Genomic DNA, 72089 nt, shown 5'->3' with positions numbered 1-72089 from the left:
CTTGTTTGTCTTTATGTTGATGATCTTATTTTCACGGGTAATAACCTAAGTTTGTTTGAAGCTTTTAAGAAAGATATGTCTCGTGAGTGCGAGATGACAGATATAGGGCTCATGTTATACTACTTGGGCCTAGAAGTGAAGCAGATGGAGGATGGAATTTTTATCTCTCAAGAAAGCTATACGAAGGAGATCTTGAAGAAGGTCAACATGCTCGATTGCAACCCCGTAAACACACCGATGGAGAGTGGGACAAAATTATCCAAGTTTGATGAAGGAGAAAATGTGGATCCCATATTTTTCAAAAGTCTTGTGGGAAGTTTGATGTACTTGACTTGTACCACTCCAGATATACTCTTTGCAGTTGGAGTAGTAAGTCGCTTCGTGGAAGCTCCTACCTCCACCCATTTGAAAGTCACTAGAAGAATTCTTCGTTACCTAAAAGGTACGATCGACTTTGGGTTATTTTATTCTTCTTCTAATAATTTCAACCTTATCGAATTTTGTGATAGTGATTATGCGGGAGATATTGATGATAGAAAAAGTACAACTGGCTTTGTATTTTTCTTGGGTGATTCTGTTATTTCTTGGAGTTCAAAGAAATAGTCCATAGTTACTCTCTCGACTTGTGAAGCCGAATATATAGCAGCAACATCATGTACCTGCCATGCTATTTGGCTAAGAAGATTATTGAAGGAGCTCAATTTGCCACAAATTGAAGCTACAGAGATTTGTATTGATAACAAATCTGCACAAGCACTCGCCAAGAATTCGGTGTATCCTGATCGAAGCAAGCATATAGATACAAGATATCACTTCATTAGAGAGTGAATTGCCAAGAAGGAAGTCAAGCTCAAATATGTGAAGTTTCATGATCAGGCTGCAGATATCTTTACAAAGCCTCTTAAGTTTGAGGATTTTCATAGATTGGGATCAGGTCTTGGCATGAAAAAAAAAAATCAAAATTAAGGGAGAGATTTGTGGGGCTCATATTAAAGAAAAATAAAAGAAGAAAATGGGAGGTGCCTACTTTTGTTGACAACTTTGTTGAAGAAAATGGGAGGTGCCTAACTTTGTTGACAACTTTGTTGAAGAAAATGGGAGGTGCCTAACTTTGTTGAAAAATTATAGGACTAAATCAATAACAAGACATCTTCTTTGTAGTATTTGAATAGCATCTCTTACTAAAAATAGAGGCCTCCATTCTTCATTTCAATTACACCAAAATAAGAGAGAAGCAATAGAAGTTAGAGAGAGTAATCCACAGATGGTAGTCTGTGAGATAAATAGTGAGTAATATTGTAGTAAGGTGTTTTAAATAAAGAGTGCTATTTCTTTCAAGATTGTAGTAGTCTCTTGACACTACTAAGTTGTAATATTATAGTGGTTATATTGCTCCGCTCGGGTATTGTATTTTACCCATTAAAAGAGTTGGTGTCGTTGTTACTCTCTTGTGTATTTTTATTTGTCGTAGATATTATTCGTGGGCGGGATTATTATAACATTATTAAGGTGGCTAATACTTGAACGGAAGGAAAAGAGCTTACGATTCTCCACATCACATATATATTCACGTTAAAAGATAATAATATACATCACTTTTTCGCAGTTGTCCAACGTTAGGGAGACGAAACAAAGAGAAGGAAAAGGTAGGAAAAAAAGAAAAGAAAAGATGATAACAATTCTTTCTACTGATCCAAACCATTGATTAACTCCTTTCTCGTTGTTAGATCTGCTGAAACTTTTGTGTTTTCTTCCTCCGAAAATCCGAGGAAAACTTCAAAAGTTTGACTTTATATTAGCAAATCGAACATATCTTTTTTTGTTGTTTCTTATTTATTGTAAAATTAAACCTGTTCTCGCTGTCTTATTTTTGCAGCATGTGGCCATTAGGAGTCAATATATTTGATTCTTCCCGTGGAGAATGGTAAGTTCTTTTCCTTTTCTTCACTTTCTCCGTCTCGCTTGTACTTTTTATGTACACGAGACTTTGTTGAATTCTTGGTAATTCTAAGTAAATCAGTGATTGTTAGTTGCTACAACATGGTGCATGTGTGGTATTTATAATTAATTTTATGATCACAAATTGTTAGATGCCATTTTTTCTGCCATATATATATCGATACTGCATTCGTTTGGGTGGTCTAGTTTGTTTAGTACTACTTCTTTTTCCTGTAAATTCTTTTTTAGGGTAAAGGCGAGAAACTTTAGCAGCAGAACTACAATTTGTTTGGTTCTGTCATATTAAGGGTTTTGTTAATTCTGACTGAACTATTCGAAGCTTTTACTTTTAGCCCAAACTAATCAATGGTTTTTAATGGAAGTGAATGAGACTCAACCCTATCAACAATAGTAGTGTAAGTAAGACGTTGTGTAACTGGTGTTGATTCTATTTTATAAGTGAGTTTGAGTTTGTGATTGTAATTGTGACTTTACTTCGTGTCCCAAATTCATATTTATGTTTTTTTATTTTCAATTGGTGTCTGCTTATTATACACATACGTATTAGGAGTATAAAATAATAAAAAATAAAAACTATGAAAATTTCTGTGAAGCAGACGACATCCCTCATTATAAGAGGTTCTCCTCTACTTCCTATTAAGGAGTATGTGGTGGGGGAGACTAGGGTTTAAATCCCATTACAGACAAAAACGTTACACGATTTATTTTTATTTGCTAAAGTTTTGATGGACAAGTTTCATATTTTTAATTTTTTTTTTAAAAAGGAGTATATAGTTGGGGAGAGCTGCAGCAGTATATTTGATCAGTGGCTACTTATCGCTCTGGTTCTGACTTCTGATGTATAATTTTTTCTTTTATTGTCGGATGAAGCGATGGTCAATTACAAGTTCCTGGAAGTGGTCTGGGCGGAGGAGGAGGTGGCAGCCGCGGCGCTGACAGAGGTGGAGTTGCCGCGGCTAGTAATTGTGCACAAAAGGTGTCAACTAGTGATGCACTGTCTTATCTGAAGGTAGTAAAGGACACATTTCAAGATCAAAGGGAGAAGTATGACATGTTCATTGCACTTGCGAATGACTTTAAGAATCAAAGGTTTGCTACTTTGGCTACTGTCATCCTCATTTATATTCAGATTTTGTAGTATTTATTTTATGTATGACTTAATTGCATAATGTGTGATATTCCTCACAGAATTGATACTTGTGGTGTGATAGCAAGAGTGAAAGATTTGTTTAAAGGGCATCCTGATTTGATCCTTCGATTCAACAATTTCTTGCCCAACGGCTATGAAATAAACCTCATTCAAGCAAATGAGGCTCCTCCATATAGAAGCATTAAGTTTGAAGAAGCTATCCGCTTTTTGACGAATATAAAGGTTACAATTCTCTTGCCTTCTGATTTTTAATATTAAATGTCTGCCCTTTTTTCATTATTAGTTTCTATTCACTTATATCTCATGGTAATTAATACAAAATCGCATACAAAGCAATAATTTTAGCGTTCATTTTATAAAATTAATGTAAAGACTTAAAAAAAAGTGTTATTTAAAATGTTTCTGGTTTCTAATTAAAGGCAGATGAAGCTCGTGAGTTCAACTAAACTCATGATTTTAATATGTGGCTCAGATATATATATATATAAAAGATCATTAAAATCTCAATAAATATTACATTATGAATTCATAATCTTTAATGTGCAATGGTTCCGTGGTAAAAACATAAAGATTGAACCCATCAAATTAAACTTTTGCGGATCTGTCTTTGTTTTTGATATAAACTTAGGGGTGCAATGTTATCCCGGGATTAATTATCTCGAAATTAGTTATTCCACATTTTCATGGGGATAAAAGAACTATGAGAAAGGACCAAAATACTTTGATTTCTTATGTTTTGCAAACAAAATCACACCTTATGTAGCAAACATGCTAATTAAAATTGACTTGAAAAATGGAAAGATTTGTACAAATAATACGTTTCGTCACCACTCGGGATAATTAATCCCGAGATTAATTATACCGCACTTTTCTCCCAATCAAATATGAGATAAACTTTTCTTAAATTTAGTGCCGGAATTAATTATTCATTGTCCCTCGTACCAAACGAGCCCTTAGAGTATTGGACTAAAAACTTTTAAAAGAGATTTACTGCTTTTGTTTCACTAGGAAAAAATAAAGTTTTGATTAATTAAAAATTTATTACATTCCTAGCGTTACCGAAAAAATGAGGTTTATTAATTAATTAAAAATGTTAAACAATGGATAAAAGTAAATATTGAAGTTTTTAAGAGTTAATTATTATTTTCATTTTATCCAACATGAAATGTATGGGTTTTTTTTTAATTCTCCTCCTCTTTGATTCCCCTTTTTGGAGTTATTACTCTTTTGGTGACTCAAATCATAACCCTAAAGTTGTAGACGGGGAATGAGCAAAAAGTTATAGTTTAAAGTTAAATCCTAGTAACTATAAAAAAGAAGATGAAAAAGGTGTTAACTTGCTGGATTATCACTTTATGCAGAAACGTTTCAAAAATAATGAACATGATTACCAATCCTTCCTAGACATCTTGAAGAGGTACAAAGAGGAGCACACGAGCATAAACAATGTGTACGATGAGGTGATTAAACATTTTAAATTGGATACACATAAATATTACAGATGATTTTTGTTTTAGTTTGTTACTAAAGTATTTCTATTTTTATGTGTACGTAGGTTGCCACACTTTTCATTGACCATTCAGATTTGCTTGATGAGTTCAGGGGCAGCTTAATACGTTGGGGGGCTAAAGCCAAATATTATTTAGAGGTCTCAAGTTTTTTCTTATATTTAAGAATCATATATATTTTTATGTAAAGTCTATTTTTCCTAATTTGTTTGAGATGCAAAATAACTAATAATTTTTTTATAATTAATTTCTTTTATTAATTCTTTATTAATTGACAATCCAGTCAATCTATTTAATCTTTATTTAAAACATTGTTTAAAGAGCTCCACATTAAGGTTATATTAATGTTTTAATCCCTCTTTCTCTTTTTTTCATTGTGTGATTAAGTTCATTGATATTTTCTAGTTGACAAATTTAAATTCTAAAGTAGTATTGTATACGTTCGAAATCGGGCATACCCGATTTCGTTGGCAGGGGAGTTGCCTCGAGGATAACCTCATAATAGATCGGGCTCGAGCTTGAAGATAGAACATCACGCCTGAGAGAGAGATCAAAGTGTTCGTTGAGATCGAGGCCGGCAACAATCGAGATCAAACATGGCTGACTTCGAGTAAGGTAATAACGGAATGGCGAGATATCAGTAACCGGTCGAAGATCCCGGCGGAAATCCCGGAACAGATCAAATCAAAGCGGTTATTAGTGCCAATCATGAGATCTATTTCCGTTATTAGAGTTGTACCTTATTTAGGATTCATCTATTATATAAAGAGGGATCCCATTCACTTGTAAAAAAAAGAACAATGATTATTCACTGATAAGAATATATATATACGCTGCTTTCTTTGTTTTACTTACTGTTCATCGTTGTTTGTTCCATCCTCTATTGTTCTTATTAACTAACCTCGAGACTATCTCGAATCGAGGTCGAGGTATTATTTGCGGACCGGTTTGAACTATTTTATTGTCCAATTTCTCTATTTAATTCGTTGTTTATCAATTGGTGCTGGTTCAAATCATATATCCTTAAAACCACTATATAAGTTTAATTGTTACTCGATTTTTAGGGTAAACAGTTTGGCGCTCACCGTGGGGCTAAGGATAATAGTGATTGTTCAGTACTGATTCTGGTAAAACACACTATTTTACGCTTGTTCTTGTCAAGTATCTTTGCTTTTAGGTTAAAACATGTCAAACTCACAAAACGCATCCACACACGGTGACAATGGCCTCAGATTCCACGATGAAAACGAAAATGTGATTGCTCCAGGAGTCGAGGTGCCACAGGTTAATCTCGGGGGAGCACCGGTTGCCAACCCAGTCGATGTCAGTTTGCATGTTGCTCTAAACGCGGATCTAGGCGCAAATCTCGATTTGAGCGTACGCAGAGAAGGCCGATCTAGTGTCCAAGGAACACAAGGCAGAGGAGACGAAGGAGTCAGTATCCAAGTGATATTCGAGATGCTTCAGGCTCAGCAAGCCGCTATTGCTCAGTTACAAAATCAACATAGAGCTCCGAATAGGGTCGAGCTGGAAACTACCCACCGTACCGAGCCAGTACCGGAAAGGTCGAATGGTAACGAATCGGGGACTGATCCTGCGGTAATGAAAATGCTCGAGGAGCTCACCAAAAGAATTGAATCAGGGGAGAAGAGAATCGAAGCCAACGATAAAAAAAAAATAGAGACATATAACTCTCGAGTTGATCAGATATTGGGGGCACCGCCAATATTGAAAGGGATGGATTCGAAGAAGTTTGTACAAAAGTCGTTTCCTCCAAGTGTGGCTCCGAAACCTATTTCAAAGAAGTTTCGTATGCCAGACATACCCAAATATAATGGGACCACCGATCCCAACGAGCATGTTACTTCATATACATGCTCCATCAAGGTTAACGATTTAGAAGATGATGAAATCGAATCTGTATTGTTGAAAATATTTGGAGAGACCCTTTCGAAGGGAGCAATGATTTGGTATCACAACCTGCCACCAAATTCCATCGACTCATTTGCCATGTTAGAAGATTCTTTCGTAAAGGCACACGCCGGGGCCATAAAGGTCGCAACAAGGAAATCGGACCTTTTCAAGGTAAGACAAAGGGATAATGAAATGCTAAGGGAGTTCGTGTCCCGATTTCAAATGGAATGCATGGAGTTGACACCGGGCACAGATGATTGGGCCGTTCAAGCTTTCACCCAAGGGATGAACGAGCGGATTTCAATAGCATCACTTCAGTTGAAACAAAATTTGATTGAGTATCCAGCTGCAACTTGGGCATATGTGCATAATCGATATCAATTGAAGATCATGGTCGAGGACGACCAATTAGGAGCCCCTTCCGGTTCAGTACATCCAAACAGGTCGGCAGTTAAAAACCAGAGGCACGTCGACAGGGAGCCAAGGTCGAACAGAGACCAATATCAACCATATACCGCAGATCGAAAGAACAATGGTTCAGGACGCAATTCCGCCCGGAATGATTGAAGAAGTGATTGAGGACAGAATTCTCGGGGACTTATGAGCAAAAGTGGTTTTGACAAGTATGTTGATCCCACAGAGGCACCTCGGTTATCGGAATATAACTTTAGCGTCGATGCATCGGCAATCGGAAGGATCAGAGATACTAGGTGGCCCAGACCCATACAAACCGATCATTTCCAAAGAAACCCAATTTTGATGTGCAAGTATCATGGCACGCATGGTCACAAAACCGACGATTGCAAGCAATTAAGGGAGGATATAGCTCGTCTATTCAATGAGGGCCACCTTTGAGAGTTCCTCGGCGATCGAGCCAAGAATCATTTCAGAAAAAGGGACGCCAACAGGAAAAACCCCAACATGTCATTCATATGATCGTCGGTGGGGTCGATATTCCACAGGGACCCATATTCAAACGCACTAAGGTATCAATCACTAGGGAAAAATGAACCCGAGATTATGTGCCCGAAGGAACTTTATCATTCAACAACGAAGAAACAGAAGGCATTTCTCAGCCCCACAACGACGCTCTGGTAAATTCCATCTTATTAAATAAAGTTCAAGTTAAGCGTGTTTTAGTGGATCCAGGTAGCTCGGCGAATATCATCCGATCAAGGGTCGTGGTGCAGCTCGACCTACAAAATCGAATCGTACCCGCATCTCTGGTCTTAAACGGCTTCAATATGGCCAGTGAAACAACTAAATGGGAGATTATTCTATCGGTGAACGTGGCTGGAACCATTCAAGATACCATGTTCCACGTAATCGAGGGCGACATGAGGTACAATGCCCTGCTCGGAAGGCCTTGGATCCACAATATGAGGGCGGTCCCTTCGACTCTCCACCAAATGATGAAATTCTCGACGTCGGACAGTGTAAAAACAGTATATGGGGAGCAGCATGCTGCAAAGGAAATGTTTGCAGTAGATGAGGTAACACCGATATCGGCACTATCATCCTCGGAAAGGTCGAGCATCAAAGGTAAACAGGAAGTCAAATAGCAATCACAGCCACCAACCTCGACCGAATCGAGGAAGCGAGAGATAGAAGAAGAAGAGAAGGATTTTTTTACCCCTCGAACTTTTATTGTTTCCGAAGATTTTGACGCTACCAAATCAACGGTCGAAAAGCTGAAACAGGTTATATTGATCGAGTACCTACCCGAGCCAAAGGTATACTTGGGAACGGGATTAACCCCCGAACTCAGGAAAAAGCTTATTCAATTTCTTATTGATAACATATATTATTTTGCTTGGTCCCATTTAGACATGACAGGGATCCCTCCAGAAATAACGACGCATCATCTAATCTTGGACCCTAGGTTCAAACCGGTGAAGCAAAAGAGAAGACCCCAGTCCGACGTAAAGCACGCATTCATAAAGGACGAGGTAACTAAACTTCTAAAAATAGGGTCCATTCGGGAGGTGAAGTATCCCGAATGGTTAGCCAATGTAGTTGTAGTCCCTAAAAAGGGGAACAAACTTAGAATATGTGTAGATTATAAGGATTTAAACAAGGCGTTCCCCAAAAATTCTTTTCCGCTGCCTAACATCGATCGCATGATCGATGCCACGGCGGTCACGAGCTGCTTACTTTTTTCGATGCCTATTCCGGGTATAATCAAATCCAAATAAACCCGGAGGACCGAGAAAAGACTTCATTTATCACCAAGTACGGAACATACTATTATAATGTAATGCCCTTCAGGCTAAAAAATGCAGGAGCTACTTACCAACGCCTAGTAAATAAAATATTCGAAGAACAAATAGGTAAATCAATGGAAGTTTATATTGATGACATGCTAGTTAAGTCCCTACGCGCAGAGGACCATTTGGCTCATTTGCAGGAAACGTTTGAGATTTTAAGGAAATACAACATGAATCTCAACCCCGAGAAATGTGCTTTCGGGGTCGGTTCGGGCAAGTTTCTTGGCTTCACAGTGTCGAATCGGGGAATCGAGATCAACCCCGATAAAATCAAGGCCATCGAAGACATCACCGTCGTGGACAGTGTAAAAGCCATGCAGAGGCTAACTGGACGGATAACTGCATTAGGCCGATTCATTTCGAGGTTGTCGGATCGAATCCACAAATTTTTCTCTATACTCAAAAAGAAGAATGATTTCGCCTGGACCCCGGAATGCCAACAGGCATTAAAGGAATTGAAGCGATATCTATCGAGCCCACCACTGCTTCACACTCCAAAGGAAGATAAGAAACTTTACTTGTACTTGGCAGTATCGAAAATCGCAGTAAGTGGTGTCCTAGTTCGAGAAGAACAAGGTACGCAATTTTCCATTTATTATGTAAGTCGAACCTTAGGAGAAGCAGAAACTAGATATCCACACTTGGAGAAATTGGAACTTGCACTGATAAGCGCCTCTAGAAAGTTAAGACCATACTTTCAATGTCACCCTATATGCGTATTAACCACTTACCCACTTCGTAATATTTTGCACAAGCCCGAACTATAGGGCCGATTGGCCAATTGGGCCGTCGAACTCAATGGGTACGATATCGAATATCAACCCCGGATGGCCATTAAGTCTCAAATTTTAGCGGACTCCGTGGCCGATTTCACGCCAACCCTCGTACCTGAAGTTGAAAAGGAACTCTTGTTAAAATCGGGTACATTATCGGAGGTATAGACCCTTTTTCATAGATGGTGCTTCGAATGTGAAAAGGGTTCGGGCTAGGCATCGTTTTGAAGCCGCCTACGGGTAGCACTATTAGGCAATATATCAAAAATTCTAGATTGACTAACAATGAGGCCGAGTACGAGTCTATGATTGCAAGTCTCGAACTAGCTAAAAGCTTGGAAGCAGAAGTCATTGAAACCAAGTGTGACTCTTTACTGGTGGTGAACCAAGTAAACAAAATCTTCGAAGTTCAAGAGGATAGAATGCAAAGGTATTTGGACAAACTGCAGGTAACTTTGCACCGTTTCAAGGAATGGACTTTTCAGCATGTACCTCGAGAACAAAACAGTGAGGCAGATGCACTTGCAAATTTGGGGTCATCAGTTGAGGAAAATGAGATCAGCTTGGGGACTGTCGTTCAACTCTCGAGATCTGTGATCGAGAAAGGTCATGCCGAGATAAACTCTACAAGCTTAACCTGGGATTAGAGGAATAAATATATTGAATACTTGAAGAACGAAAAGCTCCCATCGGACCCTAAAGAGTCGAGGGCCCTACGAACCAAAGATGCTCGATTCATAAGGACATTCGATGGACCATTAGCAGTATGCTTAGGACCAGGAGAAATTGATTATGTTTTACGAGAGGTCTACGAAGGCACTTGTGGGAACCACTCCGGCGCCGAATCACTGATTCACAAAATCATTAGAGTGGGATACTACTGGGATAGCATGGAAAAAGACACTAAGGAGTTTGTTCGAAAATGTGATAAATGTCAAAGGTTTGCACCGATAATCCATCAACCCGGAGAACAACTTCATTCAGTCCTATCCCCATGGCCATTCATGAAATGGGGGATGGATATTGTCGGTCCTCTGCCATCGGCCCCAGGTAAAGCTAAGTTCATTTTATTTATGACTGACTATTTCTCTAAATGGGTTGAAGCACAAGCGTTCAAGAAAGTGTGAGAGAAAGAGGTTATAGACTTCATCTGGGATCACATCGTATGTCGATTTGGGATACCCGCCGAAATAGTATGTGACAATGGAAAACAATTTATCGGCAGCAAAGTGACGAAATTCCTCGAAGACCACAAAATAAAAAGGATATTATCAACGTCGTATCACCCTAGTGGGAACTGACTGGCCGAATCAACGAACAAGAATATCTTTCAAAACCTAAAGAAAATGTTGAAAGACGCTAAGGGGAAATGGAGAGAAATTCTACCCGAAGTCCTTTGGGCATATCAAACAACATCAAAGTCCAGTATGGGGCAACCCCATTCTCCTTAGTGTATGGTTCTGAAGCCTTGATTTCAATCGAAGTCGGGGAACCCAGTGCCAGGTTTCGACATACAACAGAAGAGTCAAATCATGAGGCTATGAATACTAGCCTTGAATTATTGGATGAAAAACGAGAAGCCGCACTCGTTCAATTGTCTGCACAAAAATAACAAATCGAAAGATACTACAATAGAAGAACCAACCTTCGCCACTTCAGAGTCGGGGACTTAGTACTAAGAAAAGTCACCATCAACACTCGAGATCCTAATAAAGGGAAGCTCGGCCCAAATTGGGAGGGACCCTACTAAGTCCTCGACATCATCAGAAAGGGATCTTATAAGCTTGGCACGATGGACAGCGAACAACTGCCAAATAATTAGAACATATCGCTTCTCAAACGGTATTATTGCTAAGGTATGACTTTATCCCCTTTTTTCAATTATATATTCGACACTAACTCACTGCAGGTGTCCAATCGAAGACATCGAGACCTCAGGTTTTAAAACACGTGTTGCACTCTTTTTCCCTTAGATCGGTTTTTATCCCAAGTGGATTTTTCCGGCGAGGTTTTTAACGAGGCAACAATTATGTGCCACCTGAGGATAATTCAACAGTATCCAAGGCTTCTTTACAATCAACCTCGAATACTGGGGGGTGTCACTCTCGGATGTTACACTTTCGAGGAAAATACTTCGTGTCAAAGGGTCTCGACAGAGAAACTTTGTAATAGGCCAAACTGTCGAATGAACTGTGTCCGTATAGATTAATCGAGCCCCGATGGCAAAACATGTACGCATGTATAAATTATACAAAGGAGCATTTTTTCTATATCAAACATCTTGTGTCTCAAAGAAAATTTTCTACTATACAAGCTCCATACTTATGAATTTGTGAGAAATGGCTCAAGGGACAAGTGCAAATATACCTCGTACAATCGGGGACTACCGTCGATAATTGACATATTCGAGTAATCTAAACTCATAAGACCTCAAAGAGGCACCCCTCGATCTATAGGCCAAGAACATCTCTCTCGGGGACTAACACTTCGAACAAGTTTGAAGTGTTATTGGAAAATAAGCCCAAGAGGCATACTCAAAGGCTACGGCCAAATTAAGGCGGCTCGGAGACGTCCGAATCCCGCAATAAAAATAGACCTTCAAATTCTTTGAAAAAATGGTTTAAAAAGGCTACCCTCGGCAAGTAATCAAAAGGGCTTCGATGAAATCATCCCTAGAAAAACCTTAAGAGGTATCAAATTTTCTTAACCCAAACGTGCTAAGGCACAAAAAGCAAAGGGGTTCAATCGACATCAAACCCTCAAAAAACCCAATGGGTAAAGAATACGTGTTAAGGCATAAAGAATTTTTTTACTAAGATTTCTAAGACGAAAAAGGGAAATAATAGCCATCTTTTAGAGGCCATATCGTCCCAATCTAAAGAGCCTAAGGGACAATACACATAAAGTTCAAGATTTTATTCTCACTCAAATCAGACCTAAGGGTTTCCCCATTTCGAGCTCAAATAAAACTGACTTGAATATAGCTCGAGGATTCATCATTATTTGATATAAAACCTTAAGGGGTCTGTTACTGTGAGTTCGAAACTTACTTGAACTCGGCTATAAAAACAGTACTATTACGGCTTCGATCAAGCCATCCGAAATCAAAATCCCGAACATATTGTTGAGCTCGGGGACTCTCCCTCGCTTGACTAAAAAACCTAATGGTTTGTTCTACTCTGAGTTCGAGTTATTGTTCACTCGATTATAGAAGCTACAACAACCCGATTGCAACAAAGTTTTCACAAGGCAAAGGCAAAACAAAATTTATCAGAAATCGGAGACGAAACGAAAAGAAAATGAGTCTTTCATATATGCAAAGTATTTACAAAGACCACACAGGGTCTTACATAGGGTCTTACACAAATTATTTCCTAAGTGCCTAGTCCGCCTCGGGAGCCGCATCTTCGGGAGCTTCATCTTCATCTCCTCCGTTCTCGGATCCACTCGCAAAGTCTTCATCATCAGAAAGCAAAGCTCCAGCCTCATCCTCCAAAACCTTCGCATTCTCGATATCGTCTGTAAGGTCGAAGCCACGAGCATGTACCTCCTCAAGAGTCTCTCTCCGAGACTAACGCTTAGTATGCTCAGCAACACGGGACAATCTAACCTCAGCAGCATCAGAAATTTTCTTTGCCCGAGTGTTAGCGGCTTCAGCGTCGGCTCGGTAGGAAGCCAGGAGCGCCTTTGCCTCGGATGTGGCCCTTGCAAGCTCAGCAGCCAACCGAGTCTCAAGCTTTTCAACCTTTTGGGCTCGGGCCAAGTTCTCCTCCTTCACACATTGGAGTTGACGCTCAATCGAAGACAGTTGGGCCTGAACCGCATCTTTCTCCGAGGCAAGACGGTCCATGTTCTGCTTCCACACCAAAGTCTCTACCTCTTTCATCTTGGCGTCCTCACGAAGCTGCTCAACCAATTCAACCTTCTACTGAACCTGCAAAATCAAAGTGTTAGTCGCCAATATCAAGTTAATACATAACAAGCTCCCAAAAATTTACATTACCTGTTCAATGAGCTCGGTCTGATCTTGATGAGCTCTTGTTAGCTCGGCTCGAATACTCATGATCTCCTCTTCTATTTGCACATAGACGAGTTTGAGGGTGTCTCTCTCCTCTATAAGTTTTTTGAGATAAGCCTCACATCGGGCCAGCTCAGCCCGGTATTAGGAGGACGCTTCTCGATGGAGCGTCGTAACCTGTGAAAAAATAAAGGAAATCAGACTTAGAGAAATAAGAACAAATGCAAGCATGGTAACATCATCGACCACAAGTAAAACTCACTTGGTTCAGAAGTCGCTGAGCCTCATAAAAAATGAGTGATGCATCCAGGTCGGAAACATCATCGACCCCCGCGAAGTAGCCGCGAAATATATCATCTCATTCAGGGGCCGTCCTCACATCGGGTGTCCCCATGGACCGGGCATCCCAAAACTGCCCCTCAAAGAACGTGGGGTCGGGCAGAGAATCATCAATGTTAATTGCCCCAAGCGAGTCACATGGGGCATTCTCTTCTCTTTGAAGGGCCTTAGAACTAGACCTTTCGAGCACACCCACCGGTTGTTCATCATGGCAGGAGGCATCCTTAACACCCGATGACTCGGGGACTTTGCTCGGACCTTCCTTCGAGATCACCTCGGTCTGCGGTAGAATCTTCTCGACCTTCACCGGCTTAGCAGTTCTCGAAACTTTGATGCCCTCCCTCTTCCGAGCCACCAGCAGGCAGTCGACATCTTCTCCCTCCTCATCTTCATCTCGTAGCGTTTAAACTATATCGGCAGGCAGAACGACGAGATCAGTCTTCGACTTTCGAGTATGGGTGTTTAATGGGCAGGCTGGGATGGGCTAGACACAAAAAAAAACTAGCCCGTCCGTTTAACGTTGCGGGCTGTTAGCGGGCTGAGTTAGTGAGCTGTACTTTTTCGGATTTTTTTGTGTCCGTCCGGGTTCGGGCTTAGAGGGCTGTTAGCGGGCCGTGCAATTTTTTTTTTAAAGTAAATTTTGTTTTTCTTATTCAATATTATTGATACTTAAGTGTTTTCAAACTTTGAAGGCTTAGAATTAAACTTTGAAGTTTAAAATTTGAAATTTGAAATTTGAATTTTATAATTTTAAAATTGAAATTTGAAAGTAAGTGGCTACAAATAATTATTTAATAAGACCAATAGGCAATATGTAAAGATCAATCTCCGAAGACTTTTATTTGATATTTTTATTGAATAATATATAATACTTCAAATTAAGTTGCAAGTTCTTCTTTGATTTTGTTGTTTTTGAACTTGCAAATTAAAAGTTTACAACAGTTACAAAAAAGAGAAATAGTACATCACATGCTTTGCATCATTTTTGTAAGTTCATCCATGTCAACATGAGGTTCTTGGTTTCCGGCATTGGTTGAATCAGAACCATAAACCATTATATCTCCAATTTCTTGGTCCTCCGCTTCATCTACCTCGTCACGCCCTTGATTTCTCCATTTTAATCTTATCCAATCTCTGAAGCACACTAGAATTTCCAAAGCGTTGCTACAGAAGAAGGAATATTTTCATCTACAACAGAAGAAGCATAAACAATATTAGCATAATAATTATATAATATTTCTAAATATTTGTGTAGATCAGAAATACAAGTGTCAATATCAGGAGTTTCAGTTAGTCCAATATCCATATAAGAATATAAAGCAGTGATTAATTGGCGACAAGTGACCATTTTGATAGAAGGGTTTAAAATAGCACCAATTAGGTAAATAAGGGGAATTGGGTAGAATTTTTTTTTAAACTTATCTAGCATAGATTCAACAACAGAAGTATATCCTTCTTTCTTCTCCAAATTATGTAGTAAAAGAGAAATTTCAGCAATATGAACTAAACCATTTGCAATAGTAGGATAATTTGCAATATTTGAATTTGACTGTTGGCAACGGTCTAAAAAAAAAGAAAAAAAAAAGAAAAAAAGGGCTGAACCAGCCTGTAGCCCATTAAAAATCCGTTAACAGGTTAACGAGCTTAGCGAGTTTCGGTTAACCGATATCAAAAAATTGTTCGTTTGAAACGGGCTCCCCGCCCACCCCCACACTACAGTACCGGGCTGATCCGGGCTGAACCGGGTTATAAACGGGTCAGCCTGGCCCGATTAACAGGTATACTTTCGAGCCCTACTTTTCTTGGGCTTCGGGATATTTGGTGGCGAGGCCCTTCTCCTTTTCTTATCTTTGGTCGGCTTTGGGACCTCCTCTTCCCCGAGGGGAGGCGACCTCATAATGACATTATATCCAAGACCTATATGAGAAGAAATCAAGTTAAAATGAAGTATTTCACAGGAAAGCATCAAACACGGATAGAGGAACTTACCATGATTTTTGGCCTCCCATCGACCCTTGGACAAATCACGCCACGAGCGCTCAGCATACGAAGAGGTTGAAACCAGTTGTCGAACCCAACCTGCAAGGTCCGGGACTGCACCAGGAAACCAGGGGGAAGCTTCACCATAAAGAAGAATATATATGAGAAGAGGTAAAGGAAACATAACGAGTAATCAAACGTTATCGGTGAAGTTCTACTTACGCTTCATGTTCCATTCTTCGGGGAATGGTATCTTTTAGGCGAGGATTAAATCGGAGGTCCTGACTAGGACAAACCGGCATATACATCCTCGGTCCGTGTCCTCGTCTATGCTCGAGAATAGCACCTTCGTGGCCCGGCGCTGAAGCCTTATCAGTCAACCCCGATAAAGACGGGGGTTGTATTACCTAATGAGATGATCGAGGGTGAAAGACATCCCCTCGATCTTGCTCGAGAAGAATCTGAGCAAAATGACAATGCGCCAAAAAGAGGGGTAGATCTGGCCTAGGGTTACCCGGTATTGGTGGCAGAAGTCGATTATGACGGGATCGACGGAACCCAGTGTGAAAGGGTAAGTATACACACTTAATAACCCTTTCACATGAGTGGTAATGTCCTCTTCATGGGTAGGAATCACCACCTCTTTATTCTCCCAGTGGCAGTCCTTTTTCACCTGCTCGAGATTGCCTTCGGATATGGAATAGATATATCTAGACATGGGCTCGTATCGGTCAGGAATCGAAGAGGATTTTTCGACTTTAAAGTCGGAAGTAAGTTCACATGGCCCGGGGATGCACTCTTCGATACGTGGCTCCACCTGTGTTTTGTCACCGGCCGACCGCGATGAGGAGGCCTTTTCTTCTTGAGAAACGGTCTTTGATGTTTTTGCCATTGCTATATGAGGTTTAAGGAAGAAAAAGGCGAAATTTGCCTTTTAATAAGAGATTGGCAAACGAAAACCGACAAAGTTGATGGACTTGAAGAGAATAGAAGAGCTTTTGAAGATTAGAAGAAGTTTGAAAGTAAAGTTTGAAAAGATTATGAAGGTGGTCTATTTATAATAGCCACTTTGACGGTTTAAAAGCACTAGTGATCGATCATCAACTGGCGTTAATTAATGACCTTGGGAACTGCGCAAACGCGACGCTTCAATCGCTTCTGTCGCTTACATCACGATGTTGATGTTATAATTGATCGAGGTATTAAATCGAAGTCTCAAATTCGTTTCTTCTCGTTACACTCCAAAAAACGAGGGGACTATCTGTATAAGGTCGAAATCGGGCATACCCGATTTCGTTGGTAGGGGAGTTGCCTCGAGGGTAACCTCATAATAGATCGGGCTCGAGCTTGAAGATAGAACATCACGCCTGAGAGACCGAAGTGTTCATTGAGATCGAGGCCGGCAACAATCGAGATCAAACATGACTGACTTTGAGTAAGGTAATAACGGAATGGGGAGATATCAGTAATCGGTCGAAGATCCCGGCGGAAATCCCGGAACAGATCAAATCAAAGCGGTTATTAGTGCCAATCATGGGATCTACTTTCATTATTAGAATTGTACCTTATTTAGGATTCCTCTATTATATAAAGAGGGATCTCATTCACTTGTAAAAAAAAGAACAATGATTATTCACTGATAAAAATATATATATACGCTACTTTTTTTGTTTTACTTACTGTTCATCATTTTTTGTTTCATCCTCCACTGTTCTTATTAACTAATCTCGAGACTATCTCGAATCGAGGTCGAGGTATTGTTTGCGGACCGGTTTGATCTATTTTATTGTCCAATTTATCTATTTAATTCGTTATTTATCAATTGGTGCTGGTTCAAATCATATATCCTTAAAACCACAATATAAGTTTAATTGTTACTCAATTTTTAGGGTAAACAAGTATATAATATAAAACCAATAACTATGTTAGGTAAAAATAACAAATGTCAAATTAAAAGAAAGAGATAATAGACAATGAAAACGATAAAGCATGATTCTAGAAGCTAAATTACTTGATATTAAAATAAAATTTTATTGCTCTAACGCTTAACACCTTTAAAAAGAGTGAAAAAGTATGTGCAATTTAGTCTATTCAATGTTCTTTGTGTTATTAATTTTGAGAGAATAAACAATTTAATATGGAGAAGAAAAGAATGTACAAAGTATAAATTTTGATATGAGACGAGAAAAAAAAAGTATATTGATGACAAAATATAAATTATTAAATGATCACTATTTAATCACTTTTCACATAAATATCTTAAATTTTTTATTTTAAAACATTCACTACTTTTTCAAAAAATTTATTATAAAATTCACTATTAAAAAAATGAGGTCTCATTATTTTGGGGGTATAATGCGGGCCCTGCTATTTTTCTCCTCTTAAATAGATGTAACAAGAAAATAAAATATGTCGAAAGAAATCACAGTTTTAATCTTTGCCCACGTTCAACAAAGAGATGCTGAGAAAAAACTAAAATATTAAATTACAAATGAACTCCTATAAAAGTAGATGTCACGAAAGAACATGCAATACCAGTAGAAAGAAATGAGTTAGGGTTGAAGAACTATTCAGAAATTAAATTGGTGGCCGAAAGGGGGTGAAAACGGCTTTAAGGTTTGAGTGGTTTGAAGAAGACAAGAATTTTGGAGAAGATATAGTATAAGAGGGGAGATAAAATGAAATATATGAAAGTTATAACGGTAAAAACTTAATTGGTTACACCTAATTAATCAGATTAAATTATTATGGTTAAGTGATTTAATGAGATAAAAATATATGTTAATTAACCAATTAACATGGTAAGTGAGAAAAGTGTATGTGAAAACACTTTTTTACCAAGTTAAAACTAATAGTATATGCATTTACATATTTTAGTGGGATGTTGATTTCAAAACACGATCCCACTTTAGGAGTTTAAGAAACTGGTAAACTAGTAAACAAAAAGTTAAAAACTTATACGTAATAAAAAGAAAACTGAGAGTTAACGGGTTAAAACTTAAAAATCATTGGTATTTGGTGAAAATATATACTTTAGAACTTGTGTACCGCCCAAGTTACTCTCCCCTTCCAGTGTCTGATGAACAAAGAAAAGAGTGTTGAAAAACCAAATGCAAATGCATCAAATTTATTTTACAACAACAATGAAAAAATCATTTTTGAAGAGCATAATAAAATAAGAAATCACTAATGGTCTCAAGCTTAACAAACAACGAGCATCATAGTAGGTTGACAGCAAGCTTAAAATTAAATAAATTTATAATAAATCCTCATAATATGTAATTCGTTGGGACGTGCTCACCTAGGCAGATGTACGTCCTAAATTAGGCGATATTAGCTAGAGGAAGTTTTAAAACTAGGCAGTTTTTCAAACAAAATCACATAATCCTAGCATCATAAGGAGATTTAAAGGGATGGCAACAAAATATTTTCTTTCCATATCAAAAACGTATAACAAACAAAATCTCACATGTAATCACGCTTCTTCCATATCACATCCAAATCCTTTTTTCTTTTCTTTCTAAATAATATTAATTATACAAAATGGTATAATAACGGAATAATACCAATATATTTATGATAATTCTGGTATTTTCATATTTTAATTAGAAATATTTTATTATACGAATGGTATACTAAAGGCATAATGGTATACTAAAGGCATAATATTTTTATTTCGAAAATTTTGGAACAATTCTGGAATATTGCATAATTAATTAGCATATTTGGTTATTTAAATAATATAATAGTGGTATAATGTATACACATCCATGTTTATTTATACAAAAATTACTGGTACATAATATTAAATATATAATTTGATACCTTACACGTTTATTTATGAATATATATCTGGGTTTTTTAAAAATAAATTTGAATATTATAATCCTATAACTACACTTCTTCCAATCCTACCAAATTTTGAGAAATAATACCTACAATGGTAAGGATATTGTTATGATGAAAGAGAGGGAAAAAAGGGAAGCCCGGTGCACTAAGCTCCCGCTATGCGCGGGGCTCGGGGAAGGGCCGGACTACAAGAATCTATTGTATGCAACTTTACTCTGCATTTCTGCAAGAGGTTGTTTCCACGGCTCAAACCCGTGAGCTATATGGCAACAATTTACCAGTTATGATGAAAGAGAATGAGTAATAATTTAATTATGAGTGAGAATTGAGAATAAATTGATAAGGATAACTGATGCCATAATTTGATATCATTCTTTAACTTTAAAACATGTTTGCACGTAAACAATCTTGAAGATGCTATAAATGTTAATAAATCTATTATTTTTGAATTAAATCAAAGGTGCTGCTCTTTATTAAAATAGTTTTTTATTAATGACCAACAATGTAAAATCTCTATTAAGGAGCTCCAACTTAGTATGAATTGCAACGTAGTTATTGTACAGTTTAATATAATAGAAAGACTATATATTACCTAATTAACCCCAAGTTTGACCTAATTGTCAACGACCAAGCCGGCCGAGGAAGAGGGCCTTATCGTCGTAGTAAAGTCACAAGTAAACTACACGTTACAAAAGATATACATGAATAGAAGGAAAGAATCTTACGAATCTCCAACAATATATCACGTTACGTTACAAGGTATATTTACACATCATTTTCTTGGTAGTTCTCCAAAGTTAGAGAGGGGAAGAAAAGAAAAAGTTATATATAAAAAACAATAGAGAAAAATGATACTTTCTATTGATCCAATATAAATATAGATTAATTCCTCTTCTCTTTATTAGAGAATAAGATTCTTATTTATTTGTAAAACTTGTTCTTTTTCTTTTGCAGCATGAGGCGATTAAGAGTTGATGTACATGGTAACACTCAACTTAAGCGGCCATTTGGTTCTTCCCGCGGAGAATCGTAAGCTCTTTTCCTTTCGTTCACTTTCTCTATCTCCAGTGATATGTATATACCTGATCAGTTGTTTTGAATTGTTGAATTCTTTGTAATTCTAAGTACTATATCAGTGACTTTTAGTTGCTATATGATGTGAGATTTTGTGATCACAAATTGTTAGATGTCATTTTCCGCCATATTTAACAGCATATATAGAAAATGTTGATTTTTACCCATGCTGCATTTGTTTGGATATAGTCTAGTTTGCCTTTTTGTTTTCCTGTTAATTCATTTTTAGGGCAAAGGCAAAAAGCTTAGCAACAGAACCACTACTTATTTGGTTCTGTTTAATGAAGGGTTTTACCAATTCTCAATGAACTACTCAAAGCTTTTGTGTTTAGCCCAAACTAAGCAAAATGGATGACAATGTAACTTAACCCTATCAAGGAGTATATGGTTGGGGGGAGTTTACACCAATAATATGGTCAATTATTCAACTTGTTATCTCCTACCACCTACCACCACAGATACCGCGTAATTCTGTCTACCAAGTTTTAGTCGCATGAGAAGAAATAAGCCCACATTTTTTTGTCTTTACGAGAGTTTGAGCCCTAATCTCCCAATTTAACTCACTTCATTTGACTGTAAGACCACACCTTAATGCATCTGAGTAGCTACTTATGGTTGTGGTTTGGATGTATAATATTTGTTTTTTATTCTCTCCGATGAATTAGCTATGATCAATCACAAGTTCCTGGAAGTGGTTTGGGCGGAGGAGAAGGTGGCAACAACACAGGCGGAGGTGGAGCAGGTGCTAATGCTAGCACCCAAAAGTTGACAACTAATGATGCGTTGTCTTATTTGAAGGAGGTCAAGGAGATGTTTCAAGACCAAAGGGATAAGTACGACTTGTTCCTTGAAAGGTTTGCTACTTTGCCAAGTCTCATCCTTGTTTTTATTCAAAATTTGGTTATTTATGTGAGATTTATTGCACAAGTCTGTGATATTCCCCACAGAATTGATACTGCGGGTGTGATAGCAAGAGTGAAAGACTTGTTTAAAGGGCATCCGAGATTGATCCTTGAATTCAACACTTTCTTGCCCAAGGGGTATGAAATAACCCTCAATGAAAAAGACGAGCCTCCTCCAAAGAGAACTGTTGAGTTTGAAGAAGCTATCAGCTTTGTGAACAAAATAAGGGTAACATTCAGTTACCTTCTGATTTTAACGATAAAGGTCTGCCCTTTTTCTGCTTTAAAAAACTTTAGTCCTAACTTTTTTGGGTTATCATTTCCCGCAGAAACATTTCGAAAATGATGATCATGTGTATAAATCCTTCCTAGACATTTTGAACATGTAAAGGAAGGAGCACAAGGGCATCAGTACAGTGTACCATGAGGTGATAAAACATTTTTAATTTGTCTTTATAGATATTATTGACAATTTTCATGTTTTATTTTTTTATTTTTATTTTTTTTATATGTGTAGGTTGCTGTACTTTTTGATGACCATCCAGATTTGCTAGATGAGTTCACTAAATTCTTGCCAGATACTTCAGCTACTGCATTAACAGCACAAACTGATAAAAAGAAATCTTCTGTAAAGGTTGAAGAATTTGGAGGACCTCATGAAGATAAAGATGTCATGAAAAGTGAGTGCGCATTGTATGAATATCTGTATTCATTAATTAGCTCTATGGTTAGTGGTGAAACTTATTTGAGGGCCATCTTTTGGTTATGTGTTAATTCATGGTGTATTACACGCGCTCTTTTATAAAGGATGAATATTTAGTACTAACTTTAGCAGTTTCTTTTCAGGCTGTTTTAATTCGTCGTGTATATTTAATGAGTGTATACTTTTGATTTTCTTGATTTATGCCTTTGTTTCTGGCATAGTGTTTCTAAGTTTGGTTATTAACCTTTTAATATGATTTGCTTGATTTTGCCAGTTATGTATTGCCAAGAGTTCTCTTTCTGTGAAAAGGTAAAGGAAAGACTACAAAGTCCAGCTGATTATCAGGCATTCTTAAAATGTCTCCATCTTTATAGCACAGAAATAATTTCAAGGAAGGAGTTACAAAGTTTGGTACGTTTATCGTGCAATTAATCTATCCTTTTTTCTCTTATGTGACTGTAGTTTTTGTTTATAATTTTTGCTAGCTATGGTTTGCTTGGGTTCCGTTGGCTCTCTCTGTAGGCAGTATTGGTTGGTCTTTTGATGCTGCAAAACTGGATAGAGCCATTTATACTAAACAAGTCCTCTCTTTTGACCGACAAAAGAGAGAAACAGGGGTCCCCTCTTCTTTGAGGTGGAAAATTAACTGAATCCTGGTTTTACAGGATTTGTGGTACTAATGTCTTTGAAACGATATACAAGTCGGTGTGGTTGTTGTTGTTTAAGCATCTTTATTTTTAAGGCATGCTCATTTCAGGTTGCTGATTTACTTGGAAAATGTCCTGATCTTATGGAGGGCTTCAATGAATTTCTAGAGCGTTGTGAAAAAATTGGTAAGTCTGGATCTTTTTTATGTGTGTATGAACGATTTGCTAGATGAGTTCACTATAATCTTGCCAGATTCTTATGCTACTGCATCAGCAGCACAAACAATGATGAAGTTGGATCAAGGAACTCTTGATCAGGATTATAAAGAATCTGATAATGAGAACAATGGAGATCTAAGCATGCAGCGTCATACTGATAAAAAGAAATCTGCTGTGAAGATTGAAGAATTTGGAGGACCTAATGAAAATAAAGATGCCCTGAAAAGTGAGTGCATAATTAGCATTGTCTGAATATTTGTATTTGATGTGCTGCATTAGAATCTTCCTCCATTAGTGTTATGGTTAGTGATGACACTGATTTGAAGGCCATCTTTAAGTTATGTGTTAATTCATGGTGAATTACAAGCGCTTGTTTTCAACTTCCAGTCATGCGTTGAAACCTAAAGGATATGAGTAGTACTAATGTTCTCAGGTCTTTATTTATTTATTTTATATAAGCGTACTGTCTAGGCTAGCTCGCGCACCATCTCGACTAATTCCACGAGATACCTCGACTAATCTCACGAGATAACTGCTACCTCTCACCAGCAGTAGGCACCAGGTAACTATGTCTACCAAGGCTTAAACAAATGGAAGAAATCTTAATATTTTATGTCTCCATTGGGATTTGAAATTGATACATCATGGTTCTCAACCCATTTCATTGACCGCTTGGTCTCTTTCCTTGGGTTCATTCATAGTTTCTTTTAAGGCGGTTTCAATTCGTTACGTATTGTTTTTCTTGATGTATGCATTTGTGTCTGGCATATTGTTGCTGAGTATGATTATTAACCTTTTAATATAATTTGCTTGATGTTTCCAGATATGTATAGCCAAGAATTCACTTTCTGTGAAAAGGTAAAGGAAAGACTACAAAGTCCAGTTGATTATCAGGCATTCTTACATTGCCTCCATATTTATAGCGCAGAAATAATTTCAAGGAAGGAGTTACAACATTTGGTATGTGTATCATGCAATTATTTTTATCCTTTTTGTTCCTATGTGATAGTAATTTTTGTTTATAATTAATGCCATCTATGGTTCTGTTGATGCCGAAAAATGGTTCTGATGGTATACCGCCGGGATAGAGCCATTTATGTTAAACATGTCCTCTCTTTTGACCGACAAAAGGCAGAAAGAGGATTCCCCTCTTCTTGAGGTGGAAAATTAACTGAATCCTGATTTTACATTTTTGCGGTACTAACGTCTTTGAAATGATATACAAGTCGGTATGTCTTTTGTTGTTAAAGCATCATAGATTTGAAAGCATGCTCATTTCAGGTTGCTGGTCGACTTGGAAAATATCCTGATCTTATAGAGAGTTTCAATGAATTTCTAGAGCATTATGAACGAGTTGGTAAGTCTTGAAATTTCATGTCAGCCCTTAGCAAATGTCGTTCGCCTTTTTTACCCTTTAAAAACATATTTTATATTGAACATAATTTTAATTTTAATTACTTTTTCAATATTTAGGATTTAAAAATTAACAAAAAAATTAGAAAAATCAAAAGTTGGAAACTACTTAGAACTCCTTTTAGGTTTAGGAGTCCTTATACTATATAAACACAATAACCGATTAAAATTCCACTAAAATCTTGAAAACCCCAAAGTTAGAAACTTTCATGTACTTAGAACTGCATTTAGGTTTAGGAGTATCTTTATACTTTGTTATATAATTATAATAACCGATTAAAATTTTGGAAAAATCAAAGGTGAAACTTTCGTCTTCTTAAACTCCTTTTAGATTTGGGGGTCTTTATACTTTGATATATAACTATGATCAAGTAATCATATATAGGACTACGTCAAAAAAGAAATTACTTAAGTTAAACTGAGCCCTAACCCCTTCCGTCGAATACCCCAAGATCCCTTGGGCCTTCAGCTCTAATTCTCATCGGTAGAATTCCGTCTTTAACGCGACTCTTATCAAAATTTTGATCGCTTTCGTTTTGTCAGCTCTGAGTATTATAAAGGTTAGCTCGGCTTTAGTTCCTGACTTACTATTACCTTTGAAGTCTCAGTAGGGTTGCGTAAGTCAGCTTTTGATCTAAGAATTAAATGTTTAGTTTAATTTGATCATGAAGTGTGAGGGTTGAGTTTAATTAGTTTGGTGCCTTAAATTTTTAAGGTAGTTGATATTTGCAGTTCACTTATCTGGACAGGGTTAAATGCCAACATACCAGACGAATTTCAACGAAACTTATGCATATATCTAACAAACTTAAGTTAATTGTTTATATTTGCATGTTTTATTACTTTTGAATTTAAATTATGTAAATAGATAACAACTGAAACTTGCACATTTTGTACGCTTTCTTTTCTTTTTATAAAATAACTTATAGCTAAATCCTATAGAAATACATACGTGCACTTAATATTTAGTATTTTTAGATGTAAATTTTATGATAATTGATAGGCGATAGGCATGTGTCTAGAGACTACAACCTAACCAACATAAAATGTTGACATGATTTTTTTTTTCACTTTTTGAATGCATAACATTAATGAGCGTGACATGTCCCAAACAAGTCGTTGTTTTATTTATAAGCTCAAATTCATGTCTTTTAGGCGATATTTATAAATTTATTAATCTCTATAAACTTCATTGATTATAATTAATTTTTGGATGCTCCATTATTATTAAGGCGAGTTAGGAATGCAGCAGGACAATCTGTCTCATTTTTCTTTTTGTTCCTTTCTCCCTCTAATGAAATGTGAAGGAAAGGTAGAACTTTTGGTGTACTTTTGCATTCTTTTATTTGGGTTTTGTCTGAGATAGACACGTGATGGAAAAATAGCTAGAGAGTAACTTCCTAAACGGGTTTTACTCCATCAAATTAAGATGTATCAGTAGGAGTGTGCAATTAATTTCTTTGTTCCTTCTTGTTGATCGATGAAGTAAACAGTACTCTATAATTTTGGTGCACAAAAATTGATGATAAAAAATTTAGATAAGTTGATGAAATTTTATTTTCTTGTATTCATTATTGAATTTTTTCTGTAAAGAGTCGATTGTTCACGAAAAATATGTTTTCACGAAATCTATGTTAGCTTTTGTAATTTATCAATCCCATTGGTTAAAATATCACATCTATTATAGGTGAAGAAAAGAACCTCCTTGTAATCACTCAAAAATTTAATTTTGATACCACTTTTAAAGTAACTCTATCCCATTTTTCTGTATTTTTCAATGGTATATGCATTAATTTATTGTCTTCGCATAATATTTTTCGTATCATTGTGGGACTAGCCATGTATGATTTTTGTCTAAGATAGCTAGTGCAATGTTGTGGCTTACTATTACGCTTTTCAGTGCATGTCCTATTTACTAGATATCGCTTTTGCTTTGCATCTTTCTTCTAGATTTCGTGGTGTTCCTATTTTTCTTATGATTGTTGTGGTGATACTAATATTTACTAATATTGTCTCCCTTTGCTTTGCATCTTTCTTCTGGATTTCATGGTGTTCCTATTTATCATATGATTGTTGTTGTGATACTAATATTGTCTCCTTTTTGTCATTTTGTCTTTTTATTTTATTGAGCCGAGAGTCTTTCGGAAACAGCCTCTCTACTCCTTCGGGGTAGGGGTAAGGTCTGCGTACATACTACCCTCTCCAGATAGCATTAGTGGGATTTTACTGGGTTGTTGTTGTTGTTGTAACACGAGATGATACTATGAAATGTTGTTTGATCTTTTAACGTGCATTTTTCATAATAAAGTTCACAGAATTTAAAGATATATTATTGGTAGTGATGAGTACATGAATATAACTTGAGAAATTGAAGTGAGAAAATTATAAAATTAGAATTTTTTAAAGTAATACTACAATATTTGATACTTAAGAATTTCTGTTTGGCAGTTTCTTCCTTTATTAATTTAGTTATATAGGATCAATACTCACTATTTCATGACACTTTTATTTTATAACTCCAAATTTAATTTTTAATATAATATTTATGTGATCTTTTTAAAAAGAATTTGTATTCATTGACATATATACGTGTGTGTGTGATTCCATTCTGATCATTGGTTTCTGCTTTGCAGTTGGATTTCTTGCAGGTGTTATGAGCAAGAGTAAGTCTTATATATCCAAATTAGTAAAGGGAGAGAAAGACAAAGAGCAGAAGCATGAAACTGAGGCTCCTCCAACTTATCCTAAAAAAGAAGAAAAAGAGGCTCCTCCAAAGAGAAGTGAACTTGAAGAATCTATCATCTTTGTGAAGAAAGTAAAGGTTATTCTCAATCTCCTGCCTTTTGATTTCACTAAATTGTCTGCCCCCCCTTTTTTTTGTACTATTCACTATCTACATGCATTGCAGGTATATCTCATGATAATTTTTAGTACAAAATTTGTAGCCAAAGCAATACAGTAATATTTTAACTGATCATCTTGTAAAGTTAATTAACATAGAGATAGGGGCGGAGCTAGATACCAGAGGCGCGGGTTCGAAGAACCCAGTAACTTTTGGTCAAAACTCTATATTTGTCTTAAGAAATTCATTAATATGTTCAAATTATTAATTTAAAATCCAGTAACTTAAAAGGGCTAAAATCCTGAATCCAAAAACGTCAAATTCTGGCTCCGCCTCTGCATAGAGACTTAAAAAACAAGAAAATTGTGTATTTTAAAATGTTTCTCGTGCGAACTTGGAGTATTGGAATAAAGACTTGGAAACTTAAGTCCTAACTTAATTTGTTGGTTTATCACTTCATGTAGGAACGTTTCAAAAATGATGATCATGTGTACGACTCCTTCCTAGAAATTTTGAAGAAGTACAGGGAGGAGCACAAGACCATATATGAAGTTTACCATGAGGTGATGAAACTTCTTTTAATTTGGATACATAAATATTATAGATGATCTTCATGTTTTAATTTGTCACTATTTCTTTTGTTTTGTGTAGGTTGCCATACTTTTCATTGACCATCCAGATTTGCTTAATGATTTCACTAAATTTTTGCCAGATTCTTCAGCTATTTCCATGCTTAAGCAATATCTTGATCAATTAACCACCATCCTTAGTTCGTTATAATGCCTATTGCCATGACTAAAGCTTGTTTACGAGTTCTACTTGATTTCTCAAATAATTTGGAACCCCACGCTTTTTTTTTTCTTTTCTTTTTTTATGAGAACTCTTAGGGAGATTAAGATTTGCTGGTTGCTGGGAATTCTTTGTCCTGTTTTAAATGAGTAGAGATTTAGTATTATTAGCAATAAATATTAACCTCATAGTTGGTTTCTTGAATCATATCATCTTTTCTTCTAGCAAATCAAGAAACTTTTCGTTCATTCTTTTATTCTTTTCTTTCTTATACTTATACGTAATAGAATAACTTCAGTCACAGAGATACTGTAAATGATTAGATCAGTTTCCAATGTAATTTAATAAAATAAAATAAAAATAAACACATAAGAGATTAGTATGTAAAGCTATGTATTTATAACTTAACACTATGAAGGGTGAACAATTGTTGTCATCATTTTTAAATAATATTACGAATTTGTCACGATCCAAAAATTGAAGAATTCGCTGTCATTCCGCAGGTCAGTGTAGATGAGTGCAGGTCAATTCAGCTTTCAGTTGCTATCTTAGCTATTTCCCTTGCCTTCTTGAACGTAAAACCACTTGTATTGAGATGCGGCAAAATATTGAGATAGGCTTACAAAAAGTAATGTACCTGTATTCTAGCACCCAAATTACTGTCCGCTGCTTGTGTTTGAACAAAGAAAGATTGGCGCAAAACCAAATGCAACAAATTTATTTTACTAGTAACAACAATGATAAAAATCGTTTTTCAAGCACATGAATATAAAAAGCTATTGCCGTTCCAAGTCTAAACAAAGGATGAGAGCTGTAGTTGGTTGACATCTATCTTAAAACTAGTCAATTTATAATGAGCCGGGACGTGCTCACTAGACCAAAGTGTAAATTAAGCAACAATAACAATGATGATTCATACATAGCACTTAGCAGACACCAATTCTTTTGGTCTTGAGAGGTGATTGTTGTATAATTTAATAAAAAAACATATTACCTGTAAATAGGTGTTGATAATCGAAGAGTTAGAGCTTGAAAGCATCTGTTCAATTTGTGCTTCCAAAGCTGGTATCCGTGGGATAAAAACTTGTTTAAATCAAAGTAGTGAGTATTGCCCAAGAGTTAATAGTTTTGGTCCAAAGAAAGAAAAAAAAAGTGATAAGCATTTTTCTACCTCCTTAAGTGATGATCGAATTAGATAATAATAAGTTCAATATTGAAATAATTTCAAAAGTTTTCTCTTACTTTGTTAGTCATTGAATTATATTCAAATCCCATAATTTGGGTTCAATCTTGGATCAAAATTGGTCAAAACGCGATAATCTTTACTGTTATCTAAAGATAATGATAAAATGGAATGAATGATTGGTTTATACGTAGGTAACAACAGTTTAAGTTTGCAACTCAAATAGCTGAAGTTAAATGAAATTTCTTGCACTTTTAAGGGATAGGGAGTCGGGGAGGGAAGAAGAAAGGGGAAATGAGAATTTTTTTTTATCTAGCCCTACTCCATTTACTTGATAGTTTACCATATGTGAGGTATAATAAAAAAATTCCTAATTTTATGTTTTTGGTAAAGAAATTATTAGAGATATACAACGTTTATACCAAATATTGATGAGAGGTAGACTTGAACACACAAATTGCACCCATACGTAATATTGGTGAGAAGAAATGTGACCACATAACCCATTTGAAGTGGATTGCATTGACCGTAAACTTATCACTATACCAAAAAATACTAACAAAAAATTCCATTCGGTGGAAATTAATAAATTTCATAATTGTCATCTAGTGCTATCTGGAGTGGAATAATTAGTATAGTACGATATAATATAATTCTCCAGTCACGAAAAAAAAGGTGTGTTTGGTAAGAAGGAAAATATTTTCCTAGAAAATGAGTGATTTTATCATTTATTTTCTCTTGTTTGGTTGGTGAGTGTAAAACTATTTTTCGAAAAATATTTTCTAGTATTTGGTTAGAGAGTAAAAAATATTTTTTTAGGAAAATATTTTTCTATGCTACTCTCCTCACCTCCCTTCCCCCAAATCCCCACGTTTCCTTGCTCCCTCCCACCCCCCAAAATACCCAACGTTTTTATAATTCTATTTTCTTCAAGAATTTAATTATTCTTCTAAAAATTCACACAAACCCAAATGAACTAATGTGTTGCTTTACTTTTTACGCAAAACAACGGTGAAATTGTGCTCCATAATTAAAAAGAAAATACTCTTTTTGTATATATATATATATATATATGGGGGTGTGCGTGTGTGTGTATGTGTGTCTAGAAACAATCCCTCTATCTTCACAAGGTAGGGGTAAGGTCTGTATACACACCTTACTCATACCTCACTATGTGAAATTATACTGGGTATATTATTGTTGTTGTATATATGTGTGTGTTATTCTTAGGACATGTAAGTTATTCTAGACTTGCAACATAAGGTACTACAGCAACAAATTTTACAAAAGAAAAATAAGAATTACACAAACTAGAAAGCTAACCAAGAAAGGTTACATACAATTTATAAAATGGACGCAGAAAATTTATAACATTCTACGAAGAGTTGTAGGAAATGGACAAATTTTACGTAGAATCTGTAAAAAATGTGAAATATACATAGCTTGTATAATTTGAAAAAAAGGCACCATATTCGGTATTGAAATGAGGTAATTTTTTATACATTACTCTTTTTATTGGAACTTGTAGTCTTAGACATGTCATTATATTTTTAAACATTATCGGTAATGATAAAATATAAAATTTATGTTAAATAATTTCAATTTTAGAAAGGTAATATTTGTTAATGGGACCGATTAGGAAAAAAAGCATGTCATCTAAAATAAAATGGGATTAATAAATGTCCTCCTTCTAAAAATAAATATATAAGTGTATTCTTTTTACATATTTACATCATCAACCGAACAATAATAACAAAGTCCTTAGAATTCGAATTTATAACTTCTTATTTTAAATTAAAAATTGTACAAAAATTACATAGTCGAACTCGATGTATGTATCAAAGCAGCAGATAAATTAACGTGCTCTTAGTATAATATCTATCAGTTAATTAAATTAATCAATGGAAACCTTTCTAAATTTTAAGTACTTAACTATAAAAAAATTTAATACTTTTCGATACATTGATGTGGATATCCTATTATATGAGTTGTTGTTCCCCGTACTCTTTCCATTTTTGGGTCGACGGTGGGGGTGGGGGTGGGGGTGGGGGTGGGGGCGAGGGCGGGGTGGAGTGGGTAGGTGTGGGTGTGGGTTGGAGGGGATGGGGAATAGGGTGGGTAATGTTGAAAAAGAGTTCGGGAAAATATTTTTTCGGGAAAACATTTTCTTCCAATTGGAGGAAAATAAGTTCATGAAAAAAATATTTTCAAAAATATTTAACCCAAACAATAATTGAAAAATATTTTCCGAAAAATATTTTATTCGTACCAAACACACTCATGGTGTTTGTGTTTTGTCGGAGATCACATAAACTATACCCGTAGTCAATATTGAAGAGATGAGATCTGATCACATAAAATTTCTTGCCATTTAAGATGGATTGCATAGACTACAAACTTATTATTTCACCAAAAATATTAACAAAAAACTAATTGTATTTTGTGGAAATTTAATAAATCTCATAATTGTCATCTGATTATGTTGCCTAAGAGTAATCTAGTAATTGTGTAGTATAATTTCGAAAGTCAAATATTCAACATCGTCTCCTGTCGATATGACTACATTACATCTCAAATTTGCAAAATAAAGAGAAAAATTCTTTAAGAAGCGAAAAAAGAACAATCAATCTTTTTTAAGTGGCGCTCTTTGAGTGATGATTGATTTCGTAGAAGTACCTTATTTGTAGAAGTAATAATTTTACAGTGATAATTTCATCACACAAATCAAATAACTCAATCTATTGGTCACTCAAACACATTTGATTGTGCCGTGTTACTGGGAAGAGAAAGAAGAAGATCTGTCCTTCAATTTTATGTGATTGTTCTTATATATCTCGATTGCAAATTTATATCGTTTTGGTGATGTAGGTAAGTTATTTAGATTACATGTATATCTCGTCATATTTGTAATTAATTGTTAATCGGTTCAGATTTAATTGGATTAGGTTTTAATATGATTTTAGAAATTTCAATTCTTTTATCATTACTCGATGTTTAATTTGGACGTATTTTGTTACGATATTCGCGAATTTAGTTAGCAAACTAAATAAGGAAATATGACTTGCATTAAGATGACGTTAAATGCGTAATTGCATTGAAAAGTACATTTTCTTTCCTTAGGTGATTAGGTCGTTACGTGCATCATATAACCTTCAAAGATTACAACGATCAATCTATAAATTACTATAATCTATCACAAAAAAGTCGTTATTTCCGTTAAAACGCACAGTGCATGCTCTTTTATTTACGCGTGCATGGTTTATTAGGTTAAACTCTAAACTTAGAACATAAACATGAACATAACTCCAACATTAAACATATCAAACCAAAATTAATAAACAATTTATTAATCAAATAGGGAGTTTATTTGATTGAACAAGGAGGTAGAGGCATAACAATTTTTTGGGCTAATTTATAAACTTCAAAAAATGTACACACCTGTCACTAATATTGAGCCCATAGGAACCATATAGGTATTTGAAATCACCAACACGCAGCAGCCCACGTAAAGGGCAAAAGAATTTCAAAACTATAGCTTTTTCCCCTCAAACAAATTTGAGACAATATATATGGCATTCGTCAAAAATTGGAGTTATATAAACTGAGTCACGTTACATAAGATATACAGCACTATTTTTTCTTCTTCACATTAATTCATTTTTTTTCTCACCTCTTTGCCTTTTACCTCTTCGTTTCTCAAACTTGTGTTAGTAGTTCTCAGGAGGGAAGCAGAAGAGGGGAAACGAAAAGGTAGAAATAAGAATTGTTTGAGACTTTTGTTAATTCTTTTAATCTGATCTAAACCATTGAATTAACTCCTTTGTTTTTGTTATTAGATCTGCTGAGAGTTTTGTTTTTGCTTCCTCAGAAAATCTGAGGAAAACTTCAAAAGGTGAGTTCTTTTTAGCAAAATGGAGCATGTTAGTTTTTTATTTTTATTTTATGTTGAGGTCTTCTATTTGATTGTTAAACTTGTTGTTTCTGTTTTATTTTTTACAGCATGAAGCGATTGAGAGAGGATGGATATGGTAACCCTCAATTTAAGCGGCCATTTGGTTCTTCTCGTGGAGAATCGTAAGCTCTTTTCCCTTCTGTTCATTTTATGTAAACATGAGTTGTTTTGATGCAAGGCTTTTATTTTTTTGAATTTGTTGAATTCTTGGTAATTTTAGGTAAATCAGTGGTTTTTAGTTGCTATAAGGTGTGTGGTGTGTATAATTTTGTGATCAGAAATTGTTAGATGACATTTTTTGCCATATCTAATGACTTAGAGTAGGTCCTATCATTTTTACTCTAACAACTCAGTGTTATAAGGTAGAACTAAAGATAAAGATTCGATCTTTACTCGTGCTGCGTTTGTTTGGGTGGGTCTAGTTTGCTTTTTGTTTGTCTGTTAATTGATTTTTAGGGTAAAGGCAAGAACTTTAGCAACAGAACCACTGTTTATTTGGTTATTGGTATTAAGGGTTTTGTCAATTCTGAATGAACTATCAAAAGCTTTTAACTTTAGCCCAAACTTAGCATTGGTTTAAGGTGGATGAGATTGTAAGTTAACCCTATTAAAGAGTATATGGTTGGGGGGAGGACAGCAGCAATAAATTTGAGTGGCAACTTTTGGCTGTGGTTCTGATGTGTAATGTTTTTCCTTTTTCTTTTTCGGGGATGAAGCTATGGTCAATCACAAGTTCCTGGAAGTGGTTTGGGCGGAGGAGGAGGTGGCAACAGCACAGGCGGAGGTGGAGCAGGTGCTAGTGCTAGCACCCAAAAGTTGACAACTAATGATGCGTTGTCTTATTTGAAGGAGGTCAAGGAGATGTTTCAAGATCAAAAGGATAAGTACGACTTGTTCCTTGATGTTATGAAAAACTTTAAGGCTCAAAGGTTTGCTACTTTGCCAAGTCTCATCCTTGTTTTTATTCAAATTTGGTTATTTATGTGGGATTTATTGCATAAGTCTGTGATATTCCTCACAGAATTGATACTGCGGGTGTCATAGCAAGAGTGAAAGACTTGTTTAAAGGGCATCCTAGATTGATCCTTGGGTTCAACACTTTCTTGCCCAAGGGCTATGAAATAACCCTTAATGAAGAAGATGAGGCTCCTCCAAAGAGAACGGTTGAGTTTGAAGAAGCTATCAGCTTTGTGAACAAAATAAAGGTTACATTTAGTTACCTTCTGATTTTAGCGATAAAGGTCTGCACCTTTTCTTCTTTAGCAAACTTTAGTCCTAACTTATACTGGGTTATCATTTTCCGCAGAAACGTTTCCAAAATGATGATCATGTGTACAAGTCCTTCTTAGACATTTTGAACATGTACAGGAAGGAGCACAAGGGCATCAGCGAGGTGTACCATGAGGTGATAAAACATTTTTTAATTGTCTACATAAGTATTATATACGAACTTCATGTTTTAGTTTGTTATATTCTTCTTATATGTGTAGGTTGCCATACTTTTCGTGGACCATCCAGATTTGCTAGATGAATTCACTAGATTCTTGCCAGATACTTCAGCTACTGCATCAGCAGCACAAACTTCATTTGGCAGGTCTCCTTTCCATCGTTATGATGAGAGGAGCTCAGCTATTCCCATGCTTAGGCAACCGCACATGGACAAGGTTTTTTGGTTCTTTCTTTATTATTTATTTAGCCTTTTCTTTTCTGGGTGTTTTATTCTTGTCTATTATTGATCGTTGTCCCACAGCTATACTCCCCTCCTTCACTCTGTTGTCTCTGCAGCGTTTCCGGCGGGATAGGATTATTGGTCCTCATGCAGAAAGAGACCTAAGCATTGAGCGGCCTGATATGGACGATGATAAAACAATGGTGAAGTTGCAGAAAGAACATAAGAGACGTGCTGAAAAAGAGAGCAGGGACAGAAGAACTCATGATCAGGATTATAAAGAACCTGATAATGAGAACCATGGAGATCTAAACATGCAGCGTCATACTGATAAAAAGAAATCTGCTCGGAAGGTTGAAGAATTTGAAGGATCTCATGAAGATAAAGACGCCCTGAAAAGTGAGTGCATGATTAGCATTGTCTGAATATTTGTATTTTATGTGCTGCATTGGAATCTTCCTCCATTAGCATTGTCATAGTTATGTGTTAATTCATGGTGAATTACAAGCACTCGTTTAACTTCCAGTCATGTGCTGAAACCTAAAGGATGACTATTTCAGTACCATTCTTCCGTAATATTTGCTATTATGTCATGGTTTCTTTTCAGGCGGTTTCACTTTGTTGTGTTTCGTTTTTGGTGTTCTTGATGCATGCATTTGTTAGTAGCATAATATTTCTGAGTTTGATTATTAACCTTTTAATATGATTTGCTTGATCTTGACAGATATGTATAGCCAAGAGTTCACTTTCTGTGAAAAGGTAAAGGAAAGACTGCGAAGTCCAGCTGATTATCAGGCATTCTTACATTGCCTCTCCATTTATAGCACAGAAATAATTAACAGGAAGGAGTTATTACGTTTGGTACGTGTATCTGGCATTTAATCTATCCTTTTTGCTCCTATGTGCCAGTAATTTTTGTTTATAATTTCTGCTATCTATGGTTTGCTTGGGTTCCGTTGGGTCTGTCTGTAGGCAGTATTGTTTGCTCTGCTGATGCGGCAAAATATATGGTTCTGATGGTATGCCGCCTGGGATAGAGCCATTTTATGCTAATCTCTCTTTTTGGACCAACAGAAGGGAGGAAAAGGGGTCCCCTCTTCTTTGAGGTGGAAAATTAACTGAATCCTGGTCTTACAGGATTTTGTGGTGCTACAGTCTTTGAAATAATATACAAGTTGGTGTGGTTGTTGTTTAAGCATATAGATTTGAAAGCATGATCATTGCAGGTTGCTGATCTACTTGGAAAATATCCTGATCTTATGGAGGGTTTCAATGAATTTCTAGAGCGTTGTGAACGAGTTGGTAAGTCTTGATATTTAATGTTGGTAAAATTTTTGTGTCACATATAATCGCATATATGTGATTCCATTCTGACTGGTTCCTGCTTTGCAGATGGATTTCTTGCTGGTGTTGTGAGCAAAGGTAAGTGGGCTGAAGGGCATACTTCCAGGTCAGTAAAGGAAGATGAGAAAGACAAAGAGCAGAAGCGTGAAACTGATGGAGCAAAAGAAAAGGACCGATATAAGGAGAAATACTGGGGAAAATCCATTCAAGAACTCGACCTGTCAAACTGCGAACGATGCACACCCAGTTATCGGCTTCTTCCTGACGATGTAGGAAATGTGTCGATTGGTTTTCCTCATAAGATCCTACATTGAAGAATCTCAATCTCTAGTGGATTATGTCTTGACATAGATTTGTTTATATCTTTATTGTGCAGTATCCCATACCTACCGCAAGTCAAAGATCAGAGCTTGGAGCTCAGGTTTTAAATGATCATTGGGTATCTGTGACTTCTGGGAGTGAGGACTACTCTTTCAAGCACATGCGCAGAAATCAGTATGAAGAAAGCCTGTTTCGTTGTGAAGATGATAGGTAAGTCCATTCATACGTTAAGTTGTTTCCCGCTCCCCCCAAAAAAGGGGAAAAGAAAATTATCAGAAATAGAAGAGATTCTGATCAATCTCTGAGAAAGAGTTCAGACAAGCTGCTTTTCTGGATGTATCTTAACATCTATGAGCTCACAGCTCCTTTTTAAGCTACTGTTTTCTTCTCAAATAAGAATCAGTGAGCACAAATCATCTGTGATAATTTTCTTGAAAAATTGTCTTTTGTAATTTTGCTCTTGCTTTTCGTCAATGATGATTGTAATCTTGCAATATGTCAGGTTTGAGCTAGACATGTTACTGGAGTCGGTAAGTTCAACTGCTAAGCGTGCAGAAGAGTTGCTGAATGCCATTAATGATAATTCAATTGGCGGGGATGGTCCAATCCATATTGAGGACCACTTTACAGGTTTGTCAATGTTGACTTAGACATTAGCGGGCTGCTTTCACAATTTGGTTTCAGTTTTTTGCACAAAGATACACAACTATATAGCTTGCTGATTAATGAAGTTCTACATTTTGTAGTCTTAAACTTAAGATGCATTGAACGACTCTATGGTGATCATGGTCTGGATGTTATGGATATTCTGCGTAAAAACCCATCTCTTGCGCTGCCTGTTGTACTGACCCGCTTGAAGCAGAAACAGGAGGAGTGGACCAAGTGTCGCACAGATTTTAACAAAGTTTGGGCTGAAATCTATGCTAAGAACCATTATAAGTCACTTGACCATCGAAGCTTCTATTTCAAGCAACAAGATTCAAAGAATCTTAGCTCAAAATGTAAGTCTAGCATGTATTTTGTATGTGATCTCGCTTTTGACTGTGGCTTTTATTCTCTCTGTTCCTATTCTCTGTAACTGTGTGACTAACTCAGTCTTATGGAGCTGAAAGATGGTATTTCAGTCGATTATTACATAACTTGATATGTGCTCTTCTGACATTGCAAATCTTCCTCTTCCTGACATTACTTTAGTTCTCGTCGCTACCAACATCGATTTGATAAAATTGATACCTTTCCCTGTAATCTTGTCATTGTAGTCAATGAAATGTAGGGTGATTTTTCTCTCCTTTTCAAATTATGTTTCACGCTTTGGTCATCTTCCTTGAGCCGAGGGTCTATCGGAAACAACCTCTCTACCCTCAAGGTAGGGGTAAGGTCTGCGTACACACTACCCTCCCCAGACCCCACTCGTGGGATTATACTGGGTTTTTTGTTGTTGTTGTTGTTGTTGCTTTGGTCATCTTATTTTTACTCACTTCATACATGCTAGCCTTTCTATCTGCAGTTTTTTCATGTATATAACTTTCTTCCACTGGAGCTCGGGGATTTCTCAGTTATAAAAAATAATTACTGCTTTTGTTTTCCAAGATAGTTACTTCTAGGCTCATGCTTAATACGTAGTTCTTTGGATTTTTGGTTCCATTTCTGCATACGTCTTAGGATTTCACTAAGGGATTAGCAGAGGGAAATTACAGTATACATGTTTCATGAATAGCTGGTGTATCTATCTTCCATTGAGCAGTTCCTGTGGTTCTTGTTTTTAACTTTCATGATTCTGATGTGATGCGGTATCTTTCATGATTCTGATGAACAGCCTTAGTGGCGGAGATCAAAGAAATTAAGGAGAAAAAGCAGAAAGAAGACGACATGATTGTTTCTATTTCTGCTGGAAGTAGACATCCTTTAACCCCGAATCTTGAATTTGATTATGCTGACTCTGAGCTTCATGAAGACTTGTACAAACTTATCAAGTATTCATGTGAAGAGGTTTGCTCCTCCGAAGAGCAATTAAATAAAGTACTGAGGTTATGGACCAACTTTCTTGAGCCAATTTTGGGTATACCTTGTCGCCCTTATGACTCAGAGGCCACTGAGAACAATGATGTCTTATCTAAGCAGCATGGTCCAAAAAGCAATGGAACTAGCGTTGGTGAAGGTGATGGAAGTCCTAGTTCAGATGCTAAGCAATCAAAAGTTATCAGCAACAGAGATGCCAATGCTTCCCCCCTACGAGTAAACTCTTCTAGGACAAGCTTTGCAAATGCAGATTCTCTTCCCAAAAAAGATGGTTTGGCAGTGATTGGTGAAGACCTAACTAATTCTGATGCAGCTGCTGCTATGGGAGCAGATGCTGTTCATGAAAAAGTGGAATTAACTTCAGGTATATGTACTTAAAGAAGTCTAAACCTATTCCATTCGATTGAATTGTTTCGTTTTTGGCCAAAACTTAGAATAGCTGATGTTCTTTTTATCCAGGACGTGGCGCAAGACGGGGTACTGGTGTTTCAGAGCATGGTCAAGTATCCAAGTCTAACATTGATAGTGTGCCAGCATCAGAGGTATGGGACTCTGAACTTATGTCAATTTTGGTTGGTGCTAATGATCTTGACTACTCATTATTAAGGCATGATTTCTCTTTGTGGGATAGACTGATACTTCAAGATCGACTCCGCTGGGCAATGGAGGGTTTGCAGAAGGCTCTAGAAGTAATGGGTACAATGACGATTCAGTTGATCCCTGCAAAAATGAGAAAGAAGAGGGTGAGTTATCACCGAATGGTGAATTTGAGGAGGACAACTTTGTTGGGTTTCAAGATGGTGCCTCACGTAATGGAAGTGTGCATTATCAATCCAGAGCTGCTGAAGAGATGGATTGTCAGGATGCTGCTGGTCAAAATGATGCAGATGCTGATGATGAAGATAGTGAAAATGTTTCTGAGGCCAGAGAAGATGTATCTGGCAGTGAGTCTGCTGCTGATGACTGCTCTCGAGAAGAGCATGATGAAGAAGATGACGGGGAACATGATGAACTTGATGGCAAAGCTGAGAGTGAAGGTGAGGCTGAGGGGACGAGCGAAGCACACTATGTTACAGGTGATGGCAATGTGTTGCAAATGTCTGATCGGCTTTTGCTTACTTCGAAGCCACTTACAAAATATGTGGCTTCACCTGTATATGGGGGAGCGATGAAGTACTCGCGGGTGTTTTATGGAAATGAGGCATTCTATGTGCTTTTTAGGCTTCACCAGGTAAGGAGATTCACTTTTAAGTTCAATTTTCTAGTTTGCAGTGGATTTAACTGTGTATCGCAATACAGTTAATGTGAAGCCCCCTTGCAAATCATATTTATAATTTTAACATGTGGAGATCTATGGTGTGTTCTTCATCTTCTTTTTCTTTTTCTAGATTCTATATGAAAGGTTATTATCAGCAAAGCTGAATTCAGCATCATCTGAGTCAAAATGGAGAACTGGAAAGGATACTGGTACTGATCCCTATGACAGGTAGGTTGCAATTCTTCTTCACTCGCGATTATACTAGCCTTTCAGTCAGTTTTGTTTTTGAGAAGAATGGATGTGTTTGTGCAGATTCATGAGTGCGCTGTATAGTTTGCTTGATGGATCTGCAGATAATTCAAAGTTTGAGGATGATTGCCGATCAATCATTGGAAATCAGTCATATGTGCTATTCACGTTGGACAAGTTGATATATAAGCTGGTCAAACAGGTATCCTTGTACTAGCTATTTGAATATGATTTGGTGTGCTACGAATCGGTGTTCTTTGAACATACCTTTTTTTTTTGCTTCAGCTTCAAACGGTCTCGAGTGATGAGCTGGATGGTAAGCTGCTTCAGTTGTATGAATATGAAAGATTAAGGAAACCAGAGAAGTTTGTTGATACAGCTTATTATGAAAATGCTCATGTGCTCCTCCACGAAGAGAGTATATACCGGTTTGAATGTGTAAGTTCCTGGGTAGATATGTATGTGGTTTTTGTGCCCCCCCCCCCCCCCTTCCCCGTTGAAGATGTAGAAGTGCATTAAAAAAATGAATTGTTTTTTTGTTTGTAGACATCTTCCCCTACCCGTCTGTCCATCCAGTTGATGGATGGTGGAAGTGATAAGTCTGAAGTAGTTGCAGTTGCTGTAGATCCCAAATTTTCAGGTTATCTGCATAATGATTATCTGTCGGTCGAACATGGGAAAAAGGAGTCTTCTGCAGTTCTGCTGAAGAGGTAATTAGGTAACTGTCTAATATTTGGTTTATAAATACAGTGCATGTCATAGGAGTGCAGATTGTGGTTCTGCTAAATAGGTAATTACCTTACTTTATAATATCAAGTATAGAAATGCCAGTGCATTCCAATAGCTGACTCAAAATATTAATTGCTTTGCGTTGGGAAGAGGTGGGCTGTGGATTCCAACCATACGCTCTTCTAGTCCTAATCAATTTGATTTTCTTACTTTTCTCACTTGTATAATGATGATATTTGTGAAACAAATTGTAGTATCTGTTTATGCTCGGACGCTTCTTCGACTGAATAACATTAATTCTTCTAGTAAATCTGGTCATTTGTAAGAATTAGTATGGTTCTGGTTCTGTATAAGTACATATATATGAATAAACTAAGTGGACAGAGGTGTTTTTGTAGAGGGTATGGGGGATGTTCGTCAATCTGCTTTGTGATTGAGTTCTAATTTTACTTGTCATTCACTGCTTTCCATGTCTGACCATTTCCCCCCATAATCTGCAGAAATAAGCGGAAACATGCCAACCATGATGAATCTACTGCTTTTTGCATGGCAATGGAACATGTTATTCTTGTAAATGGTCTGGAATGCAAGATGGCTTCAAACTCATCGAAGGTAAATGTTCTTCTTTGACCAACTGCTATAATTGTAACATCCAATAATCCTCCTGAAGTTATGAAGTGGGTTGTGTTTGTCCTGGGTGATTTAAATGAAAAAACTACTTGATGTGTTTTTACTTTTTATCTACTAAAGCTTATGAATAGTTGAATGTTACTCTAATCATCATATGCACTTCTTCACGAGTTTTCTGTGCCATATTATATACACACACACATACATTTGAATATTTTTAGTTTTTTGTTCTGTGTATCAGTACTTGGCCAAGATAGTTTTTAGTAGTTATTTTACTTTAGGATAGACTAAAAGGGATAAAAGAGTACTTACCGTCCTAAAAAGGATGTAAGAATACTTGAGAATGTATAAAGAAACAAATTAATGTAAGAATACTTGAGAATGTATAAAGAAACAAATTAAACAACACACTTGAATATATACTAGAAATAGAGCTGAGACAAGAAAAGGAAAGGATTTGTGAACTTGACGAGGTGATTGGGTGTGTTTAACTTCAATTTCTTGTCCACATCATTATTTCTTCCTGACTCTCTTGTACTTGTCAAATACTTAATAGGAGTAGTTCATCATGATCATCATTCCTCTAATATGATAAATCCTTGCAGATCTCTTATGTGCTTGACACTGAGGACTTCTTTTTCCGTCGGGGAAGGAAACTAAAAAAAGTTTCAGCTGGCAGATTGTCATGCCATTACCAGACTAGAGTAGAACAGTTCCATCGTGTTCTGTTGTCCTCTTCATGATGATACATGGCCTTTCTCTCTGAAACTTTGTCAATGCATTACCTCTCTTGGCAAAACCAGAACGTTGAACAAGTTCTAGACGGTCTCTTTATAGAAATTCACCTCACAGGATTTAATCACTTCAACAGACTCCTCTCTTGCCAACTCCAACAGGGTTTTACACTCCAGTATTTCATTGGATTGTCGGTCCAACTATTTACTTGGTCAATTGGTTCGATGCTTTGATGGTGGTATTCTCTTGAACTTTCACTCTGAGGAACAAGGATTCGCGAGTGTGGTTTCTCGTAAGTGTATTATCTTGGGGCACATATAAATGGCATTTCAGTCATTTTCTTGTACATATGGTTTTCCGCCATAAGTTGCTTCTTGTAAGCTGTGTTTATTTAATCTGCTTGCGTGGGATCGCAAAGGAGCCATATCGCATTTCCTCCTCCGCAGTAGTCTCCATGTCCCCGTGAGCTGACCAAGTATTCCAGCAGCTACAGCTTCCTGGATTATGTAAGAGATAGTGATAAATTAGTTGAATTTAGTATAGTGAACAGCTTTATACAGTGGTTTTCTTGGCCCTGGTTTTTGTACAGAGCATACATTTGGATTCTACTTTGCTGAAACAAGAGGTTTATTGCCTTGTTGACAAGGCTTTTTCATTCAAAATATTCATCTAATTTTTTGGTTCTTTACTTTTTTCCATAGTGACGTAGTATTTCCGACATGTGTAATATTTGTTTGACTTCTGAGATGAGTTTAAATGGAATCACATCGCAAGTCAGGATTCGTGTAGTCGACTTCGACTTGGTATTGAAGCGTTATAGTTGTTGACTAAATATATATAACCTGACGATTGAAGGTCCTCTACCAATCTGAGGTGGTAATGATTTATATTTGTTTGTTTGATGCTTTTTGTTCACTCGATTCTCACAAGAAAAATCCAATAATATGAACTTTTACCTAACAAATTGTTAAGCTTGTTGTAGTAAATAGAAGGGGGAAAAAACAGATGCCAAGGTAGTTGTTTGAAGGAAATACACTCGGTTGTTCGCTTATTTTTCTCAGTATAATGTGAAATCGTAATAGTATTAAAACAGATTAGATGTTTTTCCTGGTTAAATTTTCAACCAAATGCCATTAGAAAATAGTTTTTCAGTTATTACAAGAACTGAAAAATACCTCTAGGTTGGTCAAAACTGATCTCTAATGGTTTTTGATTGAAGAAAGAATTTGAAATTTTTTAATTTTGTTTCCTTGCAAATTTCCCACAACATTTTCTGAAAACATTTGTATCGCCTGCAAAGTGGTTCAGAATTTGAAACACACTGCGCATGTGAGCTCACCAGGTATAACTTTGAAACACCCACATATTTTGACTGTACATTACCTACATGGAATAATGCTCCTTCAAATCCCACATAAAAGAATGGAAATTTCTTGGGATGAGTAATTAGTTATGTTGGAAAGTTATATTAGGATTAGTTACATGAGGATCAGTTATCCTCATGTTTTTTCTTATCGACTTTTTGATCTGTTGTACTAATTGTGAGATTGTTAATTTTACTGTTTTATCCTGAGATAACTTATCCTGGATTTACTATTCCATCCTATGACAGGTATAAGTATTCCCTATACTATTTTTAATCTTGAAAAAATTTATCCCAAAATTAATAACCAAACAAGGGCTAAGACGGTACAAAATATTTATCCCAGAATTATTTTTACTTATCATCATACCAAACAACCCCTAAATGTTTAGGCGTTTTGCAGTTGTTGGTATGTTTTAAGTTATACATGATCTAAGCGTAAATAATTTTTACATTATCAGTCTAATTGAATCGGTTATGGCAGGTCATTATTCTATTTCCTTGGCTACATATTAAGCTTGATTTGGAAAGTCACATGTTATTACTACCTCCGTTTTATTTTATTTGACTTGATCCGGGGGTATGAAGGTCAATTGATTAATTTTCAATTTAAATTTGGACAAAGAATCTTCAAGTGTTTTTGGAAATAAATTTACATATTTAGAAACTAAGTAAAAAGTACTATAAATCACAATAATTAATAATTTAAAATATTTAAAAAATATTTTATAAAAATATGCATTTAACATACATTATTAATCTACTAGAATCGGTCGTAGCAGATCACTATTCTATTTCCTATGTAAATATTAAACATAATATGCCGAGTTACATATTACTAGAAGTCAAAATAATAATATAAAAGTTGTTTATATTACCTACGCACCAAATGTAACCTCTTTTATTTAAAGGATTTAAGTTAGATACATTATAAAAGATTTTTTACACTCCAGTAGTAGAAGGTTACTTGCAATCTTTAATAGATTATCAATTACTAATATTTATCAAAATCAATAATTACTTAATAAGTGATTTAATTATATAAAAAAATTCTTCACCGTCCGTCCATACACATAATAGACTCTTGTTAAAATTCCTCGTATATTGTCCTAAAGTAGCAGAAGAAGCGATACAAAGCTCACTTGTACGTTGATTGAGTTAAGAAATCGTATACCTACTGAGTACATACCACATGCTTTTCTCATTGATGGGTAACCCATTCACTGAACCGGACCGAACCAAACACCAAACATTTCCCTCAGGTTCCTCGAAACATCATTAAAAAACCAAACATAGTTCCAGAAGAATAATAAAAAACAACATATTATAATAAATATTCTCCTTACGCGTTTGGTTTTCCTTTAAACTTTTCAATTCCCAACAACGCGATTATGACCAATAAGGCAAATACTAGTCCAAAATCTGAACCTCTTTATATATCTCAACTCCTCACAAAACCTTAAACGCGTATACTTTTACAAACATTCTTTCTTTCTTCTTCTTCCCTTACATTCAACGAGGCGATTTTTCCATTCCTCTTGCTATGATTCTTTCTAAAAAACACATCTTTATGCTATTTGTGTCAATTCCTTTGCTTCTAATTCCAGCAAGCGCTATTAGAGGTTTTCTTGAAAAGCCTAAGGCAAATTTTGATGGGTATTTGAGATACGTTGAATCTCCAGAGTATAGAAATAGCGAAGAATGTCCAATTTTAGAATCAGATTTATCAGTTTGTGACCCAAATTTGATACATATAGCTATGACTCTTGATTCACATTATTTTAGAGGTTCAATAGCAGCAGTGCATTCTGTTCTAAAGCATGCCTCTTGCCCAGAAAATATTTATTTCCATTTCGTAACATCCAAGAATTCAGATTTTCAACAGTTGACTCAAACAGTTAACTCAATATTTCCATCTCTGAGCTTCAAAGTTTACAGCTTTGATGAAAACCGCGTCAAGAATTTGATATCATCTTCAATTCGTCAAGCTCTTGATAATCCATTGAATTATGCTAGAACTTATTTAGCTGAGATCATTGATCCCTGTGTTGAAAGGGTAATTTATCTTGATTCTGATGTGATTTTAGTTGATGATATTCACAAATTATGGTCCATATCATTAACTGGTTCAAGAATTATTGGAGCTCCAGAATATTGTCATGCTAATTTCAGAACATATTTCAATGACAATTTTTGGTCTGACACAAAACTCTCAAAGGTATTTCAAGGAAAAAGGCCATGTTATTTTAATACAGGGGTAATGGTAATGGATTTAGGAAAATGGAGAAAAGGAGATTATACTGAAAAGATTGAGAATTGGATGGAGATACAAAAGGAGAAGAGGATATATGAATTGGGATCTTTGCCACCATTTATGTTAGTATTTGGAGGAGAAATTGAAGGAATTGATCATAAATGGAATCAACATGGATTAGGTGGAGATAATTTGGTGAATAGTTGTAGAACATTGCATCCAGGTCCAGTTAGTTTATTGCATTGGAGTGGTAAAGGTAAACCTTGGGTTAGGCTTGATCAAGAAAATCCTTGTCCTGTTGATTTTTTATGGGCACCTTATGATTTGTATAGACCGAGCCTTCATGATTCTTTTGACCAACACTAGCGGAGATTGTGATGTGACAGTGTAAAAATTCTTTTACGCTTTTAGCGTATACGAGTTATTTTTTTCTTTTTTTGTATTGTGATAATTCTTTGATTCTTTTTCCTCATTGGGAAGAAGTGAGACCCGGAGTCTGTAGTATTAGGTACAGGGGACGATTTTGTTAGGGTCCCTTATGGGTGATTTTTTGTGTGTATAAGAAGAGCAAACGATTGTATAAAGCGATTATTCCTCCATTATTTTTGTAGTAATCAGAGTAGTCTTTTGATATTTTCGTCAAGTTTCATAAGAGAAAAAGAATGCCAAGGATTCAGATGTGTTTTCTTCACTTTGCATTATATTTATGTTTTAATTGTGAAAACCATTCAGTTCCACGGTTTTGAGATCAGATTTAAAGTTTGTTAAATCGTTAGTGATAAGCTTTCTAAAATTTACAAGATTCATAAATACTACTCCCTCCGTTTTAATTTATGCGAATTTCTTTTTTTGGTCCGTGCCAAAAGAATGACCATTTTTTATATTTAGAAAATAATTTACCTTTATGCAACGATTTATAGCCACACAAAATATATGTGCCTCATTTTACGCCACAAGTCTAAAAATCTTCTCTTATTTCTTAAACTCCGTGTTCGGTCAAATTGGTTCATATAAATTAAAGCGGAGGGAATACTATACAATCGTGAAAATGATTCTACAAAGCTCTCTTATTTTTTTCTTATTAACGAGACAACATGGCGAAGCAGGGGAGGACGGACAGAGTGAGCATGTTTAGACATTTGGAAAGCAATACTGGACGACTGAAGTTTATTGCCGCGTCATACATTACTTGAGTAGAAGAAGAATACCTTTTTGACACCATATGTTTACTACAATAATATTTTAAAGTATTAATTTGTGCTGAGTCAGTTTTTTCCTGAAAAATGCTAACACCTATCTTGCTTGTATCTTAGACACAAAATATAGAATATGTTTCAGAATACCTACCACAATATCAAAATTTACCATACTCTCACTACTAAAACATGTAGTATCATAAATTCCACCTAACCCATCAGCCAATAAATAAATCGTCACTGGTGTAGCAGACTTTACAGTAACAGCAGCATCTCCTTTCTTTTGGCCAATCAAAACCACTTTTCACCAAACCTTTTACCAAATCCCGAGTTAAGTGTGAACGCCTTTTTCTTCAGCCTTAACCACTAACAATGCCCTTAACAAATGACGACCAGGCAATAGCAACATTAGGATGAGAAAGTAATGATTTCTGCATCTTAGTAATTCTATAATTATGAGAACGTTCTGCCTCGTGGAAATTTTGATCGTGACTTCCATAGCTTTTCGAATTCTCATTTTAATTTTAAGGAAATTCCAACATTCTAAATCCACGGACGAGAAATTGAAATGATCTACAACATCCTCCACGTATATAAATCCCAGCAATATCTCCATCATGCAGTGCACAATGAGCATCTCTTTTTTCTAATTTTGTTGATCCAATCCCAAAACATGAACTGCAACCAACTGCGAAGCTCATGGGAATCAGCACAGACGTTATAAGTAGTGTGGTTAGCATCTATCATACCGTCTCGCCGGCAGTTTTTATGTGATGTATGATCACCTTAAATAAGAATTGCTATATGAAAATGCAAGTTAGGATCAACTAACTATTGTTTGCTGATTGTATGCATTGTGTACTTGATCAATTTACACACTATGAAGTCAAAGAGGCTCTGAGAAATGGATTTATCATTCTCAACAGTACACCCTTCCATACAATTCGTACAAAATTTTACAGGATATGTGGATTATTCTTATATAAATAACAGGAAAGAATTGAACTAGACAGAGAAAAGGAGATGGGGAGAGGAAAAGAAAAGAAGAATATACATCCCTCTTTGTACTTTCCAAGATCATAACAAGCCAACAACACAACTTAGATGCAATCTGTTCTCCAATCCTCTCAAATGATGTCCCAATAACATACACCTGCCAATTACAAAGTTGATTTATTGACCTACTCAGAAAAATCATACCTGATAAAGCTAAAGAGGATACCTAAGAAAAAGTTCAGACTTTTGGTGAATACAAGGAAAATGATAAAGGAATAAATAACTGAGAGATGCCATGTTACTAACCAAAAAAGTAGCTTTGCCAAGTAATCCCGAGAAGTGCCTGTTGAGTCGCAGAATTCGGTGTCATTACTTTGGTTTTGGTAGTTTTTGGCACCACTAAGATTAGGATCTTCGTCATTGGTAACATCGTCCTCTGTGAAAAATCTTTGCAATATGTTTTGAGCAAGCTGCTTAATAATCTCCTCCACCTCAAAGGATGATGGTCTAGATAGTTCAGTCACCTGTTCAAGTAGCAGACACATCAGGAATTAACCTCAATGGTTTCAGATGATATGACATACAAATAACTACATTACCATGTCAGATTCCAATGACCGAAGGTATTCCAGCAAATCATTGTTGCTTTCGTTGATATACTCCATTTGCAAATTTTCTTGTTGCTGGGATTGCAGTTCCTAAGAGGAACAAAGAAGGATCAGTATTATACTGAAGCTTATAGTATCAATTATCAGATCAGGTACAGAAGTGCGCCACTCAAGAAAAGAACAAGAAAATATAAATTTCCACGAGTAAGCTTATACCCTATGGGGTCGTTTGTACAACCGCTAGTGCAGATGAACAATGAATCAGAAAATGACACCTTAAATAGACAATGATACTGGTACACAGCCCCAATCCTACGTAGGCAAATTGAAAAGCTCAATTACTGAAGAAACACTAGAATACGTGTTGAAGGAACATGATTAGCCTGCGGCTAAATGTTTGACACCGGAAAGTGTCTAGGCAGAGATCCTTTTTTTTAAACAAAGCGTAAGTAATGCATAAGTAAGTTTTGCATAAATAAGTTTTGTGCTAAGCAAGTAGCAACAAACTCACCACAACATATTTGTAAAAACAACAGAGAGAAAAAAACGGTGAAGAAGTGGAGAACTCTAGCCATGGTTAAAGCTATAACATCCTAATTTGCCACTCAAACATGCAAGTTGTCTATCAATAATCCAAGGACCACATCATAGAGCCTAACTAAAATTATCAAAATAGTTTTGCAACTGAACGTTATTCTATGATCATAAGTTCATGCTTGAAGAATGAACTGCAGAAAGCAGGCTTAAACATTCTTCTTCCAGCAGTTTGATTTTATTTGACTCACACACAACTGAATTTTCTGGATAATTATGTATAATAACCTGTCGCAAATGTAACTTCTTGTAACATTAATCCACCCATGTCAGCAGATCAACTTCTTTGGTGCGTCCACTAATTCATAATTAAATATCTCAACTTTGAGAGCAAAAGTTCAAGAAAATTTACATATTTGACTAACAAATGTGTAAAGTATCTAGGATTTCTTACAACTTAAGCTTTGCACCCAAGAAAGCGTCCAATATCTTTCGGTTAGGACTACTCTTGGTAGTAGAATGACCATAGTGTCACTTAAACAATGAAGAGTCTTATGTATGAAAGGACTAGCCAATAAATCACAAATAAACAAACACAGCCAGTAGTTTGTACAGATTTCAAAAGTGAAAGAATATCACCTGTTTAACAGATGAGAGCTCTTCTTCTAATTGCTGAATATAGCTCAAAGCTTCAGGAGATAAATCCCCAAGAGCTTGAGCATTTATTCTCTCTGAAACTGCAGAAGACATATTTTCACTTTTCTCCTCACTCTTCGACCCTAAATTCACATTGTCCTCCGCCAAGTTCAAGCCTTTCAAATTATCTGACGGAATATCAAAATTCCTCATCAACGATATCCTGTACTCCGCATTCCACAACGTATACCTACAGCAAATTGATCCAAAACTTTAAGAAATTAATAATTACACTTTTAAGTTTTAGCCTACATTAAAATTAAGAGATTAAGGTACCCGGTAATTATAGAAGAAACAATGAGGCGATCGAGAGGGCGTTTGGAGAAGTGAACGGTGACGGAGAATTGATCGGAGGGGAGCAAGCCTAACATAGTAGAAATCGTCTGCTTCATAGAGTCCTTAGCAGAATCCGAAACGCCTTTAGATATAACGGAAGTATCCAACGGTTCAATTCGCTTGAGCATATTAGCAATAACGGAAAATTCGCTGCCGAAACCATCGGATTTCCTGGTGGAAACAAAGTCGTCAGAAACACCGCCGCCATCAACGCCGGAAATAAGGCAGTTGATAGAAGAACGCCGTCTGCCGGAAGCGGAAATAGAAGGAAGCAACGGGCGGATGAGGAGGTGGTTGGTAAAAGGAGGGGGTGGGTGAGGAAGATGTTGATGTGGCTTCAGTGAGAGGTCTGTAAGGTGTGATGTAAGAAAAACCCTAGCTGAAGAGGCAGCAGCCATTAAAGACAGAGATTTCTCTTCTTTGTGTGGCTTTCAATGCCTCTCTCCGGCGAAGTGAAGTTCTCACGTCTTCCTTCGATTCTCTCTCCGCCTCATCTTTCAGCCCACCCAATTCGTTTTCGTGTTTTTGTTGGCTTGTGAACGTCTTGACCTTATGCCCTTTCTATTTGGTTTATTTACGGATTTACCATCCGCTTGCTGACAGTAAAATGCCTGGTTGTAAACTCCTCCCGTAAAGCGAGAGAGAGAGAGAATCTTTGAAATTTCGGCCATTTACTTGAAAAATTCAATCTAAACGAACCTAAAACCTTACCACTAATTTTTATTTGGCATCTAACTAGTTCTAGTTCTAAAATCCCTGTCAAGTATCAACCAAGTGGTCCACCATTGCGGTGGTATGGTAAGTTCGAGATCTAGTTACATAGTTATAGTTAGTCGTATTTATTAGAAAGTGCTTTAATTACAATGTAAGATTTTTTTGTGCGAATTCAAATTTAATTAGGACCCAATACGGATAGTGGACAATGAATGAAAAACAAAAAAATAATCAAGTGGTCCACCGATTGTGGTAGTATGGTAAATTTCCCTTTATTATTAACAGATCTCGAGTTCGAGTACTCGAGATCTAGTTAGGGAGTTAATCGCCTTTGTTAAGGAATGATTTAATATTTTTCGAATCCAAGTTTAAATAAGACAAACCCAACACGGACAGTGGACATAACCAAGTGGTCCAGCATTCATAGCTATCTATCAAAAACATAATTGTATCCAATTGCAGCTATTATATTCCATTTCAGGTTACTATTAGTACAACTTTGGAATACTAAAAAAGAGCTGCTGGATCATGGTTACATACGAGTCTTCTCCGCGTGAATTTTTTTTTAATATGATAATTATCAAAGAAACAAAACTTTTGTTTCAAATTTCCATTCTTATTTTTATCTAAAAGTTAGAATCAAAATAAGAAGAAATAAATAAAGTAGATAAGTTTTTATTTAGTTTAACTTAAGCTAAAGGTAAATTGCTTATAAATGCTTATTTCCTTCAGTTCATTTTACTCTTTTCATTTGCTTTTCTATTGAAAAATGGTGGATTCAATTGCCGAAAGATTCATGCAGAGCATCAAAGCTGAGGTATGATGTTCAGAATGGGAAGTCTCTGACATTTGTAGGAAGAAGATTCATTAAGTTTGTCAAAATGGAGAGAAAATAAAAATTAGCCATATTTAATTTTAAAAGTACAGTACTGCCTGCTATGATAATGTCAAGACCATATGTTAATCTCACTAAAAATAATTGAAAAATGACTACTTGTCGTAAACGTAAAATGCTTAAACGTAAACTATGGAAGTTGATTTATTACACTCTCTTTATCGCTGATAGATGGAGTCATCTTAAAATTAACTCCTTTTATACTGAATCTTATATTACATTTTGTTTACCCTTAAAATTGGATAACAATTAAACTTATAATGTGGTCTTAAGGATACGTGATTTCACCTAATACCAATTGATAAATGTAAAGATTAATAACAGAAAATGAACTATAAAGTAAAGCAAACCAGTGTTAGAATGGAACTCAACCCTCGAATTTGGATACCCTCGAACTAGTTGATGAAAGAATAATTAAAGTATAACAAGTTGATGAACAATAGTATAAACGAGAAAGAGAATTATATTGCTTTTATATTTGTCCACCGTCCCTACAAATGATTAGAACTCCCCTTTATATAGTAGAGGAATCCCACTTATGGTATGATTCTAATTACAGAAGGAAATCTCATGATTAACTAATTAACAATTTCTGATTTGATCCGTTCCAAGATTTATGCCATGATCCTCGACCAGTCACCGAGGTTTATGCCGTGATCCTCGACCAGTCACGGATATCTCGCATTTCTGTTATTATGCTATCTTTGATCTTGCTCGATGTCTGTCTCATTTGGCTTCGATCGCTACTAGCCTCGATCTCGACAGGTACCTCGGTTCTGAACTCGGTACATAGTCCTCGTGATTTAGTCTGTTCCATTACGAAGTCGTCCTTTGATGCAATCTCCCGGTCTTGGTCAAATAGTAAAATCGGGTGGGCCCGATTTTAACCGTATACAGATAGTCCCCTCGTTTTTTGGAGTGTAATGACAAGAAACGAATTGAGCCTTCAATTTTTCTACCTCGGCCTGTCATGACGTCATCCTCATGACGTAAGCGACGGAAGTGACCGAAACGTCCCGTCTGTACAGTTACCAAGGCATTAAATGCGCGTCAGTCGATGGTCGGCCACTGCCAATTTTGAACTGTCGTTGTGAAATCTATAAATAGCTCATCTCTTAACTTTTACTTTCAAATTTTCAATCTCCAAAGCTTTTTACATCTTCTAAGTTCTTCATCTACAAATCTACGATTTTCACTGCTAACCTCTTCTTATAACACCAAATCTTATCATCTCCATCTATTTTTAACTTCAAATCCAAATGGCGAAAACGTCAAAAATTGTTCCTCAAAAGGAAAACGCTTCTTCATCGCTGTCGGTCGCCGACAAAACACCGGTGGAGCTGCACCCTGAGGAGTGTGTTTCCGGGGGGTGCGTCCTCACTTCCGACTTTAAGACCGATAAAGCCTCATCGATTCCCGGTTGATGCGAGCCAGTGTCGAGGTATATATATATGCTCGATAACCGAGGGATACCTTAAGCGGGTAAAGAAAGACTGCAACTGGGAGGGCAAAGATGTGGTGATCTCGACCCCCGAAGAGGACATCACCACCCATGTGGAAGGGTTTCTAAGTGTTTACACTTACCCTTTCACGCTGGGGCCCCTCGACCCCGTCGTCGTTGATTTTTGCCGCCAATATCAAACAACCCTAGGCCAAGTACATCCTTCCTTTTGGCGAATTATTATTCTATTCCGATTCTTTGTGAGCAAAGTCGAGGGGATGTCTTTCACCCTCGACCACCTCATCAGGTTATACAGTCCCCGCCTCTATCGAGGCGGGTTGATAAAACTCCAACGCCGAGCTACCAAAGTGTTGTTCTCGAGCATAGACGAGGACAATGACCTAGGCTGGATGGGCCGGTTCGTTCGAGTGAGGACTTCTAACCTGATCCCGGCCTAGAAGATGTCATTTCTCGAGAAATGGAATATGAAATGTAAGTACAATCCCATTGTTAGCTCCTATTTATTATTTGCCAAGAATATGCCATTTCTTGAGAAATGGAATATGAAGCGTAAGTACAATCCTACTGTTAGCTCTTATTTATTATTTTGCTCATTTGCTTCTTCTCATCGATATCATTTTTCGTGATGTAGCGGTCGCTTGGATTTTCGGTGCAATTCCTAACCTCAAGAGTTGGGTTCGGGACCTGGCCTCGACCTCTACGTATGTCGAGTGCTCATGGGGCGATTTATCAAAGGGCCGATGGGAGGCCAAAACTCATGGTAAGCCCCTTTTCCACGTCTTTGATGATTTTGTTAAAGCATTTCTTACTTAATTTCCTTTCATACAGGCCTTGGCAAAGATGTTGTCATGAGGCCCTTATCTAGTGAGGAGGAGACTTCGATCCCGACACCAAAACCGGCGAAGGACAAAAAGAGAAAAAAGACCTCAACCTCCGAGGATCCAGAACCTAAGAAGAAGAAGGTTCGTAAGCCGAGGAAGAACATCATCCTCCTGACCGAAGACTCTATTCAGCGTCTAAGGGAAGAAGAAGACTCTGGGATGGTGGCCCGAGTAGGAATGAGCACCGAGGCCCCAAATGTCACTGAATCGGTAAAGGCTGCAGAGACTCCGTTTCGAGATGAGGGGGTCTCGGGAAGAGTCTTGGGCGAAGTTCCCGAGTCATCGAGGTTTGAGGATGCCTCCCACCATAATGAGCCAACGGTGGGTATGGTTGTAGGGGCTGGTCTCGAGGCCTCTCGAGATGGAGAATACGCCCCAAGTGATCCACTTGGGACAATATAAATTGGAGGCTCCCCGCTGCTCCCCTCATTTTCTGAGGAGATGATTCAAGAGGCTAGGGCCTTGAAGATCCCCTCAATTGGATTGCTGAGCTCGCCAAATGCCAATTTCGGAGGGAGACCCTCGAGGAGATCCATGCTCGAGGTTTCGATCTTACCGACGAGATAATAAAGGCTAGAGAGCTTGAAGCTGATGTTGGAGCGCTGGCCTCTTCCGATGATGATGATGATAATGGTAGCAAGAGCGGGTCCGAGAATGGGGAGGACCTCGATGGAGAAGAAGCTGCCCTGATGAAAATTAGGAACCTTAGGATTTTTCACTTTTGATCTTTTGTGTAGGATCCTGATCGGACCTTGTAAATATTCTCATATATATAAAGATCTCTTTCCAAGTTGTCTTTATTTCATTTTCTGCCTCGTGAAAATTTTATTTCATTCATGCCTTATGAATTTTGTTCATAAGTTCGAGGCTTGGGCAATTTGATCGAAGCCGAACTAGTGTAGTTTTTATAATCGAGTGAGTACTTGCTCGAACTCGGAGTAAGGTGGCCTTTAGGTTTTTGAATTAGGCCCTTTAGGCTCTTGAATTAGGCCGATACTACCATAGTAAAAAGAATGGCTTTCTCCCACTTTTCGGCTTGAAAATTTTATTGTTTAGTCATATAAAATCTGTTGTACCTTAGCATGAAATAAAGAATTTGTTTGAGAGTTCGAACGACTTTGTACCCATTAAGGTTTTTGAGGGTCGATATTATCGAGACCCTTAGTAATTCAGCTGAGGGTAGCCTTTTTAACCGGCTTATGAAAATATTCGAAGGCCTGTTTTATAATGGAAATCAGATGTATCCGAACCGTGTTAATTTGGCCGTAGCCTTTAGCTTTGGGATTCGCCTTTTGGGCTTGTTCCCCTGTTATACTTCGAACAGTCCCCGAGTGGGGTGGTCGTGGCCTATAATATCGAGGTTTGCCTTTTTAAGGTCTTACGATCTCGAGGTTTTAGTAATTCGATCATGTCAATTTTTTCCCGAGTGCGGGGTCAATTGTTCGAACTTTAGTTGTGACCGGCCCTTAAGCCAGTTTCCACAAAAGATCACAAGCAAGACTTTGTAAAGTAACATTTTTTCTAAGGCATGCAATATCTGGCAAGTAAAAATACGTTTTTCAATAGCTTAACATGCGTACATGTTTGCCATTAGGGCTCGAGTAATCTATATGGGCATGGTTCGTTTGACCGTTTGACCCTTTCAAAATTTACATATCGAGACCCTGTCGGCACAAAGTATTTTTCTTGTAACTATCCGAGGGTGATGCCCCCCAGTATTCGAGGTTGATTGTATAGGATCCTCGGATACTGTTGAATTGCTCTAAGTTAGCACGAACAACGGTTGCCTCGTTAAAAGCCTCTCAGGAAAAACCGAAAAAAGAGTGCAATGCGTGCTTTCAGACCTAAGGACTTTGTGTTTAAAGAATCCTTTGATGTCTTCGATTAAACACCTGCAAATGGTTAGTATAAAATTTAATCGAAAGTAGAGAAGGTCGTACCTTAACAGTAATATCGTTTGAGGAGTCATATGTTCCAATTGTTTGGTAATTATTCGTCGTTCATCGTGCCAAGTTTGTAGGGTCCCTTTCCGATGATATCGAGGACCTGATACGGTCCCTACCAGTTCGGGCCAAGTTTTCCTTCGTTTGGGTCTCGAGTATTGAGGGTGACCTTCCTTAGAACCAAGTCCCCGATTTTGAGGTGTCGAAGATTGGCTCTTCGATTGTAGTACCTTTCGATCTGCAGTTTCTGTGCGGCCATTCGAACGAGGACGGTTTCCCTTTTTTATCTAGCAATTCGAGGCTTGTATTCATAACCTCGTGATTTGATTCTTACGTTGCATATCGAAACCTGACGCTGGGTTCCCCTGACTTCAACCGGGATCAGAGCTTCGGCGCCATATACTAAAGAGAACGGTGTCTCCCCCGTATTTGATTTTGGCATTATTCGATACGCCCAAAGGACTTCGGGTAATATTTCTGTCCATTTTCCCTTAGCGCCATTCAATCTTTTCTTTAGATTTTGAATTATGGCCTTGTTTGTCGATTCAGCCTGTCTGTTCCCACTAGGGTGATATGGCGTTGACAGGATCCTTTTTATTTTGTGATCTTCGAGAAACTTTGTCGCTTTGCTGCCGACGAATTGCTTTCCATTTTCATATACGATCTCGGCAGGCATCCCGAATCGGCATATAATATGGTCCCAGATGAAGTCTATGACTTCTTTCCCTCTAATTTTCTCAAAAGCCTGTTCTTCAACCCACTTAGAGAAATAGTCAGTCATAAAATAAATAAATTTAGCTTTACCTGGGGCCGATGGTAGAGGGCTGACAATATCCATTCCCCATTTCATGAATGGCCATAGGGATAGGACTGAGTGGAGTTGCTCTCCGTGTTGGTGAATCATCGGTGCATGCCTTTGACATTTGTCGCACTTTCCAAAAAACTCTTTTGTATTCTATTCCATATCGGCCCAATAGTATCCTGTTCTGATGACTTTGTGAACCAATGATTCGGCACCGGAATGATTTTCGCATGTGCCCTCGTGGATTTCTTGTAGGACGTAGTCGGTATCTCCTGGTCCCAAACATATTTCCAATGGTCCATCGAATATCCTTCTATATAGTGTTCCATCTTCGGCCAATGTGAATCGTGCGGCCTTCGTACGTAGAGTCCTCGATTCCTTAGGATCCGATGGAAGCTTCTCGTTCTTTAGGTACTCGATATATATGTTCCTCCAATCCCAAGTCATACTTGTGAAGTTCATTTCGGCGTGGCCTTCTTCGATTACTGACCTTGAAAGTTGTACGACAGTCCCCGAGCTAATCTCGTTGTCTTCGACTGATGACCCCAAATTTGCAAGGGCATCGGTTTCGCTATTTTGTTCTCGAGGCACTGATGTAGGGTCCATTCTTTAAACCGATGTAGAGTCATATGTAGTTTGTTCAATTACCTCTGCATTCGATCTTCTCGAACCCCGAAGGTTCTGTTGACTTGGTTTACCACAAGCAGGGAGTCACATTTGGCCTCGATGACCTCTGCTCCCAAACCTTTTGCTAGCTCGAGACCTGCAATCATGGCCTCATACTCGGCCTCATTGTTAGTTAACTTGTAAGTTTTAATAGCTTGTCTAATCGTATTACCCGTGGGCGGCTTCAAAATGATGCCTAGCCCGGACCCCTTTATGTTCGAATCACCGTCTGTGAAGAGGGTCCACACCCCCGATTATGTACCTGACTTTCATAATAGTTCCTTTTCGACCTCGGGTACGAGGTCTGGCGTAAAGTCGGCCACGAAGTCCGCTACGATTTGAGACTTGATGGTCGTTCGGGGTCGATACTCGATATCGTACCCACTGATATCGACGGCCCATTTGGCCAATCGGCCCAAATGTTCGGGCTTATGCAAAATATTGCGAAGGGGATAAGTAGTCACCACACAGATCGGGTGACACTGAAAATGTGGTTTTAATTTCCTAGAGGCGCTTATTAGGGCAAGCGCTAATTTTTCTAAGTGTGGGTACCGGGTCTCGGCCTCACCTAATGTTCGACTAACATAGTAAATAGGAAATTGTATACCTTTCTATTCTCAAAATTGAACCCCACTTATTGCGATTTCCGAGAATACTAAGTACAAGTAGAGTCGCTCGTCCGCTTTCGGAGTATGAAGTAGTGGCGGGTTCGAGAGGTACCGCTTTAATTCTTCCAATGCTTGTTGGCATTCCGGGGTCCATGCAAAATTGTTCTTTTTGAGCAGCGAGAAGAACCTGTGACTTCTATCTGAAGACCTCGAGATGAATCGGCCTAGGGCGGCTATACGCCATGTTAATATTTGTACGGCTTTAACATTGTCCACGACTGTGATGTCTTCGATTGCCTTGATCTTATCGGGGTTGATTTCGTTCCCCCGATTTGATACCATAAAGTCGAGGAACTTTCCCGAGCTGACCTCGAATGCACATTTCTCTGGGTTGAGCTTCATGTTATACTTCCTTAGTATATCGAAGGTCTCCTGCCAATGTGTCAAATGGTCCTCTGCTCGCAGGGAATTAACTAGCATATCGTCAATGTAAACCTCCATTGATTTGCCTATTTGTTCTTTGAACATTTGATTTACTAAGCGTTGATAAGTGGCACCAACATTTTTAGTACAAACGACATTACATTATAATAATAGGTATCGTACTTAGTGATAAACGAAGTCTTTTACTGATCCTCCGGGTTTATTTGTATTTGATTGTACCCGGAATAAGCATCGAGAAAACTAAGGATCTCGTGGCCGGCCATGGCATCGATCATGTGATCGATATTCGGTAGTGGAAAAGAGTCTTTAGGACATGCTTTGTTTAAATCTTTATAGTCTACGCACATTCTGAGTTTATTTCCCTTTTTAGGGACCACGCCTACGTTTGCTAACCATTCGGGATATTTTACCTCCCGAATGGATCCTATTTTGAGAAGTTTGGTTATCTCGTCCTTGATGAATGCATGTTTTACCTCGGACTGGGGCCTTCTCTTTTATTTTATCGGGCAGAACTTCGGATCCAAGCTCAGTCGATGTGTAGTGATCTCCGGCGGGATCCCTGTCATATCTAGGTGGGACCAAGCAAAACAATCCATATTATTGATAAGAAATTGAATGAGTTTTTCCCTGAGCTCGGGGGTTAACCCAGTACCCAGGTATACCTTTCGATCGGGTAGATGTTCGATAAGTATGACTTGCTCCAGCTCTTCGACTGTCGATTTGGTGACGTCGGAATCCCCGGGGATTATGAAGGATCGAGGGATCCAGTAGTCATCGTCCTCATTCGTTCCCTGCTTCTCGACTAAGTCGAGGCTGGTGGTTGTGGTTGCTATTTAGCTTCCTGTTTTCCTTTGGACTCCGATCCCTTTGTTGACAAAAGCGCCGATACCGGTATTACTTCGTCGACTGCGAACATCTCTTTGACAACATGTTGTTCACCATATACCTTTTTACTCCATCCGGTGTTGGGAACTTCAACATTTGGTGAAGGGTTGAGAGGACCGCCCTTATGTTGTGACTCCAGGGTCTTCCGAGCAGTGCGTTGTATCTCAGATCGCCCTCTATCATGTGGAACTTTGTTTCTTGGATAGTTCCGGCTACATTTACTGGTAGGATGATTTAACCTTTAGTTGTTTCACTCGCCATGTTGAAGCCATTGAGAATTCGAGCTGTGGGTACGATCTGATCTTCTAGGACGAGCTGCTCCATGACCCTCGATCGAATAATATTGGCCGAGCTTCCACGATCAATTAAAATACGTTTAACCTAAATTTTATTCATAAGGATAGAGATTACCAAAGCATCATTGTGGGGTTGTGAAATCCCTTCTTCTTCCTCATCATTGAATGATAAAGTGCCTTCTGGCACATAGTCTCGAGTTAGTTTTTCCCTAGTAATTGATATTTTAGTGGGTTTGAACACGGGCCCTTGTGGAATATCGACCCTACCAACGATCATGTGGATCACGTTTTGTGGTTCTTCCTGCTTGTTTTTCCTGGTTGCACCCCTATTTCTGAAATGGTTTTTAGCTTGGTCGCTCAAGAATTCTCGAAGGTGACCCTCATTGAATAGACGGGCCACATCCTCCCTAAGTTGTCTGCAGTCTTCGGTTCTATGACCATGTGTACCATGGTATTTGCATATTTGATTGGGGTTTCTTTGGGTTGGATATATTTGTAGGGGTCTGGGCCATCTAGTATCTTTGATTCTCCCAATGGCTGACACAATACCTAATGCGTCGATGCTGAAGTTGTATTCTGATAATCGTGGTGCTTCTGTGTGATCGACATGTTTATCGAAGCCATTTCTGCTCATGTGCCCTCGAGAGCTCTGTCCTCGATCGTTCCTTCGATCATTTCAGATGGGATTGCGTCCTGGGCTGATATTTTTACGATCTGCATTGTATGGTTGATACCGATCTCTGTTCGGCCGGTGTTCTCTGTCGATATCCCTTTGAGTTCTGCCGACGGGACTGTTTGGATAAACGGAACCGGAAGGGGTTCCCAATTGATCATCTTCAACCCTGATCTTTGACTGGTATCGATTATGTACATCGGCCCAAGTTACCACTGGATATTCAATTAAATTCTGCTTTAGCTGTCGTGATACCACCAAACTTCGTTCGTTCAAACCTTGAGTAAAGGCTTGAACAACCCAATCATCTGTGACCGGTGGTAGTTCCATACGTTTCATCTGTGTTACAACCCATGTTTTTATACGTACGAGTACGTCGTAAGTCAATTGATGTAAGCTTAGAAATGAAATCATATATGAAAAGTTTACAAAGTAAGTTAATCATATTACCTCGGAGGTTACAAATATTGAAGATCATGAACAACAAGTACAAAGAGGGTTGGAAGATTCAGAAGCTAAAGGAATTGAAGAAAATAATATTTCGTCGAAAGTCGACAAGTTAGGAATGTTATAGCATGTACTTTTGGGGTGAGAACAGGGTGTTTAACATTATAAGGAGGTTATATTAGTCGTATTATAGTCGTGTGTGATGTTTTGAAGTCAAGCGAGTGATGGAGCAAAAGTCGATGAAAGTCATCACAAGTTACGTTCATAAGTTTTAGTGAAACTTTGGGTCAAATGTAACTGCCATTTTCTCCCAATATACTTAGATTTATGGATTATTCCACCCATCAAATTAAATATCTATGAGTCTATTTTCTAACGCATTAAACCATTTGTCAATAAGATATCATAGTAAAGGGATATAGGCATTTTTGCGAGACTGCGCAAACTGTCACCTACTTGCTTAAACGAGAATCCAAAAATGGGCCAGTTCGGGTCGTCCAAAGAGGCATTTTTAAGGCCTATCCCCTTCAAATATTAGACTGATAATAGGTCAATATAACCAGACATAATCTCTGCAAAAATCCTCCCAAAACTTGCCCACAAACCCCAATTGATTTTCTTTCCATTTCAAGGTCTAATTGGAGGTAAAGCCTAGAGTTTGAAGAACCAAGATAGGAGCAGAGTTATCCAAAAAATAAGGTAAGTTTACTGCTCTCTTTCATCCATTTTTTCTGCTATAGATTCATAGTAAGTCGTTCTATATTTGTAAGAACTCACGGGACGGTGATCGGAAGCCGTGAGTTCGAGTTATTCACTTGTAGCGGACTGTTTTGTGGTGCGTGTTTTACTACTGTTTTGTGGAGTTTTATAGGAGGAAGGGTATGGAGAAATACCACATAAATTCAGGGTGGTGGTCTGGTCGTTCGTCATAACATTTTTGGGACGTTTGACACTACTACGGTGGTCATTTTGTGTATAAAGAGATTGGGGTATGTTGGGCTGTTTTATAGTATTTTGTGGTATATATGAGGTTGGAAAATAATATATACATGTTGATATTGTTGTATTCTTGTGTTGTTGGTGTTATCTTGAATTTGGAGGAAGTAAGGATTATAGGGGAGATGATGCCCGTTTTAATACAAAATAAGCTTGTCGTTCGTTGTGCGATAGTTGTACCTTTTGTAACTTAATGATAGTATTATTATCGTTGTTGTAGATTAAGGTACGAAGAGGCAAGTTAAACTTGGTGATTGGAAAGATTGTGATAAGCTATGTTAAGGCTAAACCTTTCCTTCATTTTGGCATGATCCTGTAACTACATATGTTTGACAACGAGACATAAAGAGCAGTTCGTATTCTTGAATTTTTTCACATTATCCTAGTCTCATAAGTTACAATATTCTCCCTTATCGAGACTTTATATTCAATTGAGTATTGTCTTCTTCTAGTCAAGAGAGCAGAGGGTCTATATATATACAGTATTACAGTATTTTCACCATCATCGATCTATAATCAATGGGCAGGCCCCTATTGGGAAACCTCCGATCAGATAGTAAGTTATATACCGAGCCTATTGTGGCCGAGCGCCTATGAGGGAGCCCATAATGACCGAGATACAGAGCCTAGTATGGCCGAGCACCTATGAGCGAACCTACTACGCCAGTGCATTTACACATACTGAGCCTTATAGGGCCGGACAAATATTTTACATACTATATGGAGAGAGTTGAGTCAGTATCAGCAGGTAAGCATATCTTTAGATTATTTTTGACTCCCAGTTACATTCAGTTATTATATCATCAGTTCAATTTCAGCTTTCAGTTATTATGTTGCCCTACATACTTAGTACATTATTTTGTACTGACGTCCCTTTGTTGGAGACACTGCATTTTATGCCTGCAGGTCCTGATAGACAGCCGGATAGACCTTCCCAGTAGACAAAGCCAAATATCAGCTTGGTTAGTAAGCTCCACTTCCCCGGAGTTACCAGGTCTAGACCTTGGAGTCCGTTTTATATATACAGGTTTGATGGGTAGGTCGAGGCCATGTCCCGACCATGATACAGTTCAACTATCTCTAGAGGCTTGTAGACAAGTCCTGTATAGTTTGTATATCAGTAGATGTTCATGGCGGCCTCGTCCAGCCTACACATTTATATATAGATATATATATTTAAATATATATGAGTTTTTGGGTATGTTTACCCCTCAGATGAGAGAGACAGTATTTTCAGATGATTCAGAATATGGCCTCATCGGCCTAGGTTGAGGGTTACCCCTCTAGAGTTCACATTTACAGAGTGGTACGTTCGGGCTGAGTATGGTACTGGGTGTCGGCCACGCCTCTTCAGGTTTGGGACGGGACAAACTTGGTATAAGAGCGGTTCTATCCTATGGAGTCTACAGGTCGTGTCTAGTAGAGTCTTGTTTATGGGTGTGTTGTATACCACACTTATAAGCAGGAGGCTACAAGGCATTTAGGAGTATGTTACCCTTCATTCAAATCTAAATTGTGCTATAGAGCTAAGTCATAAGAGTTCAAGCCAAAGCTTATGTTTGCTAATGATATAGAGATGCTTTCAATTAGAAAAATTATAGCTAGTTAGAGGGCTAATACAACAGCAGGTAAGGGCATTAGTAGAGAGAGAATTCTTGACTATGTGGCCCTATTTAAGACCCTATTAGATCGTGGTTACCATATGTGCGAATTTCCCATTTACCCTAAGACAGGAATATCTAATATACCCCGTGAATAGCGGGCCATGGGAGTATCAGAAGTTAAAAGTATAAGATTCAACAAGTAACAGAAGCAAGGTGAAGAAAGGTACGAGTACCTAGTTAATGAAGATTATCCAAATTTCCACGTCAGGCAGAGAAATAAAAGGATTCTAAGTTACCTTCAATAGAAATAGAGGTATGTACAATTGGCCATACCCATCTCAGTTATTCCCTATGGGAGCTAACATATATAGTTTAAGAGAAGGATGGGATATCAAGATCCAGCTTGGGTTAGAGTAATCCGAAATGGTGGATTGAGCGAGGGGAGCTAAAAGTGAAACAATGTTTTGTTGAAGTTTTCAGAATAATGCGATAGACAGAAGTATTAGCAGGAGAATAAGAAGAGAGTAAATAAAGTATTATGAGTAAGATGTGATAAATGGGTGATACGGTAAATCAAAATATGATATGATGACAGAGTCTATAGTCAAGTGAAGGAAAAGACAAGAGGTGACAGGCCTTGAGAAAATAAAAGAGTATAGGCCAAAAATCATATCCTCATTTCGAGAAATGAGTTGGTGCATCCAACGTGATTACCAAAACAAAAAAATTAGACCCCAGGAGTAATAGAAATCAGCATGGGATAGTGAACAAGATAAACTGAACATCAATTAGGAATCGAATGAGATGATGATAGTCGACATCAAGAGAATTTCAAAGATCGCATTCCAGCAATAATACAATCGACAACAGAAGAATAACCTTTAAAGGTCACTCAGGAACACGCTTTCCTAAAGTAAGCATTTTGAGCAAAGTTAAGCTTAAGGGACTAAGTGTTCCAGTTATACTAAGTATCTGATACCGTTGTGTGTAAGATATTCAATTATCCTTGGTACATAAGGGTTACTGCAAGGCGAGTAAGAGTCAATAAAGACGTGAAAAGATGTCGAAGATGAAGAGGTAAAATATTTATAAGTAAGTCTTCATAGCATTAAATGTTAATACTCCCCTAAAGGAGGGAAGATGGTGTAATATGGTATTAAGTCGGAGTTAAGTGGTTCAGGTAACTATGGAATAGTAAAGGAAGAATGCAGTAAATAGCGAAAGGAATGATATTGCATTTATTCAGATCCTACAGACATGATACGACTCCAGAACATTATGCAAGCACGACGTCGGGGAGAGGCAGTAAGAGTTCCCACACCAGATGTTATTGATAAATAAGTGCGAATGAACACTTGATACATTAGGAGCTAGTGAAAAAGTTAAGCTAAGACAGAAGACATAACCCAAGAGAGGTTACCCAGAATGTAAATATGAGCATGGACTGACGAGTAGTTAGTAGTTTATTCAGGAATTCAGGAAGAGCCTAGTCATGGCTAGACAAGAGGTCTCAGATAAATTAGTAGATCATAGAAGATAAATGAAGTGAAACCCAACATAGGAAATTCGGTCTCGTAGATACAACATCGTAATCCTTGAGAAATATTATGATAGGAGTTGGGATAGTAAAAGGAACCGTATAAATGTTATGGAAATAAAAGAGAGAGTGCCACTAAGGAGATAATAAAAATTTGAGTGCAGAAGTAACCTTACGAGCATAAGGGCGCAGCGATAAGTAACTAAGGATAATTATTGGCGAGTCAGTACATCAAAAATTTTGTCGGGTATACGATGTAAAAAACTCCCAGCTTTACAAGAGTCAAAGGGTCTTCCCTAAGTGCTACAACGAAAGACTAGTTAAGGAAATAAGGAAGAAGGCTCAACATAAGCATAGTGACCTAAAGAACAAATGATCTTGTAACAGCAGTCTCACTATAATATTGTATACACTTCATAAGAAAGTGGCACCTATCGTGGCTAATGAACGGGAAGTAAAAATCAAAAGTAATATTTGAGATCATATGAGTTGCACAAAATTTCAATAGGTGTGGGCACTAAGATAAGCCAAGTATTCATGCAACAAGTGGCAGAACGACCGGGAGAAGTAATTGCGCATTTTTAAAGAAAACTGAGAAGGCACAAAAGGAATTATTCAATCAATGATCTAGAGTTAGTTACGTTATGACCGCACTTAACATTTCAGAGTATTAACCATGCAGCATATATGTTGACATTCCTATAGCTATATGAGACTCCGATATAAAGTTAAAAGAAAGAATTGAGTCCACCTCACAGACAAAGGATTGAATTGTTAGAAGATTATATTATGGATGTTCCATGGCGTCCACCAAAGGCGAAAGTAATAATACCCTAAGCAGCAAACCGGAAGATAGCTTAAGCCTAATTAAAGGCTGGGAGAGAAGAGGAAACTAACGAGTTACATCAGGTAAGTGAATCAGGAGTCTGATTATTAGACCAATATAATTATAAAAATCATGATTCTGAACATTGCAAAATCACTCTTAACATTAGAGGTACAAGAAAGATAGTACAACAGTCATATTCTATAACGGCTCTACAATAAAGCCAGATAAAAAAAAAGTACCAGCCTCATAAGGAGTAAGTATGAAGCTCCCACCAGATTGTGTACGCACTAGAGGTGCAAGTTTATAGTAGAGCTTCAAGTTGTGGATGTGAATTCTACCTATGTGGAAGGGAGGTTATGAAAGAGACAGAAGATACAATGTGAGATTAAAAGCTAAGTAAGGTAAAGGTTAAGAAGGTACGAGATGCTCAAGTGTAGAAGGTTGTGAATAGTCCATACATCAGATAGAGGGCTAGAAGCGCCGTGATTCAGTATCCATAAATGATAGTGGTGTTGTCAGTGACATATCTTCTAGCCTATAGTTTCCAAGTACCGAGAGGTCTAGTTAAGAGAGTAAAGAAGAGTTAAAGACTATTTGATGTCTCGCTTGAAGTTCCAGAATAACATAAGGAAATGTATGGTGCTAGAAAGTTAAAGGAAGGTTGTGAGTACTATAAATAGATATGTGTAGGTCGCAAGCTAAAGTATGGTAGAGCAACAAGGTTTTAGGTGGACAGGAGTAAGGATAAGCGAAGGTGATTGAGAAGGTGACCAGAATAGGTAAGGCCTCAGAATTAAGCCCATCAAAACAAGAGAGCTGATGGTTTCCGTAAGTTATAAAAACACTCAGTATAGCCTGAATGAACTCAGAGGAGTCTAAGACCATGAGCAATTTGAAGAGATGAAATGTTGCCCTGGTAGTAGAATAAGGGTGTAATTGTGATAGATAAAAGAATGACGTTAAGGCCATTGATTGGTTAATGATTCAAAGAGAAGGGATTTCATGAATTGCATGAAATTAGAATACCCCTCATAAGATGAATCACGTTGGGATGCGATGAAATACGATTATTGAAGTATAGTATCGTCCCTAGGTGGATCAAGAAAATAACTTCAGATATTCCCTGATGAGACGTGATCCCTAAGGACAATGTATTATGTAAGAGGTTTTAAGTTATCACTGGTAGATTATAGATCAACATTAAGGTGAATCAACAATAGGGAGATAAATGTTCCAAAGTATGAGACGATATTAGGTCGTCATTCTTAAGATGAACAGTAATGAGGAAGAACTAGAGGACTTAGATTTATACATATAGGATAAGCAGCAAAAGGGTAACCTAGAGTTGGGTAGCAAACCTCGGCAATAATAAATCGAAGTAAGTGTGATGGTGTAGTATAACCTACCTAGATGTAGTAAAGCTATAAGGATATATTTACAAGGCTACGAAACAAGATATTGCAACAGTCGTAAGTTTGACAAAGTACCGAGCGAAGAACTTCACTACACCTATATACACCGAGAGGAACAACTTGTCATAGTTCTGTATATATTCCCAATGTGAGGCCTAAAGATTAGATAAAAGATGGAGGAAAAGGAACAAAAGAGTCGCATAGGCGCACATACAAGGACAAAGTCGTACATGCTGCATGACAGAAGGTCGCAATAATTACGAGGTTGGAAGGATTCCGACCACAAGTCGTGGTGTGAGAAAGAGGCCTAAATGGGGGAATGCCCTGGCCTATGGATTTATTCATAGAATAGTTGCCTAGATGGAAAGGGTAGCAATAAAGTATTTATAAGAGCTATAGGTTATGAGACTGATAAGTGCACCAGTCAACATTCGAGGACGAATGTTACAAAGGGGGGAATGATGTTATAACCCATGTTTTCATACGTACGAGTACGTCGTAAGTCAATTGATGTAAGCTCAGAAATGAAATCATGTTTGAAAAGTTTAAAAGTAAGTTAATTATGTTACCTCGGAGGTTATAAATATTGAAGATCATGAACAACAAGTACAAAGAGGGTTGGAAGGTTCAGAAGCTAAAGGATTTGAAGAAAATAATGTTTCGTCGAAAGTCGACAAGTTGGGAATGTTATAGCATGTACTTTTGGGGTGAGACCAGGGTGTTTAACATTATAAGGAGGTTATATTAGTCATATTATAGTCGTGTGTGATGTTTTGAAGTCAAGCGAGTGGTGGAACAAAAGTCGATGAAAGTCATCACAAGTTACGTTCATAAGTTTTACTGAAACTTTGGGTCAAATGTAACTGCCATTTTCTCCCAATATACTTAGAGTTATGGGGTTTTCCACACATAAATTTAAAGATCTAAGAGTCTATTTTCTAATGTATTAAACCGTATGTCAATACAATATCGGAGTAAAGAGATATGGGCGGTTTTGCGAGCCTGCGCAGACTGTCACCTACTTGCTTAAACAAGAATCCAAAATTGGGCCAGTTCGGGTCGTCCAAAGAGGCATTTTTAAGCCCTATCCCCTTCAGATATTGGACTGATAATAGAGCAAAATAACCAGACATAATCTCTGCAAAAATCCTCCCAAAACTTGCCCACACGCCCCAATTGATTTTCTCTCTCTTTCAAGTTCTAATTGGAGGTAAAGCCTAGATTTTGAAGAACCAAGATAGGAGCTGAGTTATCCAAAAAATAAGGTAAGTTTACTGCTCTCTTTCATCCATTTTTTTCTGCTGTAGATGCATAGTAAGTCGTTCTATATTTGTAAGTACTCACGGGACGGTGATCGAAAGCTGTGAGTTCGAGTTATTCACTTGTAACGGACTATTTTGTGGACTGTTTTGTGGTGCTGTTGGGCTGCGTTACTACTGTTTTGTGGAGTTTTGTAGGAGGAAGGGTATGGATAAACACCACATAAATGCAGGGTGGTGGGCTGGTCGTTCGTCGTAACATTTTCGGGCTATTTGACACTACTACGGTGGTCGTTTTGTGTATGAAGAGATTGGGGTGTGTTGGGCTGTTTTATAGTATTTTGTGGTGTATATAAGTTTGGAAAATAATGTATATATGTTGTTATCGTTGTGTTCTTGTGTTGTTGGTTTTATCTTAAATTTGGAGGAAGTAAGGATTATAGGGGAGATGATACCCGTTTTTGTCATGCCCCAACCTTGGGGAGCGCGATCGGCGCTCACCTTTCGTAACTTAATGATAGTATTATTATCGTTGTTGTAGATTAAAGTACGAAGAGGCGAGTTCAACTTAGTGATTGGAAAGATTGTGATAAGGTATGTTAAGGCTGAACCTTTCCTTCATTTTGACATGATCCTGTAACTACATATGTTTGACAACGAGACATAAAGAGAAGTTTGTATTCATGAATTTTTTCACATTATCCTAATCTCATAAGTTACAGTATTCTCCCTTATCGAGACTTTATATTCAATTGAGTATTGTCTTCTTCCAGTTAAGAGAGCAGAGGGTCTATATATATATAGTATTACAGTATTTTCACCACCATCGAGCTATAATCAGTGGGCAGGCCCCTATTGGGCAACCTCTGATCAGATGGTAAGTTATATACCCAGCCTATTGTGGCCGACCGCCTATGAGCGAGCCCATAATGGCCGAGATACAGTCTAGTATGGCCGCGCGCCTATAAGCGAGCTTACTACGGCAGGGTATTTACATATATCGAGCCTTATAGGGCCGGACAACTATTTTACATACTATATGGAGAGAGTTGAGTCAGTATCAGGAGGTAAGCATATCTTCAGATTATTTTTGTCTCCCAGTTACATTCAGTTATTATATCATCAGTTCAATTTCAGCTTTCAGTTATTCTATTGCCTTACATACTCAGTACATTATTTTGTACTGACGTTCCTTTGTTGGGGGCGCTGCATTTCATGCCTGCATGTCCTGATAGACAACTGGATAGACCTTCCCAGTAGACATAACCAAATATCATCTTGGTTGGTAAGCTTCACTTCCCCAGAGTTACCTGGTCTAGACCTTGGAGTCCGTTTTATATATACAGGTTTGATGGGTAGGTCGAGGCCATGTCCCGACCATGATACAGTTCAACTATCTCTAGAGGCTTATAGACAAGTCCTGTATAGTTTGTATATCAGTAGATGTTCATGGCGGCCTCGTCAGACTGCATATTTATATATAGTTATATATATTGTATAACACTATATGAGTTTTTGGGTATGTTTACCCCTTAGATGAGACAAACGATATTTTCAGATGATTCAGAATATGGCCTCATCGGCCTAGGTTGAGGGTTATTCCTCTAGAGTTCACAGTTACAGAGTGGTACGCTCGGGCCGAGTATGGTACCGGGTGCCGGCCACGCCCCTTCAGGTTTGGGGCGTGACATAAATGAGATACAAATTCCCTCAACAGTTTGTTGTGTTTTTATTTCACCTTGAAGAGGTCCGACTTCCTTGTCGCAACTTTTATTGCTCCGGCATGTGCCTTTACGAAGGAGTCTGCAAGCATGGCAAAGGAATCGATAGAATTAGGTAGCAAATTGTTGTACCATATCATTGCTCCTTTCGACAAGGTTTCTCCAAATTTCTTCAGTAGAACAGATTCAATCTCATCGTCTTCCAAGTTATTCCCTTTTATTGCGCATGTATAAGAAGTGACATGCTCGTTAGGGTCGATGGTCCCACTGTACTTAGGAATTTCTGGCATTCGGAATTTCTTCAGAATGGTTTTCGGGGCCGCACTTGGAGGGAAAGGCTTCTGTACGAATTTCTTTGAATCCGTACCCTTTAGAATCGGTGGTGCCCCGATATTTGGTCAACTTGGGAGTTGTATGTCTCTACTTTTTTGTCATTTGCCTTGATTTTCTTTTCTCCCGATTCAATCCGTTTAGTGAGCTCCTCGAGCATTTTCATAATGGGGGGTCAGTCCCTGATTCGTTGGCATTCAACCTTTCTGACACAGGCTCGGATCTGTGGACGACTTCTGATTCGATCCTACTCGGTGTTCGGTGCTGATTCTGTAGTTGTGCTATAGCGGCTTGTTAAGCCTATAATATTTTGAATATCAATTGGAGGCTAACTCCACCATCTTCTCCACCCTGCATACCTCAACCACCTGATCGAACTTCCCCGCGTATGCTACTTTCGGGATCAAAGCCTAAATTTGCATTTAGGGTGACATGTGAACTAACATCGACGTGATTTGCAATTGATGCTTCTTCGAGGTCAGTCTGAGGCCCCTCGATCACTGGGGCGGCTATATTGTCATTTTCCCGATGAAATCCGAGGCCGTTGTCACCATCTGTAGACATTGCTTGTATGTTTGACATGTTTATCCTGAAAACAAAGATTCTTAGCCCCACGGTGGGTGCCAAATAAAGCAATGTGTATTATCGGAATCGGTATGAAGCAATCACTATTATCCTTAGCCTCACGGTGGGCACCAAACTGTTTACCCTTCAAATTGGATAACAATTAAACTTATAATGTGGTCTTAAGGATACGTAACTTCACCTAATACTAATTGATAAATGTGAAGATTAATGACAGAAAATAAACTATAAAGTAAAGCAAACCAGTGTTAGAATGGAATTCAGTCCTCGGTTTGGATACCCTCGAACTGGTTGATGCAAGAACAATTAAATTATAACAAGTTGATGAACAATATTATAAACGAGAAAGAGAATTATGTTGCATTTATATCTGTCCACCGTCCCTACAAATGATTAGAACTCCCCTTTATATAGTAAAGGAATCCCACTTAGGGTATGATTCTAATTACAGAAGGAATTTTTATGATTAGTTAATTAACCGTTTCTGATTTGATCCGTTCTGAGATTTACGCCATGAATCTCGACCAGTCACCGAGGTTTATGCCGTGATCCACGACCAGTCACAGATATCTCGCCTTTCTGTTATTAAGCTATCTTCGATCTTGCTTGATGTCTGTCTCATTTGGCTTCGATCGCTACTAGCCTCGATCTCGACAGGTACCTCGGTTCTGAACTCGGTACC

The 72089-nt window shown here is 37.5% G+C and overlaps 3 protein-coding genes across 4 annotated transcripts; 2 read left to right on the top strand and 1 right to left on the bottom strand.

The window, feature by feature from the left end:
- The first annotated feature begins 33032 nt into the window (after window positions 1–33032).
- LOC107766319 (paired amphipathic helix protein Sin3-like 2) lies at window positions 33033–43097 on the top strand. Of its 2 annotated transcripts, none has more exons than XR_012701335.1 (23): window positions 33033–33279; window positions 33366–33421; window positions 33529–33603; window positions 34198–34410; window positions 34503–34686; window positions 34788–34886; window positions 34972–35145; window positions 35267–35549; window positions 35875–36011; window positions 36377–36452; window positions 36543–36763; window positions 36871–37025; window positions 37318–37445; window positions 37562–37816; window positions 38632–39198; window positions 39294–39376; window positions 39466–40065; window positions 40223–40320; window positions 40405–40543; window positions 40627–40779; window positions 40888–41059; window positions 41571–41682; window positions 42306–43097. XR_012701335.1 is itself a non-coding variant. In XM_075234675.1 (23 exons), exons 3-23 carry the CDS (start codon window positions 33530–33532, stop codon window positions 42441–42443), a joined length of 4053 nt encoding a protein of 1350 aa, XP_075090776.1. In that variant the 5' UTR covers window positions 33033–33279; window positions 33366–33421; window position 33529; the 3' UTR covers window positions 42444–43097. The 2 variants fall into 2 exon arrangements, 1 of the variants encoding a protein (XP_075090776.1); XM_075234675.1 differs by having other exon boundaries at window positions 40888–41051.
- A 2098-nt stretch (window positions 43098–45195) lies between these two features.
- Window positions 45196–46685, top strand: LOC107766320 (putative galacturonosyltransferase-like 10). Its single transcript, XM_016585082.2, has one exon. It carries the CDS (start codon window positions 45342–45344, stop codon window positions 46416–46418), a length of 1077 nt encoding a protein of 358 aa, XP_016440568.1. The 5' UTR covers window positions 45196–45341; the 3' UTR covers window positions 46419–46685.
- A 1447-nt stretch (window positions 46686–48132) lies between these two features.
- Window positions 48133–51104, bottom strand: LOC107766322 (uncharacterized). The gene is made up of 5 exons (XM_016585083.2): window positions 50359–51104; window positions 50026–50272; window positions 48844–48942; window positions 48551–48768; window positions 48133–48401 (listed from the first exon to the last, which is right to left on the bottom strand). The coding sequence occupies exons 1-5, from the start codon at window positions 50814–50816 to the stop codon at window positions 48326–48328; spliced, it is 1098 nt and encodes a 365-aa protein (XP_016440569.1). The 5' UTR covers window positions 50817–51104; the 3' UTR covers window positions 48133–48325.
- Window positions 51105–72089: the final 20985 nt, after the last annotated feature.

Source organism: Nicotiana tabacum, chromosome 17 (assembly GCF_000715075.1).
Source record: "Nicotiana tabacum cultivar K326 chromosome 17, ASM71507v2, whole genome shotgun sequence".
NCBI lineage: Eukaryota > Viridiplantae > Streptophyta > Magnoliopsida > Solanales > Solanaceae > Nicotiana > Nicotiana tabacum.
Note: the sequence above shows the minus strand (reverse complement) of the source record. Positions and strands in the feature narration are given on the sequence as shown.

Coding starts and splice junctions, on each gene's coding strand:
- LOC107766320 (XM_016585082.2), top strand. CDS start 45,342: ATGATTCTTTCTAAAAAACACATCTTTATGCTATTTGTGTCAATTCCT.
- LOC107766322 (XM_016585083.2), bottom strand. CDS start 50,816: ATGGCTGCTGCCTCTTCAGCTAGGGTTTTTCTTACATCACACCTTACA. Junction 48,943..50,025: donor AGCTCTCATCTGTTAAACAG/GTGATATTCTTT, acceptor TGTTCCTCTTAG/GAACTGCAATCCCAGCAACA. Junction 48,402..48,550: donor TTGGCAAAGCTACTTTTTTG/GTTAGTAACATG, acceptor TGTAATTGGCAG/GTGTATGTTATTGGGACATC.
- LOC107766319 (XM_075234675.1), top strand. CDS start 33,530: ATGAAGCGATTGAGAGAGGATGGATATGGTAACCCTCAATTTAAGCGG. Junction 36,012..36,376: donor GGAAGGAGTTATTACGTTTG/GTACGTGTATCT, acceptor TGATCATTGCAG/GTTGCTGATCTACTTGGAAA. Junction 36,453..36,542: donor AGAGCGTTGTGAACGAGTTG/GTAAGTCTTGAT, acceptor CCTGCTTTGCAG/ATGGATTTCTTGCTGGTGTT.